At 33.7% G+C, this 72,089-nt stretch overlaps 4 protein-coding genes and 1 pseudogene across 6 annotated transcripts; 3 read left to right on the top strand and 2 right to left on the bottom strand.

Moving 5' to 3' along the window:
- Window positions 1–4,229: 4,229 nt before the first annotated feature.
- LOC142552521 (protein ANTAGONIST OF LIKE HETEROCHROMATIN PROTEIN 1-like) lies at window positions 4,230–5,917 on the top strand (annotated as a pseudogene).
- A 7,616-nt stretch (window positions 5,918–13,533) lies between these two features.
- On the bottom strand, window positions 13,534–18,070 carry LOC142554745 (uncharacterized). The gene is made up of 4 exons (XM_075665421.1): window positions 18,055–18,070; window positions 17,090–17,892; window positions 15,987–16,994; window positions 13,534–13,593 (listed from the first exon to the last, which is right to left on the bottom strand). Exons 1-4 carry the CDS (start codon window positions 18,068–18,070, stop codon window positions 13,534–13,536), a joined length of 1,887 nt encoding a protein of 628 aa, XP_075521536.1.
- Window positions 18,071–27,315: 9,245 nt separating this feature from the next.
- LOC142552520 (transcription factor bHLH18-like) lies at window positions 27,316–29,902 on the top strand. 2 transcript variants are annotated; one of them, XM_075662211.1, is made up of 5 exons: window positions 27,316–27,423; window positions 27,505–27,550; window positions 27,694–28,197; window positions 28,366–28,749; window positions 29,184–29,902. In XM_075662211.1, the coding sequence occupies exons 2-5, from the start codon at window positions 27,515–27,517 to the stop codon at window positions 29,256–29,258; spliced, it is 999 nt and encodes a 332-aa protein (XP_075518326.1). In that variant the 5' UTR covers window positions 27,316–27,423; window positions 27,505–27,514; the 3' UTR covers window positions 29,259–29,902. The 2 variants fall into 2 exon arrangements, with proteins under 2 accessions (XP_075518326.1, XP_075518327.1); XM_075662212.1 differs by having other exon boundaries at window positions 27,418–27,550.
- A 6,908-nt stretch (window positions 29,903–36,810) lies between these two features.
- Window positions 36,811–39,349, top strand: LOC142554060 (soluble inorganic pyrophosphatase 6, chloroplastic). Its single transcript, XM_075664678.1, has 6 exons — window positions 36,811–37,126; window positions 37,669–37,829; window positions 38,149–38,249; window positions 38,392–38,573; window positions 38,843–38,941; window positions 39,042–39,349. Exons 1-6 carry the CDS (start codon window positions 36,881–36,883, stop codon window positions 39,132–39,134), a joined length of 882 nt encoding a protein of 293 aa, XP_075520793.1. The 5' UTR covers window positions 36,811–36,880; the 3' UTR covers window positions 39,135–39,349.
- A 1,442-nt stretch (window positions 39,350–40,791) lies between these two features.
- LOC142554059 (putative sphingolipid transporter spinster homolog 2) lies at window positions 40,792–47,811 on the bottom strand. 2 transcript variants are annotated; one of them, XM_075664677.1, is made up of 16 exons: window positions 47,114–47,436; window positions 46,891–47,022; window positions 45,458–45,559; window positions 45,031–45,135; window positions 44,854–44,929; window positions 44,334–44,408; window positions 44,028–44,127; window positions 43,891–43,953; window positions 43,479–43,533; window positions 43,246–43,322; window positions 43,036–43,112; window positions 42,781–42,894; window positions 42,369–42,488; window positions 42,009–42,137; window positions 41,273–41,351; window positions 40,792–41,032 (listed from the first exon to the last, which is right to left on the bottom strand). In XM_075664677.1, the coding sequence occupies exons 3-16, from the start codon at window positions 45,505–45,507 to the stop codon at window positions 40,917–40,919; spliced, it is 1,236 nt and encodes a 411-aa protein (XP_075520792.1). In that variant the 5' UTR covers window positions 45,508–45,559; window positions 46,891–47,022; window positions 47,114–47,436; the 3' UTR covers window positions 40,792–40,916. The 2 variants fall into 2 exon arrangements, with proteins under 2 accessions (XP_075520792.1, XP_075520791.1); XM_075664676.1 differs by lacking the exon at window positions 47,114–47,436 and adding an exon at window positions 47,466–47,811 and having other exon boundaries at window positions 40,793–41,032.
- Between the last annotated feature and the right edge of the window lie 24,278 nt (window positions 47,812–72,089).

Raw genomic sequence — 72,089 nt, 5'->3', positions numbered from 1 at the left:
CTGCAATGATGAGTAAACACTAGTACTCTCCTAGATCGGACCCGGATAGATAAGTTCTGCCGAAGAACTGGCCAAACAGATTAGAAGATCTGTCGGCTCCATCCCCTTTTGCTGCTCTTTTCTGCCAAATGTTTTGTTGTTCTTTGAGCAAGTATGCACAGGAATAATTCATCAACAGATATATGGTTCAGCCGTAATATTTTATTTTCTTCTTTCCAAGCCAATAGAGCGTTCCTTTCTTTCTGAACATCAATGAGTTGTTGTCGATGTGCCTCGGCATTCTCCATTGCAATCATCATTTTCTCACTGCATTTGGCCATGGTGGAAATATCCTTCGAGTAATCTTCAGTGGCTTTTCTTTTAGCTTTTGCTTTTTTCATGTCGATTGGTCGTTGAGTACTCCCTGATGGGCTATCTTCATCTAGGTTTACATCAAACCCAGATAGTCCGAAAAATCTGGTGTTGGGGATTATGTGTTGGGTGAGTAGTCAGACTAGAAGGAGTTCCTACGGTTTGATATGAAACTAGGTAAGGTAGCGTTGGATGACCTAAACTTCTCCTGGTCTTTTAGTAAAGACCAAACATGATCCAATCTCCAAGTTGACCGCTTCATCAAGCTTTAAGCATGTGTTAGTTGTATGTTATTTACACACTAAAAATTAAAATATTTAAAGAATATTTGAACTTTTGTACTCACAATGTCTTTATCTGAAGCACCACTTGGGTGCCTAAGTTCCATTTGACGAATATATCCACTAAAACTTTGGACAGCCCTACTTATGTTGGACCATCGACATTGAAGGGCCTTCACAGTACGATGCTCTGTTGACGGACTAGTGAGTTGCTCGTTGTAACTGGCTGCCACTCGAGACCACAAACTATCATTTGACTGGTTTATGCCAATAATAGGATTTTTGGAGATGTCGAGATAAATTGTCACAAGAAGTTTGTTGTAACGTCCTGGAAATTTAAGAGTCCATGCGAACCACATGCATGCAATTATTAAAATCCTTGTGTATTTTAATTAATTGTTTTAATTGCATTAATTAATTATGTTGTGTATATTGACATGTTTAAAATATATTTTTCTACATGGTTGCATTAAAATGTATTTTTAAAGGATATTCGAGTTGCGATCGAGGAACGGAGACCGATGGCTGAAAAATAGAAATATTTTTATCGGTTAATTATTTTTAATTATTTAAATTAGGGGTGATTTTTTATTATTTTTGAAAATAAGGGGTTTTGAGGTGATTTTATACGCCGGGACGTAATTTTTATCGGTGTTGGATTTTCAACAAAAATATGAACGTTTTGACAACCCAGCTAATAAATTCACAAAGTTATTTAAGCAAAATTATTTTAATATTTTTAATTAAACACTAATGGGCTAATGAGTCTAAATTAACTTGTTAATGGGCCTAAGCTAACAGTTAGTGTTTTAATTAACTATTTAAAACCAAAACCTACCCCATAACAAAACAATTCACACGCCCCACCTCCCCTACAATTTACAAATTCTCTCCCAACTCATATCACATGGCACACACAAAGAATTTGGGAGAAAAGCTTCAAGATCTTCTTAATTGTTCAAGCAAAGGTCTTCCTCGTCGTCGTTCTTCGATTTGTCAACGTAAAATCGTGCGTTTAAAACGCAAAGGCACGCCATAATTCTTTCCTTCAAACATCATCACACCATATTATGATTTATTGCATGTTTTGAATAAAAAATCAAGGGCCATGATAATTATTTTCGAAATTTCATGCACATGGGTTCTAAACTTGAGTTTTGTTTATCAAAATCATGTATTTGTATTGTGTAAGGGGCTGCCATGATATAGGGTATGATCAAACAATGTTTTTCATGATTTTAGAGCCTTAGAATATCACTAACAACGCTGCAACGAAAACACGCAAGCTGGTATGAAATCCACCCGAGAGCTTCAATGGGGGCAGCGCAGGTTTCTGTTGTGCAGGGAAGAGGGGCTTGGCCTGGGGGTTCTGGGCTGGGCTAGGTCGACTGTTTAGGGTCCTAGGAGGGTGCTTAAGGGCCTGGGCAAGGGCTGTGGCGGCTTGGTTGGCTGCTGGTTCAAGAAGACGTGAGATATGCATGGCAGCAAGTGCTGCGCATGATGTTGCTGTCACGTTTCAGTGCTGCGTGCGTGGGTTCTGGTGGCTGGGCTGGTCTGGGCTGGGTCTGGGCGTGGTCCAAGGAAGGTTAGGGTCATGGGTGGTCGGTGGTTAAGGGCTGGTAGAGTCCTAGGCGGCTAGGAGTCCCAGTGCAACAAGGACACTACAAACACACACACGTGCAGAATTTTAGGTCGACTTCCAGGAAGTTTTTTGTCGGGCTAGGGCAGGTTGTTTGGGCTGGGCTTTGTCAGTAGGATCTTTAGGTGGGTTGGCTAGGTTTTGGTTCAAGGTGGCTCGGGTGCGGCTCGAGTAAATTGGGAGATGGCTCGGCGTGTTCGTCGATGTGTCAAAAACGAGATTTTAAAGACAAAAATTGAATCCATGGGTCCACGGGGGTGGTTCATGACTTGGAAGGGTAGAATAATATTAAAAATGGTATATTTAAAATTTGGGATCAAAATAACGAGTTTTGGATTTAATCGGGATTTAATCGCCGCACGAAACGCTAACAAACGAGTTAATTGAAACGCCTAGTTTTAAGCTTTATAAAATTATGGAAAATTAGGTTTAAGCTTAATTAATTATCAAAAGCCTAAGTTTTTAATTTGGTAATTTTATATTAAGGTTTGGTTTAATTCGGGATCAAAAGCCTAAGTTTTACGTCCAGGGGTAAAACGGTCTTTTTACACTTAGAAATTAGTAAACGTCATGGCAGTGTCCTAAATGCTATTTTATATACTAATATGATTATTTTCAATGATTATGGATGTTTATGAATTTTTATATGTTAAATTATGATTTTTAAATGTCTATGATTTTTATGACTTTAAATTGTACATTTAAAAGATATGTTGCATGCTTGGTTTCAAAAATAAAATGATATTATATGCATGTTTTTATTAAGTGATGGGAATATGGCATGTTGAAGGATGTGAAGGATTGTAACTAAATATGTTGGAAATATCGTGAGGGTTATGGTCCCAGTGGGAGCCCGACGATCGTGTTTCCTTGGATACGGATACAAATATGTGATACGAATACGAATACGTGATACGAATACGAATATGTTAATACGTTGGCCAAGGCCCAGTTGACGGGTGAGAGTGTAGCCGGTGTCCCCGCCGCCCAGTACTGTGGTTACATGTAGATGGATCCATCGCCCAATACGATTAAGAATACGAGTCACAATCACGATCTGAATTCAACAAACACGAGCATGAACATGAACATGAATATGGATACGAATATGGACATGAACACGTATATGGATATGATATGAATATGTTTATGTGATATGTTTAAGATTTTGAAAATGTTTAAGTTTAAAGTTTATGCATTGTCAAGAAAATGATATTTTAAGTACAAGTATTTTTCACTGTTATATGTTAACTGTATTATGTATTACTTGTTATCAAGAATATGACATGTTGAGTCTTTAGACTCACTAGATGTGTATGATGCAGGTGATTATGATGATTATGTTTATGGAGGTCTTGATGGTTGATCTGACTGGACTGAAGGTGCACATAACCCAGAGGACCGACGCTAGTTTTCCGCACTAGATATGATTTATGATTTTAAAGATATTTTACGACAATTTATTCAGGAGTGGTTTTTGAGAGGTTATAGTATGGGCTATACTTTTCAAATAATGTTTTTGAGTTGATAAAATAGTTGGTTGATTTATTTTAAAATGATGTCAAAAATATTTTATGATTCGGCCGAATGCTATGTGAGGTTTGAAAAAAAAAATTACTAGTACTTTTTAAGAAAACAAATAGCATACGTTTCATTTGTCCTCCTCAACTGAGAAACCAGGACCACGTCGAGATGAATTCATTATGCTGGGAGTGAATGAATTAGGGGTGGAAGAGTATTTTATAGAAGGATAGATGTTAGTAGTAATGGTCTACTATAAGATCACAATGGTAGTGGGATAGTGGGTAGTGTGAATGTCATTCAAAGGCTTTATCATTTACTATAAAATGACAATGGTAATGGGATAGTAGGTAGTACTGGGATAGTGGGATGGTGGGATGTGACAATTCGATAGTGGGATGGTGAGATGTGACAACTCGATAGTAGGATGGTGGGATAAAGCTTATCTTTTACTGAATTGATGACATGACAATTCAGTGCCTTTACTTATATGATGGTGGGATGTACCTTTATTTATGGGATAGTGGGAGTGGGATTTGACAATTCGATAGTGTGATATTTGGATGTGACAATTCAGTTCCTTTATTTATAGGATAGTCTGATGTGTATTTATTGGATATGGGATAGTGGGAGTGGGATGTGACAATTCGATAGTGGGATTGTGGGATGTACCTTTATTTATTGGATAGTGGGATGCGACACTGATAGTATTTAATACTAGTGAATGGTGATAGAACTGTTATCTCACCATTTCGTAATCCAACTCAATATGAATTTTCATGAGGGAGGTCCTTCAAATTTTTCTTTCCTTGCATCATCTTCCTCATCTGATGGAGACAAGGAGTCCGATACCATGATAAACAATGAGCTTCAACTCATTGACCAACAACAACAAATGATAACTGCTGCAATGCGGATATTGGCATACGGTGTGGGGGCAGATGCGACAGATGAGTATATTAAAATCGAGGAGTCCACTGCGATTGAAAGTGTAAAGAGATTTTGTCGAGCTACGATAGAGGTGTTTGGCGACTTGTATCTTCGCTCTCCTAACTCCGAGGACATTGAAAGACTTCTCCATATTGGAAAACAACGTGGATTTCCCGGAATGCTTGGAAGCCTCGATTGTATGCATTGGATGTGGAAAAACTGTCCAACGGCCTTGGGCAGGAGAATATACCGGTCGGAGTGGAAGACCAACAATCATTTTGGAGGCTGTAGCTGATTACGACATGTGGATATGGCATACATACTTTGGTTTGTCAGGTTCGAACAACGACATTAATGTGTTGTCAAAATCACATCTCTATGCTAATCTGGCCAATTTAGTGGCTCCTCCTGCTAATTATATCATCCAAGGAAAAGAATACAACATGGGATACTATCTAGCTGATGGTATATATCCAAAGTGGGCCACTTTAGTTCAAACAATTCACAATCCACAAGGTCCAAAGAAGAAATACTTTGCAGCACGACAAGAGAGTTGTAGAAAAGATGTGGAACGAGCATTTGGTCTATTGCAATCAAAATGGGCGATAATCACTGGCCCTGCACGATTCTGGAGCAGACATGTGTTGCATGATATATTGACAACGTGCATTATACTGCATAATATGATTATTGAAGATGAGCGGGATGAGCAGATGCCAATCACATATTATCGCGAAGCACCCATCCCAGAAGTTGAAATGGTGCGTGATGAACACGTCCGATTCCAAGAGTTTCTTGCACGTCATCGTCAAATCAAAGACAAATCGGCTCACTATGCACTCCGAGATGCTCTTATTGACTATTTGTGGGAGGAATACTCTAATTCGGAATATTAATCTTTAAATCATGTGTAGTTTATTATATCGATCTATGTATGTGTTTTAATGTTGTATGCGGCTTGAAATTTGATGTCAAAATAAATGAATTATTTTTTTAAAAAATGAGTCACATTTAATTTAATTTGTTTAATATCATATTACGTAATTAATATTTTTATGTTAAATAATTTGAAATAAAAATATAAAATAAAGAATTTACAAAATTTAGAGAATATGGGTTGGAGAAGATTTTTGAAATAGAGAATTCAATACTCCATTTTGGAGAATAGAGAATGAAAAAATGGAGAATAGGGTTGGACATGCACTTAGCATTGACCTAGTTGGCAAGTTGTAACTACTAACACATGTTCAATGTATCAATATCATAAAATGTGTTGGGTTTATAGTTTTCTCGTGTCCAAATCGCAGAGGATGTTTAAAAATTTTATTTTATTTTGACAATCAAAATGATTGGACACTCGTATGATTTAAATTGAATAAATATACATAGGATGTTTAGTAATATACTTTTAGTGAGTTTTTCACTTGGCTCCATCTACGCCGGTATAAGTGGACGTAGCTCTTGTTGTAAATCCCTACGTACATTCTTCAAGTCTCATTTCTTCAATCTCTTAATCCAGTCCATGACTGAAAGATTAGTTTCTCTTCAAAATTGCACTAGTAATTTTGCAGAGCTTTTAACTTATGAGAGCAAAAATCAAAAGACGGCTCAAGAACTTAATGTCTTGGAGTTGGTCGAATTTTGAGACAAAATTAGAGAGGATTTTTTGAAAATTTGAACCTGAATGGAGGCTAGTGTTAATCACCTCCTTTACTTAGTTGTGTAAGCTTGACCTAATTTACATAAAAATATATTTAGGTTCCATAATTAACATTAATGGGCTTGATTAATTAATTGAAATAGTCCAACTAGTTTAATTAATTAATCAAAGTCCATTAAGAACTTTAATTATTTAATATGTTGGGCTTGTATATCTACAAACCCATCAAACATATCTCCTACTATATATTTAATAAACTCAACTTTTGAGTTTAATAAATTAATTTTCAAATTTTATAAATTCAACTTCTTAAATTTACTATCTCATAAATTCAACTCCTTGAATTTATTTTTTCAAAATTTAATTATCATAAATTCAACTCCTTGAATTTTCTCTATCATAATTATATATAAATTCAACTCCTTGAACTTATTCTCTTAATGGAAACAAATGATCCAGTGCTTGTGTGACCCCTCTATGGTTCAGGGATACAGCTAGCCGTGGGTTCACAACTCTTATGATTCAGGACACTTTTCCTTTATTCGGGCTAACCATAATTCGCTCACATTCTATGCACCAATATTTGATAATGAGAATGTCAAAAACTATTTTTCTGATTAAACCCATCGAATCATGGTAAGAGCGTCTAGTAGCATCGTCCCATGATTCGTTAGTTATCATTGATAGTGCCTGCAAGAACCAGTCAGTTATGATTAACATAGTACAGTCCCTTCAACTAATATATCTCAATTGATCAATCTGCAATCATTGGTTCATCGAATGTTGCATATTAGATTCGATAGCTATGTGATACGATCATGAAATATTCATATTGTCATAACATGCACAACTAGAGAACTCTTTCTCTAATGTACTTCTCACACGATCTGGCCAGATATTTCATGTACTATTATTTCGTTAGATCACATAGGATATCAACACCCGTAGGTGAGCGGTGAATTTCCGACTACAATGCACTGGCTCCTACATATTTCACAATTGCACCCCAACTTCTCCACCTTGTGATCATCCTGACGGAGTCAATAAACGAGTCAAATTACAATCCTAGTATGTAGGGCCTCAGTGTTGTCCCATGTCGTAAACGTACAATCACAACAACATACTTTTCCTCTCGACGAATGATAACCATTTGGAAAGTTCGAGGGAGGGTTGTTCAGTACAATCATTGTATGACTACCCATCTGCATAATTGAACATCTCTATGCCCTTACCATGAAGTTCAATACACAACATCACATATGCTAGTCTCAGCGACCTTTATCCTTATTTTTAGGTGGCTGAATCGATTATGAATGAATTTAGAATATACAATGTTTACAAATGAGTTTCAAGATCGAATTACGATTCATTTGTATTAAAGTATAATCATGGACTTATCTATGATGATTGCAAGGGTATACATAGGGGTGATCACGGTGCGGTTTTGCGTTTTTTTTTTAAAAAAATTCAAACCAAATTGCCATATGCGGTCGGTTAGTATTTTGAAAAATTAATCGCATTTTTACATGAAAATTATCCTTGCGGTTTGAGCGGTTTCAAGCTGTTGCGATCGGTTTACGGTTTTTTTAATGAAAAATATTAGCATATATTCTAATTTATTTGAAAACAACAACAATATATTGTCTTCAAATATAAAATATAATTGAAAGCATATAAAAATCAAAATAGATAAAACAATAATTTCAAAACTAAGTTAACAATTTAATAACGCAATACATTCACAACAAATGACATTTACATTATTTTATACTTTTTTTAAATTTCAAACTTCAAACAAAATATTGTAGCAAAAGAAATAAATATTTTAATAAAAGACTAATATGAAGAATAGTTAATAAAAGATAAGTTTTATTTGTAAGAATAATAATTTTGAAGAGAGTTGAGATATAATGAATGATGACTTCTTTATTTGAATATCTTGTTTACAATTATTATAATTCTAGGCCCAATATTATGGCAAGCAATTTAGGCGGTGCGGTTTAGTGTGTTCTCGACAAAAAAATAACCGTTATGATTAATATTTTTAATCGTGGTTTTTATAAAATATTATGAAAAACAGTGTGGTGCAATTCGGTTCGGGCGGTTCGGACGATTAATAAAAAATTTGATCACCTCTAGGTATACAAATAAAGCAGAATGAACCCATAAAAAATTAAATTATATTAAAATAAAGATAGTTTATTACACTTGAGTCTATAAATTTTCTAGCCAACTTTTAGCTTGCAGAGCATTTACTCTAACAAAATGCACATCCCATAGGTTTCTTTAAACTGAATAATGAAAATTAGAAGAAGTATGCAAGACATTCACAAACCAAATAATTTGTGAGAACCCGAATTTCCATCATTTCCAGCATTTCAGTAGCAATGCAAAATTTTCAGCAGGAGATAATATTTCAGAAGCTGGTACTTTTCCAGCAGAGTAGAATCCAGCAGCAGACAGCAGATAAAAATCCAGTAGCAGAAGATTAGAATCCAGCAGACAGTTACTGATTCAGCTTAGACTTGTAACTGAAGCATTAACATGGAATAAAAGCTGTTAATGGCAGATTATGGTCATTAATAGGGAGGCTAACCGTCAGAATTTGACCTATAAATAACACCCTCAAGTCTCTGAGATTGTTGTTACACAATTCTTGAGTTATCACTTGAAAATTTAGCTAAGAGAGGGTATTTTAGAGCTGTAAAAACCAGTAGCGAGGCAACCAAATTTCCAGTAGACTTCAACCGAAACTCTAGCAAATTACGGTAAGTGAGCTTATGTATAAATATCTTGAATCCAGTTTGATGATTTATGTTTTAAAGCAAAGTTTCTGTATGATCGATTTCTGATATCTGATTTTGAAGCATTGAAACTTAGTTAACTAATGGTAGGAATATATATTCTGAACATTACTGATTACTGATTACTGGCCTCACCCCTTAGAGGAGAGAACATATAGGGGACTGATATCAGTTTAGCCATAAAATTCACGAACGTGTTCAGTGCTTACTTGTTAAATTCCTGATTTCTGATTACTGATTACTGATTTCTGAATACTGAATACTGATTCCTGTTTCTGAAAATTAGAATTTCTGTATATTATTCGTATTATTGTTTCTGTATGAAAATGATTTCGAAAACTGAGAGTTACTCCCGCCCCCGCTTACTGAGTAACAACCATATCACTCACCCACCAAATTCATCTCAGATAAGAGCGAGGAAGAATTACTAGATGAAGAAGAACAACATCAGTTTTGGGGCTGGTGAAGAAGATTGTTATTTTTCTCAGTATTATGTTCGGTTTTACATTTTCGCTGTTGAACATTTGAGTTTGTATCAGACATTGAGATATTCAGTATTTATGAATTAAAAGACTGGTTTTTGAATTTTGTACTTCTGAGGCTTGTTGTTTTCGAATGAAAATTTGAAGAGCAACGCCGGTGTCAACCAACCCCCGTCCCGGGGCGTGACATAATTCATCTCAATCACAGACAAAAGACACGAACTCGAATATGACGTAATTTTTAGTAAATCGACAAGTGTTCAATCTTATATATACGTTGTTTTTTGAAAAATTAACTAATATCGGTTTTATTGACTAATCAAATAAATTTCACCGAATAAACAAGCAAAAATAGAATATCAATACTATATTAAATTTCAAGAAAAACCAACAACAATATAATCATATTTTATTAAATCACCCTAGTAATGCATGTAATTCTAAAGAATTACTAATTTATGATATTGACGGAAATATATATTTCTATAAGGATCATCTGAAAAGTTATTATCTTATTAATTTAGTAAACTGACTCAAGTCCGTCATGACCGAGAAAAAATATTATTTTAGATATATTATTAATTTATAGAGCGTTAAATTATAGATATTTTACTATCACTTAAATAAGTTGTATTCCCTATAGATTTTACATTGAGAGATAAGGTTTTTTTTGTTAAATACAGTAGTTTCGCCCCTAATTTTCAAAATGTAATAAATAAGATGAATTTTAAAATTATAAGAATCTGCTGACACGGACCAGGGCCGGACCTAATTTGAGGGCTCCGCCTCAGGTCCATCCGAGAAAGGAGCCCTCAATTTTTTATTATGTTAGGTTAGGTGTAACTTACTACTTCAAATTAGTGTTATCTTTTTAATCATAACCAACTTATAACCCACTTATATAAAATGCACAAAACTATTTGTTGGTCTTTTTTAAATCTCTAATATATTAAAAAGCATGTCTTATATGAGACGATCTCATAGATTTGTAAGACGGGTCGATCCGATTCATATACGTAATGAAAAATAATAATTTTAATATAATATATTATATTTTTCATGATTCGGATACAAAAATTTGAATTGTGAAACTGTCTCATATGAATTTTTGTGAATATTAAATGGGCTTTCAAATTTTCCTAATGGAGAAGAATTCTCAACACAGAGAACGAGAAGGAATGGAGAAAAGTACAAAGAATTTAATAACGCACAGAAGAACGATAGAAGAACAAGAAGCAAAGAAGAACGAGACACCATTAATTCTCGAAAACGGAGATATATTTCCAATATTGAACAAAAAAAGGTATGCATCCAATACACATAAGAAGTTTGCAAATATGAAATAGTCTATGCAAATTTTATTGATTAAGTGCGTAGTTATTACATGCAAGAGTTGATTTCTATGATAGAACATGTTTTGATTTATTTGGTTGTGATTGATGTTTGGTCTTTGTTAATAAATAGGTATTTTAATTTTATGAATTGTGATGTTGTATTATTTGTGACTTATCTTGAATTTTTATCGCTGGGGAATTCTTTTGTTGGTGGAAGTATTATAATGTAATGATGCTCAAATTTAATTGAGATAGATTATTTAATTTGGAAAATGGATGGGTTTATTTCTCCACAAATATTTTTGAAAAATTGATGGTCATATATTCAACAACACCACCAACACCAACGACAACAAAATATCAATTCATTCTGATATATTTTTAATATTTTTTAGATATAAATTAGTAAACATTTGGTTTACTAATTTTAAAAAAATTTCTCGAATTTTTATTGAATAACTTCACAAAAAGATTAAAAAAAACTTTACAAAATTCACACACCCAACAAAAATCCTGACTAAAATTATTGTCCCATGGTGAAAATTACAATTTTACTCTTGTAAATTAATTTATTTTTGGGATTTTAGGAACTTGTTAAATTTGGTTTGGATTTTATCTTTTTTTCCCCACTCGAAATGATTTTGTTTATACTTCAGACCGTCAGAGAATTCAGAACGAGGGTTTGAAGTAAACTTATCATATGGTCCCATATCAATGCATGAAGACCGTTGAGTAAACTTATCATATGATCTCATATCAAGCTTGACATATACCTAATCGGAACATTATATCAGAACGAGGGTTGCAGCATCATGCGATATGAACATTGGTCTCCTGTTAGATAGTTCATCCACAAGAAATAACTTTAGATATTTAAAATACCTAAAAAAATGTATTTCATGTTTGCCAACTATTGTGCAACCTCAATTGACATAAATTATAGTGATCTCAAAGTTTGAATCTATTCAAAACATGGTAAATACAGTGGTGTCAATATAAAACTATCATGAAATAAATAAAGAATATTTTACAGAAAAAATTTTGAGTAGGTCTCTTGTGTGACGGTCTCACGAATCTTTATCTGTGAGATGGGTTAACCCTATCGATATTCACAATAAAAGTAACACTCTTAGCATAAAAAGTAAAACTTTTTAATGGATGACACAAATAAGAGATTCGTCTCACAAAATACGACCCGTGAGACCGTCTCACACAAGTTTTTGCCAAAAAATATATAGTGTTACAATCATGTTTCTTGTACATTTATTCTAATAAAAAGGTTGTCACACAAAAACATGGAAAGAACCACTTTATATGATTTGTAACTTGACCAATTGTATGCAAATTTTACAAGAATCTCGGCATCCAATTTCACACCTCAATCCATTGTGCATAATGAAGCAAGAACCAAAAATATCGATTGACTCAAATCTTGATAGGTTTATTTTTCACCCTAAATTATCAAAGCAAAAGAAAACCTCTGAAATATCTTAAAGTTCATATGTTTTAGGATGAAATATATTTTACTACGGTTAAAAATGTATAAATTCAAATATTTATATGATTTCTTAGCCTGCTTGGCTTATTCAATATAAACAAGTTCAAAACATCCTTTTATAAACGGGTCTCGTAATAATCCAAAAATAAAATAAACCAATGGTACTAAATACAGTAATACATATAATAAGTATACAAAAATGTAACTCTAGAATATATTTACATTTTATTCTAATTTTGTGTAAGACTTGCCACTTTACCGAAAGCTATAACTGATGAAAATTGTGTAAGTTAAATCTTTAAACTGTATTATAACACAAGCGTCATGGTTCGATCATTCTGCTAACAAAAATAATTATTTCACTCAACATTCCGATATTCGACCTTTTAATATGTACAATTACAAAATATTTACCTTTATTATCCAATATTATTTAAGGAATGGGCTCAGATTAATTTGGGCTGATTTTGGTTTAATTTCACCCGCCGGTTCATTGTGCTTTAATATAAGACACTATAAAATGAGCCTTTTGTTTTATATGTTGTTTCAATTTTTTTTATTACAGACTTTTTGGATGAAATTAAAAAATAATATATTTATATGGTACCTACAATTTTGGTTTTGATTTTAACAATAATTTTTTGGGGGGCGGCGGCGGCGGTGGGGGCGGTCGTTAAGATTGAACATTTGTTATTTTACCAAAAATATATTTGATGATAATAATACAATTCAATTATTTTAAATCATACAGTATCACAAAAAAAATCATGTTTCAATTTTTATACCCAACATAGACAATCATTGTCCTCCAACAATCTCTCTCTCAATATTACAGGTCTTGCATCCATGTGAGTTGAATCTATGATATTGGCTCTGATATCAATTTTAAGAACGAGCTTTTGCTGCTTTAAAACAAATAACAACTTGTGGTAATAATACAATTCAAACATTTTACAATTTGCCACAGTATAATGCAATTGATCTTTTGATTGTTTGAGTATGCAATCACGTCATTCACTGTATCTCACATGCACTACTCACATTGTATTCCACTCCGAGCAATGATTTTTCTTGCACTCCCCATTACTCGAACCTAGTACATTCATGCCAAATACACAAGTTATTAGATGTGAGTGAAACCACTGTGAGAAGTGGAATAACACTATGAGTTATACACATGAGATATCGTGATGAATGTGATTGCATACACAAAATATCAATAGGTGTGTGCCATTACAAACTATCCAAGTATCGCTTTTCGATTGTTCTACTCAGTATGAACAATTATTTCACCTCAATATCATTAATAAAAGACAAATTTGTACAACAAAAAGAAAAAATAAAAGATAAATTTTGGAAAAATTATCTAATGAACCTAAGAGCATGTGCAACGGCCTATGAAGCCGGGAGAATCATCGTCCATTGCAATTCCTCAATCTCCAAGGGCCGAAGACCTCGCACGCGGATGTTTCCACGTGCGAAGATGTAGGTGGGTCCAACACAGAGTCTCTGTTCTGTGAAGAGCCCACCTTTTTTTTAAAAAACTTTAAAAAAGCTGGACGACCAAATTGTTATGATTGTTTGAGATCCAATATAAAGACAAATGAGATCGGGTTTGTATTTCAATGGTCTCACCTCTTGCCGAATTAGTCGGTTCCCTGGCTTCGATCCTCCTCCCCACGTGTGTTATAATAAAAAAAAATAGCAAGACAAATATGGCCGTTATTAATTTTTAATAAATAAAAGTTTATTTAAAATTTAAAATATATTAAAAATTATAAAAAATCTTAAAAAAAATAATAAATCATGAAAAATATAGAAAATTTTATATAAAAAAATCATAACAACTATAATTTACAAACATGCACGGAGTGTGTCACCGTTGTGCTTCAATCAAGAGATTCAAGCCGTGCACATGGATATAAACGAAAAGAAAAAAATCGAGAATGTGTTGTCAAAATTGAAAGATTATATAAAAATTACTTCACCAATAGTCCCGTCCATATGCGAGCAAGATTATCGAAGACGATTCCGAACGAAGAGATCTTTCTTTTTGAGAATTGTGGAAGATTTACAAACCGATGTTTGTTAATTTTTCTAACTGAGAGACGTAACCAATAAGCTCAGATTGTCATCACTTCATAATGTCACAGTTGTGGTATGATTGCTTGCAATTTTAATCCATGCCGTCATCTCGGTATATGTCAGTAAATTTGATTTTAAATAATTTTGTATAAAAAAATATAGACACTGTGAAAATTAAAAATTCTAGAAATCATTTTTTATATACATATTATATATATATGGCCATCTTTCCTAATCATGTATGTCGCTAATAACCAATCAGCAGCTTTTGACTGAGTACCCAATAATGGAATTTTGCACGTGAAAAAACTGAGTTAATTTAATTTAATAACAATATTTAAATTGAGGTAGTGATGTTATGATCACGTACTTTCAAATAAAACAAGAGAAGAAATTAAATAATATATTTCTTGCATATGATTTCGATTGTAACCTAATACTTCATGTTTTCGGGAATTTAATATGTAATTATTATGATTTTAAAAAAATAATAATATGAAGGATTATGTTATAATCAGTCGGCCATATGAATACAATAATCGTACGAGAAAATAAATTAAATAACTATAGTATAAACTAAAATAGGATTTTGACCTTCTACTTAATCAAAATTTTGTTTTTATATAATACAACGGTTTTTTTTTACTCGTTGAATTTGATTTTCGATGTATCATTGATATGACACAGAATATTGCTGATATATATGTTTAAATTGAGAACTTAAGAGAATTAAACTAAATAATTTTTTTAAAAAAAACAATTTTTTACACTAACACCAAAATTTGACATTCAGGACAACAAAATTTAATATAGATCAACTTATATGACTATTAGAATTCTCTGTTCACGTGTGACTATTGTTAAGATTGGAACTTAGACATAACTCAACCCCAAAAGCTAGCTCAAGGGGAGAGCATTGTCCAAAACTATATAAACAACTCCGATGTATTTTATCCAACCGATGTGAGGACAACTAACACACCTTCTTCACGCCCATGAATGAACATTTGGAGCGTGAAGTTTACAAATGACCCAATTATGAACAGACCAACACATAATGATGGAACATGAGCTCTGATACCATATTAGGATTGGAACTTAGACCCAACTCAACCCAAAAACTAGCTCAAGGGGGGAGGATTGTTCAAGACCATATATACAACTTTCAGGTATTTTATCCAACCGATTTGAGACAACTAACACCTATATACTTTAAAACAGTTTTGATATCATGCACACCTACCGTGCACACAGGGACGGATCCAGGAATAAAAGTTGGGAGGGGCTTGAAGTCAATATGATAAGTTATATATTATTAAAAAAAAATTTACATTATATCGTTCAACGAAGTTGTGCCCTACGAGATTTTAAAACATAAAATTCATCAATAATAGAATTTACATCAATATGTTTAGCTAAATCTCGTTCAATATAGAATGTCAAACAATCGGCAAGAAAGTCATCCTCCATTTTATTGCGAAGTGCCGTCTTCACATGCTTCATTGCTGAAAAAGCCCGCTCAGTAGTGGCAGTAGACACATGTAATGTCAAAACAAGATGAATCAATCTAGTCAACATAACATAAACACTTGACCGTCCACTCTCGGTCAATTGCTGACACAACTCAACAAGTGTAGAAACCTTTAAATTCTGCATCACATCAAGTTTATAATGTATCAATTCATACTTCAAAGCAACAATTTCTAGATCTGTGAAATCTCCAGGATAAAACTTCTTCGCAAGCTTGCAAATATCATCACTGTTAAATGAGTCAAATGAATTTTTAGGATCTAAAGCTGTACTAAGAGAAAGAAGTTCCACCGATGACTCATTGAACCGAGTATTTAACTCCATCAAAATGAAATCTATTGCTGCATTAAAAACATCAAAGTGGTAATGATGTTCTATTGTAGTTTGCCGACAGCAACGTCCAATCTTATATAGACAATCAAGGTCAGGTACATCAATTTCATTTCTTGAGCAAAAAACTTTAACTTCCTGAAGAAATTCATTCCACCCACATTCTCTAAATTCTTGAAGGCAAGTTTTGGTAGTAGTGACAAATGTAATAGCAGTCAAAATGTCTTGAGATTTTCTTTGAAGAATTTGACAAAGAGTATCTGTTGTTCTCATAATTTTATGCATTAAGTGCAAAATAAACACAAATTCAAAGCTTTCCATGTTTCTGTAAATCCCCCGAACTTCAGCCTTAACTCTTCCATTTGGAGAATAATCACTGAGAACTTCAAAAACTTTGCAAGTAGCAGTGTACATACCTATCAAGCTTTTTACCGAATCATAGTGAGAACTCCAACGAGTAGCTCCTGCTCGTTGCAAATTACCAATCTGGTTTGCACCACTTCCAGAATCACGATCTCCAATTGACAACATATACTCAATTTCATTTCTCTGTGCAGTATGTAATTCAGCAATGCGCTTAGTAGAAGAAGTGACAATATTAACAATATTGTCCAAATGAGAAAGAATTCCCAAATAACACTAACATCCTTAGCTGCAGAAACCAATGTCAGTTGTAAACGATGTGCAAAACAGTGGACATAGTATGCATAGGGACAATCTTTGAGAAATAATGCTTGAAGTCCATTCCACTCTCCACGCATATTGCTAGTATCATCATATCCTTGGCCTCTGATTTTCTTAACATGGAGATCATGATGAACAAGAACATTTGATATCTCATTTTTCAAATTCATTGAGGTAGTGTCACTAACACTTTTGATGGCAAAAAATCTTTCTGTCAAAATCCCATGATTGTTCACAAACCTCAATATAATGGCCATTTGCTCTCGTTTAGATATATCTCGGGCTTCATCAACAAGAATACAGAAGTATTTATCTCCAACTTCTTCACGAACCATCTGTCGTACTCTATTGGCCATAATATGTAAAATCTCTTTCTGAATTTGTGGAGAGATATATTGGGCATTTTTTGGAGCATTCTCAAGCACAACTTCATCAATTTCTATATTCATTTTTGCAAAAGCCTTCACCAATTCAAGAAAATTTCCACGATTAGATGAAGATAGAGATTCATCGTTACCTCTAAAAGCACAACCTTGAAGTGCTAGCCAACGAACAGCTACAATTGAGGTGCTCAAACGCAGACGATTTTTCTCTTTTTCCTCTTTATATTGTGCATGCATCACTTTATCAATATGTTGTGAGGGCCTCATCAAATTTTCAGCCCTTCTCTCACACATAGTATGAGGTGAAGAAGCTGCAGAACCAATATGGGCAAGAAAAGCACATGTTTTTCCTTGGTTTACCCTTTTCCAATTGTCAAATCCTTCATTGACCAATGCCGAGATATTAGATGAATTAACATCATTTAGGAAAAGAAAACAATAGAAACAATATGCCTTATTTGTTGAAGGCGAATACTCCAACCAATAAAATTTCTGAAACCATTTTTTCTGAAAACGACGATTCTGGCTTCCAAATTTTGTACCTGGATACTCCAACATATCTGGTTTAAGGCCCCATATTTAGATATGAACGTCTTATCTCATCTCGTACATTAACATGATATTCACATATCTGTTTTCTTTTTCCTGGATCTCGTTCAGTAAAAGTAGACGAAGACTGATGATCGTCTCTAGGAGAGGAACATGAAGGAATTTGGATATTGGGAAATAGAAGACTTTCACTGGATTGATGTTGCATTGTAAGGACCGTAGGAATTGAAGTATCTTCACTAGCTTGACGATCTCTCTTCTTAAAAAAAGAGGATATCAATGTTTTTCCTTTCTTTGCAGCAGATTGATATTCCATTTTGAAATAGTTCAATTTATAATCATAAACAAGAATAAAATAATTATTAACAAAATAAACAAGTAATAGTCACTCAACAACTCAACAACAAACAATCAAGAAACCACAAATCACACACAGAGAAGCTATAAAAAACAAAATAAAAAATGTATAGTCGATTCTTACCTGGATTGTTGCCTTGCCGATGAGCAATTCGATTTCTTCGGGAGTCCGCAATTCTATTCTGTCGCTAAAGGGCTTGGGACTTGGGAGAGAAATTTTGTAGAATTGAGGTGGGGTGAATCAGAGGATAAATTTGGTCTCATCCTTGTAAATGGACGGGACTTGATTGGACTAAGACATTGATGTACGACGGTTTTTGAAACAATAGCGACGGTTTTTCAAAAAACAGTCGCTAATAGCGACTGTTATTAGCGACTGTTTGAATAAACCGTCACTAGTAGAGACGGTGCAATTAAAACCGTCGCCGATCCAGATCGGCGGCGGTTTTACTAAAACCGTCGCAAATATTAGCGACGGTTTTTCAAAAACCGTCGCTAAATTATTAAAAAAGTGGGCTGGGCTACAGCCCAGTACAGCCCTAGAATACATCCGTCTCTGCGTGCACATCTTTGTGAGCACCGATGAGGTGTCACTCGCCTATTGGATGTGCAATTTTTCTATATTTCATCACATCCAATAGGTGAATGACACATCATCGGTGCTCACAAATGTGTGCACGGTAGGTGTGCAGGATATCAAAACTGTACTTTAAAAATATTTTTTCTAATTCATAAAACTTGATATTTTAAATATAAAATTATAAAACAAAAAAATTATATACTCAAATCCTTGATATTAGGACAAATATTTGTGTGAAAATGATATATATATATATATTTATTGAGACGAATTAATAAGTCTAAGTCTAAGCTTCATGTAATAATTAATTTATTTTTATTGATGATAATTAAACCAAGTTGCCCTACTGTCTATTATTATACAAAGAATAATTATCTGTCTATCAGATTGTCATATCTTTAAGTTAATCATTGGCCAAAAACAAAAAGAAAGAGCGACGTGACCTATTGATCTATACACACATTAATTACATTATTATTTAATTATCAAACTGAGATATAATGTAATTAATGAGGAAAAAATATAAATATATATCCAATCGTCTAGGGTTGGTTACACATTTGAGACTGATGAATTAATTAATTAATTTTTTTTTTTATGGAAAATGCAATTTTGTTCGTTTGTGGTAGTTACTCTAGGATTTTGATACTTCAAGTGATCGAATCTCAATCTTTATTCGTTGTCTCCGCCTCTTTTTTTGTTTTTGTAATTTATTCTTTTATTTTACAATTTCAATTTTTTATGTGGGAATCCTGATATGATGGTTATATGCAAATATTATAAATGATTAATTGAAAGTAGTACAACGGTAGCGGGGCAAACTTATAATCTACATGTAAAATTCAAATTCAATTAATTATTTAATTCACGACGAAATTCTTAAAATAGTTTATTAAATGATTTCTCGAATTAATAAACCTAATTAAATCTAACAATCCAATTGTTGCTAACTGAATTTAATTAGATTCAATTGCATTAAGTCGCTGTCAAATTTCAGTTTTTCACCCTAAAGTCGCACACTGAAACTGAATGCTATCTCTAGTCAGTTTAACTATGTGTTGATTGATACTGAAACAAATATTAATCTATTGCGTTCCGATTTTAAATTAACTAACAAATATTCACTTTAATTAGTCAGATTTAAAGAACACATGATAAACGACATCAATTGTTGAAACTTTTCAAGTTCGCAATCTTGATTTTGATGATAAAAAAACTTGTTAATTGTGTTGCTAATAATCTACCTTAGTGTGCAGCATCTAGGATCACTCACGAGCTGTTTACATCGCAAACTAAAGACCCAACTGATCACTCGAAATGAATCAGTCTAACTGTTACGTCAATTGAGCAGTCCAGCTGATTGTCCAGTTGAGAGGTGGTTCAGCAGGAGAACCTCAAGAACCTGGCCAGCCGAAGGAGTGTTCAACTGATGAAGAAACCCAGCTGATCAGTCCAACTGAACAAGAGTGAAATCAGTTCAACTGACGAGTCAACTGATTTCACCAGTCCAACTGAAGATCAGTTCAACTGACCAGTTCGAAACATCAGTCAGAATCTTTCAGTTATGGATGAAGACAAACTTTTTCAGCGAAATTCAGCTGTACATGAAGGTACAAAGCCATTGTCCAGTCAAAGGACAATAATGGACGTTGCATCAGAGTATTAAAGACAAAACGTTTCAGAAGGTCAGTCAAAAAGTCGAGACACAAAGTCCAAGAATTGAATTCAAGATGCAACAGATACAACAAATGAGTCTCACTGTACGTTCAGTTCTCCCGCCTATATAAAGAAAAGATCAGTAAAGACTCAACAAGCAGAGCAACAACAAGAAAAAGAGTGAGCAAAAAGAAGCTTTTAAGCATATACAAGAGAAAAGAAAGGGCACGCTCATTGCACATCAGCTTTCAGAAGCAATCAGCCCAGAGAGAACTCTTCACAGTTATATCAGGTTAGATTAGAAGTTTATTTCCCTCAGTGTGTGAGAACATCCTTGTTCAGTTCTCACACACAAATACTCTCAATCACTCAAATACAGTCTTGCACAAAGACGTTAAACTTGTGTATGTAGTCTTTCTCACATAGACATTAAAGAAGTGTTGACTGGAAGGTGCTGCCTTCATTCTAGTCTAGGAGTTCAGTTTAGCCAGTGGTGTAAGTCCTAGTTAAGCGGGTTTGTACAAGGTGTTGTATAAATCAAAGTCTTCTAGTGGATCCTACCCGAGGCGGTAGAAGGGGTGACGTAGGAGCAGTTGAAGTCTCCGAACATCCATAAACATATCTTGTGTATTTAACTGTTTAGCTATTGTTTTCAAACTGTTTATATCATTTAGAGTATCCGTCAGTTCAGTAGTCACCATAACTGAACTGATGAATGCAAAAACTAATATACCCTTTTTCGGTTATTCAGTTTACATAAGATAAAATATTTTTTAATATAACAGTCTTCTTCACGAAGGATTACTTCGAGTTTCTTCCGCTTGGTTTTAAACCAAACTCGATTTAATTCATCAGTGTTAATATTCTTAGAACACGAGCTATTGCAGCTCATTAGAGAATATTTTGTTTGAAGCATCCGAAAGATGCTCAGCAAACGATCCTTCATCAATCAATGAATAAAAATAAATAATAAAATCAAATCAAACTCAAAACATCAAAAATAACTTGTCTCGGCCCTACCGTGACCTTAGTCTATAAAAGTCTACTCCATAAATTTAAAACAAAAGTGAAAACTCATGTTTAAATTCATATGAGAAAACATAATCGAGAATGAATTTATAAGAGAAATTCTCAGTCATTTTGGCATGTTGAGATCTTCCTCCATGTTCTTATTTTGCCTCTATCTTACCACGTGTTCTTCTCTCTCTCTTGTTTTTTTCTTCACTTTTTCTCACCTCCCTTCTGTTCTCTCCCTTCTTTAACGTATCTACCTAGTTTTCTCTTCTTTATTCACGCTTCTTTCATGCCTCACTTCTCTCTTTTTATCTCTACTTCATGAGCCTAATCCTACAAATCTTTAAAACTCATGTCCAATTCAAAAATTGTTGATAAGATTGTATATACGTTATTATCTATGAATATTAATTCAAATAAGCACATAACTAGGTATAACAATTACATATAAGAACAAATATTATAAAATTAAATCTCTATAAAATTTGAGTTTATCATATACCTTTTTTTAGGATCGGTAGAGGTGTTTAGAGGGATGTAGATAAACAACTCACAAATTTTTCTTCTCAAATCTGAGTAGCATTGATATCAACTGGTGTTAGCAGCTGAAATAGAATCTCAACCTTCAAAGTTCAATAGATAACTGAAAAGATAGTGTCGAAAGAGTCCAGCCAAACTTTGTGAACCAAAGTGAAAATAATTAAACCACGAGCAATAGATCGACAAATTAAAATGCAACTGAAAGTAAATCAAACAAAAATTGTTTATGGAAGTTTGAAGGAAACAATCTTTATATGTCTACCATTTTTTGTTTTTAGAAGGTTTTCACTAAAAGATTTTGGTTTTATAAATCTTGTAAACACCTACTTCAATAGAACTTATACAATGCATACTGAAACTCTTAGCAACAATTTTTCTTAACAAAATAAGTTCTATATAGAAAATATCTTTATGTCAATTGCATAACTTACATAAAATCCAGTACATACTTTGAAATAATTGTGAGTAATGGTTCAACACATATGATCTCTGAAATAGATGTAATTTATCTTTATGCGAATGCTTGAATATGTTTCAGCATAGCTTTGAATCTCTCAAAGAATAGATAGCAGATTGTATATAGAGTTTGTTGAAACTTGAAATGACCTTTTATAGATGATTTGCAACGTTCATAATCGCATCAAGACCATATCAGAATTTGTATTTGATGTCACGTCATAAGTAGTATTCCAAAAATAGTAAGTAGAAATAAATGTTTGTGACACCAGCATTCATCGACCATAATGTTTGTTGTATTCTCTAAACATTCTCTTGATATTTGGAATTTGTCGATAAATGTATTCAATAGATAAGAAAACAAATATGATGTAATATATATTTTCGTTAGTACTTGTTGATAATCCAATGAATACTTTTTTTTTGGGTATTGCAGAACTAATCAGAATGGCTGAAATACGTGCGAGGGGTCTGCTGAATCGCAGACTACTTATATACTTTACTATATTATTATTACTAGCATCTTTTGACGAGCGATACCTGCATACACAAAAAATTAGTGTAAAAAATTAATTAAAATAAAAGTTATCTAGATTATTTTAAAACCATTTTGATTTAAATAATAATTTGTAAATGAGAGATAATATGATAATTTGAGTTTATATAAAAATAAGATAGCATTCAAATAGATTTGTGTGTTTATAAAAATCACGATAATATAATGTTTTTAATAGTGAATATTAAATAAAATAAGGGTAAATTTGGTATTGACAAAAAGAAAGATCAAGACACCAAATATTTTTTAGCATAAGATCCTCAAATTTAATAATAACTAGCTATCAATGTATACGCATTTCGTGAGCATGATCGTTATATACATAAAATAAAATTTTGTTATTATAATTTTTTAATCATATATATTTAATTTAATTTGAAATGAAATAAAAATAATATAAATATACATATTTATCAATATGTTAAATATTTAATTATTTATATAGAACGAGGGATTGAAGAGAGAAAATTATGGAGAGTCGAAGTGATGAAAGTTATAAAGATATTCATAGAGGCTTCATCAACAAACCGCATATATATACAGATTATTTTTATGTAAAAATTTAAAAACTAACTAAAAAAAATTATACATATTATTTTTATATGATTTTGGTTTCTATAATAATTTTTAAATTTAATATATTTCGATAATCTGAATTTGGATAAAATTTATATCTAATTCAAATAGATATGTATGCAGATAAATTTACGATAATAAACTTTTTAATAATTAATTTTATTTAAGTTGAGTCGATGAAACATTATTTAAAATTACAATTATGCTCTCACTGTATCACATTATTGATGAATTATTTTTGTTTATCCTAAAACAATTCTTTTAAAAATTAAAAAAAAAAATCTTTCAATCGTATTTTTAAGGAGATAAGATAGATAATTATTTAAAATTATTTATAAATAATTAATTATCTATTAAATGTGTTTAAATTTATTTATATACATCTACACGTACGTATAATTTAGATAGTGTCTTGGATAAATCAAGAAGCAAATGGTTTTATCTATAAATACAAGGTTTGCACGGACTTTTATTTATTCGTTTTCTCTATATTTCTTGAGCTTTATTTTGATTTGAGCTTCAAGGTTGGCCACATCTTATACTTAGGAACTCTCACTTGGAAAAATAACACAGACCCTCTATTTTTTCAGGTATTATCGATCATTTATATTTTTCATACCCTGTGTGAGTGCAAAGTCGTAGTTAATCATGCATGTCCCAACTTCTTCTTAAAAAGTTGGTTCTTATTGTGCAGTTTAGCCAGGAAAAACGACAAAAAGTTAGTCTCCGCATCTTTCTTGACAGAATGGATTAGTCATTAATCACGACATTTGATATTTTAATCCTATAACCACACGGTCAACTTAGGCTAGAAATTTTTAGGGTACTCATTGTACAAGTGATGATATAAATAAATGATTGATTATGCTATAGATAACAAGATTGATATATTATTAATCAAACATTACGTGATGCTATTAAGATTGTTTGATTCGACATTTTGAATATGTGATTAGCTTTTAAATATTAATAAATTTACTATTATACCCTTGCTAAGTTTACTTATTTGTTGTGCACATCTGGAAGCAATACATAATATTAGATGATGATAATAATAATGTTAATAATAAAGATATTAATAATATTTGAATTAATAAGTGTAAATATCATAAAATTAAATATAATAAAAATAAAAATATTATTGATAAGCATAACCAACATTAAAATTTAGTTTTTATTATTTTATTAAAATATATACAAATAAATTATTTTTCCAAAATAAAAATATATCTTTATATTTTTTAAAGTTTAAATCAAATTAAATAATAATGATATATATTAAATATCAGGATCGACATCTAACGTACAACACTCTAAAATAAAGTTTTTATTCAATAAATAACTTTAGCACTTTAAGAAATAAGAGGAGAAAAATGTAATTTATTCAATTTTGATAGTGTATCCCACTTGATTTGTTAGATTAATAATCAAATAGTTATCCATAAAATTGGATCTTAAATTAACCGGGTCAAAATGATTATTAAAACATCTTAAATTTTAACAAAACATTGGATAAGTGTTTGACTATTAATCTATCATTGTTTAATCCGCTCAACCAAATACACTCTTGTAATATTAAGATAAGAAAAACATAGCATTTTCAAAATAAATATCTATCCAAATATATATGTGGATAAAAGGATTATATATCTTCAAAATATGTGTGGATAAAAGTAATATATATCATCACAATTTATATCATACTAATCTATTGAATGGAATTATGTGATTAGATATATTTATGTATTTGAATAGAATATCTGTCTTATCTGATAGTTGCTAACTATTTTGATATGATTTAAGTTTTTATAAAAAAATATTCTTCTTAATTCGACTACTCGATATAAACATAAATGAGACTTACATTCACTTAAAGAGTAGGTCTCTTGTGAAACGGTCTCATGAATCTTTATCTGTGAGACGCGTTAACCCTACCTATATTTACAACAAAAAGTAATATTCTTAGCATAAAAAGTAATACTTTTTCATGTATGACCCAAATAAGAGATCTGTATAACAAAATACGACCCGTGAGACCGTCTCACACAACTTTTTGCCTCACTTAAATTCAATAATTGCCTTTGTTAGATGACCAATCAAAACATAATATTTAGGTCGTGGTTAAATAATTTAACTCACAATTCTTTCTGCAATATTTTTGTAAGTCTCATGTATATTTTCTTACCATTCACATATTTGAGTAGGTCTTGTGCAAGACGGTTTTACGGATCTTTATTTATGAGACAAGTCAAATCTGTCCATATCTACAATAAAAGGTAATATTTTTGACATACAAAGTAATATTTTCTATGTATGATCTAAATAGAATATCAATATCATAAATTTGACCCAGAAGACCGTCTCACAAGAATCTTTGTGCACATATTTTTACGACCATCATTTATGAGATTAGTCAACATAGTATTACACTCTCATGGGGTATATAAAATAATTGCTAGTTAATTATTAATCTATTTTAATAGAATCGCTCAAGATCGAGAAGAAATTCTACAAAAATGATATCAGTACCAAGAAAATAATATGTAGACAATGGGGTATTAAATATAATTTTCGAAGATTGTAATCTTTGGTAGGGACAAAAAATGTCTTAATTTAATTGTTTCCCACGATTATGACTGTACTTTAGACGGCGACGATAATGACAAGATTTCCTATTGGAACTGGCAATGCATTTTCTAAGGAATTTATAATTTCTGACTATTGAATTAATTCATGTGAAGTTTTCTTTAGTAATATTAAATTACATGCCATAAAAAGAATATTCTCTTCAGGGGAATTGATTAAAAAAAATAGTATATTATAAAATAAGGAGCTCATTTGATCCCAAAATTTAGAGGGGATTGGCATATGGTTCCTGTAACGTTTCGAAAATCTGAAGGTTCACGTGAACCACATACATGCAAGTTATTAAATTTTTTTAATATTTTATTAAATTATTTTAAAACATTAAATGCTTGTTTATTTAATTAAATTGTGTTTAATTATTTTTATGCATTTTATACATAATCATTGTTTTATAGTCAATTTTATAAAACTGAATTAATTTATAAAAAAAATATTATTTTTTATATTGATTTATTTCACGAATATAGATTCATATCAGACCTGATATTGTGTAAGTAAAGGTATGCAAGACATCTAACCAAAACCTCCCAAAATATGGAAACGGAAAGCTACTGCAAGTTGACCTAAGAGCCAGATATGAGTGTACACCTGGAAAAAAGTTTTAATTGGTATCATTTTTTCCATATGCAAATCTCACAATTTCAACGCCCAAAAAGTCTAAATTTCAAATTAAGACAATCAATTTAGCCGCCCACCAACATTTTTTATACCAAACAACATGTTCATATTATTAATGATGAAAGAGATGTTCAAATTTCCAGTGGCCAGTTCACATCAGCTTGAAGTAACTGAGAAAATGTTGAGAAAATTATACATAAATTTTCTATACGCGTGAGCTTTTATTATAAAACTTTAGGTTATAAAAAAATAAAAACATAATTATTGGGTCTGTTCATTTCTATATAAGAAGTTTACCATATTTGTTGGACCAATAAATTCAGAGAGCAACCTCCTTAATTGCAAGGACTTTTGAGGAGAAAAGTGAGGCTTTTTTCACAAAAATTTGATATTGTAAGTTTAAAATTTTCATTCAAGATTAACATGTTTTGGCCTTTCGTGCAGGTTGAAATTGATGGAGATCTCATGTTTCAGAAGCTTGGCTGAATTGGTAAGATAATAAAGATTCATGTTTAATTAAGGTTGATTTTTTCAGACAAGAAGTGTTGTTATTTTTGGCCATTGGGTGGCAAAATCTTGTGGAAGTCGCATATTTATAAAAAAAAACATTTGATTTTGTTTCTCCATTTATAGGGAATGGATGATCCTCTTTTCTTCCAGCAATGGCCTGTTAATTCACTTGAAGAACTCGGTTCCATGCCGATTGCCTCGGCGTTTTGTCATGAAGATATGCATCAGCCTTACTCACTACCGTCCATACCGGACTTCAAACGTGAGGCGGAGTCGACTGATCAATCTTCGGCAAACAGACCATTGAAGCAGCTCAAGACGAGCCCATGGAGTACTCCAAATAATTATGCCAATCATGATCGAGCAGGAACTCTTGTACCGAGGCCTAAAGAGGAGACAATGTCTCCTTTCAGTATTCTAAATTTTCCCTCCGAATCTGTTGTCTCGCAATCTTCATCGATGAAAGAGAATCATGTGCTGAAACCTTGTCAAGGTGCTAAAAGAATCAGCAGTAATACAAGGGTACTTACTCAGGCGCAGGATCATATTTTAGCTGAGAGGAGACGGAGGGAGAAGCTCAGCCAAAGATTCATAGCTTTGTCTGCTCTTGTCCCCGGATTGAAAAAGGTATCCCTCTTTGTTTCCTAGTTTCATACCACTCATATAAACACATATTTTTCGCAACCGGAAACGATAGTTTCCTGAAACGAATTGTTTAATTGGCTGGCCACAAGTCTCTATTATCTTGAAATCAATTATGACACCGAAAATTTTCTTGGTGATGTTTTCTTAAAGATGGACAAGGCTTCTGTTCTTGGAGATGCTATCAAGTACATGAAACAACTGCAAGAAAAACTCAAGTTTCTGGAGGACAAAGACAAGAAGAAACCCTCTGAATCTGTTGTGTATGTGAAGAAATACGTGCATTATACAAACAGCGCTAATGAGGGTTCGACGTCTGATGAAAGATTTTCTAGTGGCCCCATGATTTCTGAATCACTCCCAGAAATTAAGCTTAGATTTTGCGATAAGGATGTCTTGATCAGCATTCACTGCGAGAAAAGGAAAGGGTTGCTTGAAAAAACAGTCGCTGAGGTTGAGAAGCTCCATTTATCCGTTGTTAGCAGCAGTTTGATATCCTTCGGAGATTCTGCTCTGGATTTCACAATACTCGCACAGGTACTATTTAGTGGTTGATCAAGAACAAAATTTCTTTCTATTAGATGTACAAGTTTATTGATTTTTTAGCGAAACTGAATCTAATTTATGTTCAGCTAAACCTTAATATTTTTTTAACCCCTTAAAATTTGGTGTGAGGCTGGTACTGCCGCTTGAACATCGCCTCAGGTCGGATTTATTCGTGGCAGATTATGTTCATCTTCGTCCGAGCGGGGTAGCCTCAAGCTCACCCTCTAAACTAAAAGGCAGTTTCCAATGGTGTTTGTTTCATCAGGAGTATCGGTAGTATTAGCCCAACAGAAAACACATTTTTTCCTCAAATACGAGTTCTTGCACATTAAAATCTTATACATATAATTTAGCTTTCATTGTTCCCTTGAGATTTCCAGATCTGTCCCAATACCTACCTTACATAAACGTGTTATTTCATGCAGAAGGATGAAGAATTCACCATGACCATGAAGGAACTAGTAAATAATCTATGCAGTGCCGTCAAGACATTCCTTTGAAACGATGGAAGTTCCCACCATAATCGTTCTTGGAAATAATCAATAACCGTAGTTTTTTAGCGAAAGATTCTATGCTTCACCTGGTGCAGCCCGTACCGTAGCATGGGGTGAAGCCCCCCTTCCGAAAAATGGGGCGGATGACGACCAAATGTTTTATGGTATGGGCCGTTGATTGCCCACCTGGTGATATACGAATGCCCCGTTTTTTAGTATATAATAATCTTTGTTTTGCCAATTTTCTAGCTATGAAGTCCGCGAGCCCTCCACCATTTCAAGCCATTGCAGACCTCCTAAACCGAATCTTGTTTTGCTATGTGGTACATTTTTAAGAAGGGTTTTTTCCCCACTATTTTTACATGGTTGAAGCCATGTTATAGCCTACCCTTCTGTCTCAAAGTGAGCTTACCTCGTACTTACATCAAGGCTTAAGTTTTTTTTTTTATGGGAGATTAAATGTTGTTTTTGGTGGATGTATGGCAGACATTTGTAGCAGAAAATTAGGTTGTAATTGGTCTGTTGTGTTTTAGAAGTGTTTTCTTCTAGGACTCTTTTCTCTATGTTGGATGTTTGTACAAAGAACTCGTGAATCTTTCCACTATTGTGTTTTTAGCTTTCCTAATAAAATTTATTTTACTTTTTTTTTATATGTATTTTAAATATTGATTGAATTATTTATTTGTTGATTTAAGGGTTATGAGGTTTTGAAGTTTGATAAGGGTAACTGATCAAATACGCTTGATAAATAGAGTAAGCCTCTTGTGAGATGATCTCACAAATCTTTATATGTGAGACTAGTCAACCCTATTGATATTCACAATAAAAAGTAATACTTTTCACATAAAAAGTAATATTTTTTCATGGATGACTCAAATAAGAGATCTGTCCCGTGAGATCGTCTCACACAAGTTTTTACCTAATAAATATTAGTGTTACTTACACAAAATGCGTGCGCGCGCACACGGTTGTAAGGTAATTGATCAAATACGCTTAATAAATGTTAGTGTTACTTGCGTGCGCGCACACACACATATATAAATCTGACTTATTAGAGAGAAAATTTTGAAGGTTTATGATTTTAGATTTATTCCATGTATTGTTAAGAATATAGGTAAACTGAATGAATTATATTCGAGTTTAGAGCTCTAGACCGAATTTCCAAAATAATAAATCAAGAATATAATCAACACACATTAATTGTGATAGTATAATCATACAATGGGACTTACATTGTACCAAATAAAAATATACAACATGAAAACATTTTACTACAATGTTACAGTTCACAAGTTATGATCGACACTAACCTTATATTTTATGTGAAGAAGAATAAATTCTCACAACCCACACAATTTTCTCTAAGAGTTTTCTTTTTCTAAAAAAATAAAATAAATTTTCGACGTTGTTTTCTGCATTATCCTCCATTATTTATGAATATAACTTTTCATTATTGTTTTTTTTAGGTATTTATTGTTTTGGAGTTTACATAATTTTTATGCAATGCTATATATGAACACTAATAGTATTGAAACTAGTTGTGATTATTTTGCTAAAGTTTGTAACTATTAATTTTTGGTTGGTGTGTAATTGTTTACAAAAAATAATGATGTAATTATATTAAATATTTTTTTTATTTTGCATAGATAATGTGTGATTTTTACAAATTTTAAGAAACAGATAAGATATGATAGTTATGAGCAAGATATAAATTTAGACAAAAACTTGTGTGAGACGGTCTCACGAGTTATATTTTGTGAGACGGATCTCTTATTTAGGTCATCCATTAAAAAATATTATTTTTTATGCTAAGAGTATTACTTTTTATTGTAAATATCGGTAGGGTTGACCCGTCTCACAGATAAACTCGACCAGGGCTTGGTTAGGGTCAGGATGGTCTCAATCTAGGGTCTGGCGGGTCCTAGCATGGCTAGGACCCGTGGCTAGGTGGTAAGGAAGAGCCCATTATCACATGGACTCCTCCCTCACGTGTGTTTGGTGCAGCCGAGCGCTGCAAACCTCCGAGGGGTTAGGGGCTTTGCTAGGGTGGTCCAGGCGATGGCTCAAGGTGGTTCAGAGTGGGTCAGGGTGGCTAGGGCTTGGGGGTGGCTGCTGCAAGGAGTCCCACGCAAGGGAGGACTCTTCCGCACAATAAGGGTCGCGCGGCGCTGTGCTGGTTCGCCAGGCTGCTGCGTGGTTTCAGGTGCTCAGGGCTGGTTGGTCAGGGTCTGGGCGAGGTCCAGGGGTGGTCAGGGTCGGCTGGGCTCGGGGGTGGCTCGGCTGGAGGTGACCTAGGATGACTAGGAGTCTTCTAGCATGAGTTTAGGAGAGTGCAGAACTTGGGTCAAGTTTCAGAAGTATTTTGGTCGGGCCAGAGCTTGTTTTATGGGCTGGGCTTGGTCAGGAGGGTCCCTAGATGGGTTGGCTAGGTTTTGGCTCAAGGTGGCTCGGGCGTGACCCGAGTAAATTGGGAGATGGCTCAGTGGGTTCGTCGATGTGTCAAAAACGAAAATAATAAAGCTAAAAATGATTCCGTAGGTCCACGGGTGTGGCTCATGACTTGGAAGGGTAGAATAAAAATGTTGTGTTTAAAATTTGGGATCAAAATAACGAGTTTTGGATTTAATCGAGATTTAATCGCCTCACGAGATGCTAATTAACAAATTAATTTAAACCCTTAGTTTTAAACTTTATAAAATTATGAAAAATTGTATTTAAGCTTAAATAATTATTAAAAGCCTAAGTTTTTAATTTGGGAATTTTATATTAAGGTTTGGTTTAATTCGGGATTAAAAAGCATTAATACGTCACATTTTAAAGATTAATTTAAAAGTCATCGATTTAAGCTAAATAAAAATATGAGAAAATTCATGTAGACTTAAATAATTATTTGGAAATGTTAGAATCAATGAAGTTAAGAAAATGTCAAAAACGGGAAATTTTACGTCTAGGGGTAAAACGGTCTTTTTACACCTAAAAATTAGTAAACGTCATGACAGTGTCCTGAATGCTGTTTTATATGTTAACATGATTATTTACAATGATTATGGATGTTTATATGTTAATATGTCAACTTTAAATGTTTATGGATTTTTAAGACGTTAATATGTTTAATGTTTTATGATTTAATATGCTAAAACGTTTATTTTAAATGTTTATGATCTAAATGTTTATTTTAAACATTTAGAAAATTAAAATGTTTATTTTAAAACTGTTCATAGACGTTTATGATTTTTAATATGTTAAGTTATGATTTTTAAATGTCTATGATTTTTATGATTTAAATATGAGCATTTAAAAAACATGTTGCATGCTTGGTTTCAAAATAAAAATGATATTATATGCATGTTTTTATTAAGTGATGATAACATGTTGAAGGACGTGAAGGGATTGTGAATACTACAATATGTTGGAAATATCGTGAGGGTTATGGTCCCAGTGGGAGCCCGACGATCGTGTTTCCGTTGATACGAATGCGAATATGATGAATATGATTGGAGATGTCGTGAGGGGAGAAGGTCCCAGAGGGAGCCCTATTTATGGGAAAAGGCCCCAGAGGGAGCCCCGACGATCGTATTTCCAATGCCATGATATGTTAATACGTAGGCCAGGGCCCAGTTGACCGGTGAGAGTGTTGCTGGTGTCCCCCGCCGCCCAGTACTGTGGTTACATGTAGATGGATCCATCGCCCAATACGTTTAAGGATACGAGTCATAATCACGATTTGAATTCAACAAACACGAACATGAACATGAATGCGAATATGAATATGGATACGAATATGGATATGCATATGAATATGAATACGAATATGAATATGAGTATGTTTATGTTTTTATGAAAATGTTTTTATGCATCATGAAAATATTTACGAAAATGTTTAAGTTTAGGTTTATGCATCTTCATGAAAATGATATTTTAAGTACAAGTATTTTTCACTGTTATATGTTAACTGTATTACGTATTACTTGTTATCAAGGATATGACGTGTTGAGTCGTTAGACTCACTAGGTGTGATTGATGCATGTGATTATGATAATGTTAATGGAGGTCTTGATGGTTGATCTGACTGGACTGGAGGTGCACATAACCCGAGGACCAACGCTAGTTTTCCGCACTAGTTATGATTTATGATTTTGAGTTATGTTAAAGATATTTTTTCGACGTTTTATTTGTGAGTGGTTTTTGAGAGGTTATAGTATGGGCTATACTTTTCAAATGTTAGATGGTTGATTTATTTTAAAATGATGTCAAAAATATTTTATGTAATTTTTGGTGGTTCGGCCGTTGCTAAGGGAGGTTTAAAAAAAAATTTCTAGTACTTTTTAAGAAAACGAATAGCAGACGTTTCAACAATAATCATTGAAAGTTTGGGAAGTAAATTCACCAGCATTATCAAGTCTAATTTTGTTGATTGTATAATCGGGAAATTGATTCATCAATTTTATTATTTGAGCAAGTAATCTTGCAAATGCAATATTTCGAGTTGACAATAAACATACATGTGACCATCTGCTGGAGGCATCAATCAATACCATAAAATATCTAAATGGTCCACATGGTGGATGAATTGGTCCACAAATATCACCATGAATACGTTCAAGAAACATTGGTGATTCAGTTTGGATTTTGGCTGGTGATGGTCTTATAATAAGTTTTCCAAGAGAACATGCTTTACATTGAAACTTATTATTCTGAAAGATCTTCTGGTCTTTCAGCGGATGACCATGTGTATTTTCTATAATTCTTCGCATCATTGTTGAATCAGGATGTCCTAATCGATCATGCCAATTGGTTAATATTGAAGAATTATCAATTACCATGTTTGATTCAATGAGACATATATGTGTATAATGCAATCCGGTAGGGAGCATTGGTAGTTTTTCAATCACATATTTCTTTCATGATTTATATGTGATAAAACACATATATTTCTCATTCCCTTCATTCATTGTTTGAGTATCATACCCATGAGAATATATATCATTAAAACTCAACATATTTCTTTTCGATTGTGGTGAATATAAAGCATCATTGATAAAAGATTTTGTACCATTAGGTAACAAAAATTGTGCTTTACCACATCCTTTAATCAAGTCTACATGACCTGATATTGTATTCACTGTTGTTTTTGTTGGTTTTAGTTCCAAGAAATATCTTTTATCTCGGAGGATAGTGTGCGTTGTACCACTATCGGGTATGCAAACTTCAGCTTTGCTCATAGCATTTTCCATATTTGAACTTCAAAAAAAATATGCAATGAAATAAAATTACTGGCAATACATATTTAAATATAACACATATCATAATTATACAACAAGACATTATTATATGAATACATGAAAAATAAATTATTGTACATTTATATTCTACTACTATATTGTTCATTTTCAGAGAAATCATTGAGAAAATCTGCAGCATCAATATTTTTCATTTCTATCCCACTAACATATTGATCATTTCCAGAGAAATCATTCAGAAAATCAGCAGCATCAAAATGAGTTGAATCACTCAAACGGTCACTGCGTTCAGTGAAGTTGGTCTCTTTTTCTTTCCCCTTTATAGATTCTTTATAGAGCTTGCAAAGGTGCTCGGGGGCTCGACAAATACGAGACCAATGTCCTGGAGTGCCGCATCTGAAACAAGAACTTTCAAATCTTTTCGAGTGATTTTCATTAACACTCATGTTCTCATGATGCCTTTTCTGTGGGTGGTTCGTGACGCCCTTTTGAGATGAGTTATAAAAATAATTATCTCTATTGTTTTCAAAACCACGGTCTCGACCACGACCAATTCCACGTCCACGTCCACGACCACGACCTCGACCTCGACCAAAACCTTGTCTTTGAATTTGATTTTGGTTTTCAGGTTTAAATTCATTTTTACTTACAGCATTTACTTCTGGAAATGCTGTTGATCCAGTGGGTCGGGACTGATGATTCTCATTAGCAGCTCGTTATTCTTTTCCGCCACAAGAAGACAGGCGATGAGTTCAGAATATCTCGCAAATCCACGCACTCTATATTGTTGCTGTAAAGTTATATTTGATGCGTGAAACGTGGAAAATATTTTTTTAAGCATTTCCGATTCTGTAACCTCATGTCCACAAAATTTTAGCTGCGAGATTATTCGATACATCGCTGAATTATAATCACTGACTTTCTTAAAATCTTGGAATCTTAACATATTCCATTCATCACCGGCGGTCGAAAGTATAACTTCCCTTATATGTTCAAATCTTTCTTTTAATCCTTTCCACAGAGCCAATAGATCTTTTTCGATGAGATATTCACATTTTAAATCTTCATCGAGATGTCGACGCAAAAATATTATGTCGACGCAAAAATATTATAGCTTTTGCTTTTTCTTGTGATGAAGATATACAATTTTTTTTAATGGTCTCGCTTAGACCTAATGACTCAAGATGCATTTCTACATCGAGAGTCCATGACATATAATTTTTTTCCCGTGATGTCGAGCGCAACAAATTCGAGCTTTGTCAGATTTGACATGGTGGTACTAAAAAAAATTACGATGCATTTTATTAGTTAATGAATATTGCAATACAAAATAATGGATAAACAACAAGTACAAGCATTCGTAAAAATAAAGAAAACATACGAGGAGGATATTCTCCAATAAATACAAGACTCGTGAGTATGATAACCAAAATAATTAAAAATAACCTTGAGAAAGCCATCTTCTTTTTTCTTCGAAAAATTTGATGAAGAATAATTTTTAGAGAATAAGAGAAAGTTGGAGTGATTGAATGTGTTTGTGAGATCATATTTATAGGGCAAAAACTGGCCGTTTTGTTACCGTTTATGACCGTTGGTGTACAAAAAATAAATGTATGTATTTGTACAATTTTATGGTAATAATATGATGTATATAATATTAGTCATGTTTAAATAATTATGTATATCATATCACATTATTATAATGAGGTGTCATAAGTTATTTTGTTTAAAAACCTTATAGACTTTTATACTTGTCGTATCTCTTACCGAGAGTGTGGGATGTCGTCTTAACATCCTCCCAGGATTTATAACAAGTTTTTGAAAAAAATTATTTTTATTATTTCTAATTTTTATTATATAATAACATTATATTATATATACAATAAATAAATAACAGTAAAATAAATATTATTACTTTTGTTACCTTTTTCTTCTGTTTGGAGCTTGGAAAAATATAGAGGACTTTTAGAGCTTCGTGCTGATAACGTGTTGTGAAAAAATAAAAATTTATGGTAAAAAGTAAAAATCTCAAACTCTCAAAATTTACCAAACAACACACTTTATAATAGTTTTCTCTCTACTCAATTGTGAATTTCTTCACAAATGGTGAGCCTATTTATAGAATTTCTTTACAAATAATCCAAAAAATAAATTCATCATTACATACATCATCACATACTAATTTTCAATATTCAACACCTAATTTTCAACATTCAAATATTCAATATTCAAATATTTAATATACACATTTTAAATATTAATTTTTAACAATAAATATAAAATACAAAAAGGAAATATTATAAAAATCCTAGCAGCCGTCACAATTTAAAGTCTTGTGTGGTTCACATTGTAAAACACTACAAAAAAGCTCTCTCAGCAGGCAAAAAAATGGCGGCCGCGAGAGTTATTGCGTCAGCAAGCGGTGCTCTAAATGCCTCTCTTTTGTCCAGAGTACCTCTGAAAGGAAACCCTCAAAGCCTAAGACTTGGCTTTAGCAACAACAGATTGCCAACGCTGAAGAGGAGATTATTTACTTGCAATGCAGTCTTTAATCCGCAGTTTCAGACTAAGGAAGAGGGCCAGCCAGAGACCCTTGACTACCGTGTTTTCTTCGTCGACAATTCTGGGAAAAAGGTAAAAAAAACGTGGGAATTTGTTGCAGTGTGATTTTCTTGATTTTAGGATGATTAATTGGTTATTGGATGCTTTTGCTGTGTTTGATTGTTTTGATTGGAAGGATGGATTCTTGGTGGGTTTTAATTGACTAATCTATGTTTTGTTGGAACTGGGATTTGTGAAATTTGAGACTGTTGGGAAGATGGTATCTTTTGAATTTAAAGCTTACTCTTTTTTTTTTAACAGAACATATATTATTTTCTTAAAAGTGCTCCTCTTCATGTTACATCACCTAGTTAGCCGAAAAGGGGACAAAATTACCATCGAAAACTAAATATTTTTGCAAATTTTTGTAAATCCTTACACGTTGAGAAAAAATCTCCTATGATAAACACCTAGATCAAATCAGTAATGGAAGTAAATTGTTGGAAAATGTGTGCCTATGTTTCTTTTCTCTATTTGCGATACCAGCACTTTTAGATTTAAGCATAATATTCTTGCTAAGATGTGGATTACTGTTATTAAGCTGATGGATACCTTTTTTTTCATTTGGCATGTAGATTTCCCCATGGCATGATATACCGCTACAGTTGGGTGATGGCGTGTTTAATTTCATTGTTGAGATTCCAAAAGAATCAAGCGCAAAGATGGAGATTGCTACTGATGAGGTGTTTACTCCTATTAAGCAAGATACTAAGAAGGGGAAACTTCGATATTACCCGTAAGAGTTTCCTCAATACTTTTTGCGCCTTGTATCATCATGTGCCTTTCCTTAATGTATTTTATCTATTGCTCCTTAAAAGGAATGAAAGGGCTCTCTTTACTTGGAACTCGAAATTTTAATTTATTTCATTGAACGTGAAGCAAAATATAGTTATCTGATTCATCTTTTCCTTTAATGCAATACACATTATTAAGCAGTATTGCAGAAGAAAATGGTGAAAAGAGAGCAAGGAGATACAAGCATGATATCTGCATTGTGCTTTAATGTTTATATGTGTCATTTAGCCTATTGAGCCACCCCTCTTGCTTTTTTGCAGATACAATATTAATTGGAACTACGGATTGCTTCCACAAACATGGGAAGATCCTGCATTTGCAAATCTTGACGTTGAGGGGGCATTTGGAGACAATGATCCTGGTATCATATCATCCTTTTCAACTTCATAGCTATCCTTCTTCAATCAAACCTATTTTAATATGTCCCAAGCAGATGGAAACTCCGAAATAAAGCAAGCAAGCAAGCTAGCTAGTTAAAATAATCATTGGCAATTTTCTTGTAGTTGATGTTGTTGAGATAGGACAAAGCCAGGCGAAAATCGGGCAAGTGTTGAAAGTGAAGCCCCTGGCCGCTTTGGCTATGATTGATGAAGGGGAACTAGACTGGAAAATTGTTGCAATTTCATTGGATGATCCTAGAGCTTCACTTGTGAATGATGTTGATGATGTTGAAAAGCATTTTCCGGTATGCAAAATTAACAAATTTTGGGGCAAGACTACATGATACTCCTACAAATTTAGTCCGAACTATCTATCATATGCTTATATCATTGGCTTTATCATGAACTTTGCATTCTCTATATCATGAGAGATTATAACGTATTTAAATACTTGAGTTGTCTGTTTTTCACCAGTTCACATGAACTCATTGCAAAATTTATTCATAGGGAACTCTCACTTTGAGTTGTCTGTTTTTCACCAGTTCACATGAACTCATTGCAAAATTTTTCACAGGGAACTCTCACTGCAATCAGGGACTGGTTCAGAGACTACAAGATTCCTGATGGAAAACCTGCCAATAGGTTCGGTCTTGACAACAAGCCCGCAAACAAGGTATCATGTCGACACTGATCAGAAATATTTCGTTTCCTGTCGGATTCTTTTTTTTTTTATGTTCAGGTCTTTTATGAATCTCGGTTTGTCAATGATACAGGATTATGCTCTTAAAGTTATCACTGAAACCAACGAGTCTTGGTCTAAACTTGTGAAAAGATCAATCCCAGCTGGTGAACTTTCACTTGCGTGAGGTAAATATAGAGCTCGCGCTCTTGATTTTCTAAAGACACCAAAAAGCCTCTTGTTATCATCCTCTTATTTATCTGCAGAGATCAAACGAATTTTGTGTATTATTATTATTGGGTGATTGAGGTTTGTTGTTTTTGGAAATACAACTGTTTCGCATTTCTCAAATGTGCTGGCCTACAAAAAGGCTTCGTTAATGAAGGGATTTTGCTTTAAGAAGTAATACAAGTAGTTACTATTTTATGTGCCTCTAACCAAGTGATTTCCCATTCTCACTAATAACTTGCTCATTCAGCCTACTGTCTATGTGAAGTCAATGGTTGAGCCTTGAAATGATATTGCCAGAGAACTTTTGACACTGTAACTGAGCAGGAAATGCAAGATTTTTGGATTGAATTTTGTTATGTCTTGTGTGAGAGGCAGCAAATATAATATCAGTGAGTTAATTAATAAAGAAAATGGAACTGGCAGAAGATTTGAAATTGGTTCTGTACATCAATATAAAAAGCACGGAAGAAGAAAAATTCACCGCTAGATAATACATAATTTACAGATCTCCGGCCATCTTAACTTGTGAGTACCACTTTTTGCCCATTTTTTTATTATTCCACAGTTTGATCATAAACCGCAGCAGACTTTGGCAACTTTTCTCGATCCCTTTTCCCCGGTTCAGATGTCGAGGGGTAAGTATTAACAATGGACTTCTTTTCTTTTGATCTGGTTTCGGGAGTGGAACTGCAATATGAAACCCATTTTGCTAAGGAAAGTTTCACCAAGAAAATTGGCTCTGATGTTGAAGCCTGGGAAGCCGATGATGCCTGAGACATCGGTCTGGTGTGTCGGCCTAGTGTGAGCATAGCTGCAGTTGGGGCCATCTCTTATCTGATATTCAAGAAAATGGTTCCCAAGGGGGTGGGAGGCTTTATTTATCCGTGCATGAGTGGGGGAAGAACAACCTGTGGGCGCTGCTTTATTTTTCAAAACTACAGGTTGGATTTCAGTGGGAAAATCTGTCAAAGCAAGCCCCCGGAAAAAAAAGAGCATTAAAGAGTTTAAGTTAACCAATAAATCGTGGCCAATTTTTAAAATGTTATCAAAACATATATTCTAAGGTAGAACTATATTCTTTAGTACGTGTTTTCTGAGACGGTCACACAGATGGTCATGAATTTTGCTCATATTTATAATAATAATTAATATTTTTCTATATAAAAAATAATATTTTTTCATGGGTAACTTAAATAGTAGATCTGTCACACAAAATTGACTCGTGGGATTCTATCACAAAATTTTTTCATATTTATTATTATTTGTAAGAATAATTTATTATATTAATTTTGGGAGTTAAGCTATTTAATTTACTAATGTTTTATATAAAATTATATATAATTAATCTGAATAATTTTTTTGACTTGTATTATTCTAGTGAGTAATTATTTTGTAAATTATCACTAATGAGATGATACGTGCAGTTGGAATTTAATTGATAAGTTAGACGTGGGTTTTTATTTATGTATGCATGTTTGACATTCTTAAGATTGTACATTAAATTTTTTGACTTATATTCGTTTTATATATCGTGATGTATGAATTCGATTAATTGTTTAATCTATTAAAGAAACCTTTAAACTATTTATTTTTATACCTATAAAAAATTGTGAGACCGTTTCACAAGAGATTTACTAAAAAAAAAAAAAACTATAGCTATTTACCAAACATAATTTTTTTTAAAGAAAAATCATGTCCAACACAAGTGTAAAATAAAAGCCAGCAAAATTCAAGAAAATTATGCTGTTTCAGCTGTCCTCTGATCAAGCAATGGAGTTGAATTTGCCTTGTTAACAACAGCAACTGGATCCTCGTTATCTTGGTCGTAACGATCCACGCTATGAAGGAAAACCCCTGAAAAATTAAGAAACATCCCAAAAACATCACATTTGGTTTCATATCTAGCATGATCACAACGCGTTCTTACTCCGGTTTAATTCCTAATCGTCCCTCGATTCATCGTCTTGACAAGGTGCCCAGAACAATATCTCCATATATCAAAGTATTATTCGATATCGATAAACCCGTTGAAAATATATGCTGGCTCCAACATGGTATAAAACAAAAACAATTAGTTTGATGAAAATCATTTACCTATGAACCATATTCCAGCTGCCAGGAACAGAATAGAAGTTAAAATAAGAGCAGTCGACCTCCAATTATTAATTTTATCCTGCAGTTTTAATCCTATATTAGAACTGAATCACCAGAAATTGACAATGTTTCCTATCTTTAAGATATGGCGTCTCTGCTGCTTTATCAAAAGTTAGCGCTGATGATATCTGTGCAACTCAAAATTTTCATAGAAACGCAAACACCATATTTCAGTCATTGAAAGCAGATTGAAAAGAATTTTATTCCCAATAAATGTACCAATTAGGCAATGACAACTCATGAAAATTTAATGCATGAGCTAGGCTTGGTTACCAATCATAGGAACAAGAGTTTACTAATTGCTAAAAATGCACCACAATTAGGCAATTACAGCTAATGAAAATCGAACGTATAAGCTAGGCTCAGATTCCAATTATTGAAATAAACGTCTGTTATTTTATTAAAAATTATAGTTAATGATAACTGTACAACACGAATCTTTCAAGATATGCATCTTCCCGCATAACACCTTCCAGTAACTGGAATTATTGCTGCTCCCTACCATGGTCTTATTCTCAAAGTGCATAGTCGGTACAGTAACCATGTTAAGATAAATTGCCATATCTAATTCTCATGATATATTGCCAGTATCTGGCTTGACTGAAATCAAAATCTGAAGACCGACAATGGGTGCTGACTGCTGATTATAATCAATTAAAGAAACATTGAAGCAAACCTGGAGAAGCCCGACAAGGGGAGAAGATGGCACGTCGCCGAATATGTGAATGGATACCGTAGATATAGCCATGGATAATGGCCGCAAACTAGGCTTAACACAATGCAGGCAAACAAAATTTACAGGGGCCTGTAGGCAAAAAAAAATCTAAATAAGTCTGGTAACAATTAACATTCACTTAAAATATTCAACATGTTAATTTAACAAAATAGAAGAAATGATAGAGACGATCATGTTCGGCACCCTTTACTCTTTAGCACCCTTTTGAATTCTACAACATAGGATCGAAATACTAATCAAATACCGAATAGGTGACCCAAGAACAGTTGAAATCAAGAAGATAAACAGGAAACATAATACCTGTGTAGCAAACACCAGTAGCTCTCCTATAGCAAACATAGCCAAAAATGCATAAAGGCTCTTGAAGCAAAAAGCCGCAAAGCAAAATGCTGCTCCTATAAATGTCGCCACTGATAGAAGCTGATTCAAAATTCGAAGTGTGAGCACTTTGTTGATTAAAGACAAACATATATGTATGGAATTATAAATATAACAAACCTACGTTTGGTAAATATTTAGCTAGAAAAAAGAAAATAGATTTTAAACAGAGATTGCTCCCAAGAGGCTTGGGATGCATACAATGTAGTGCAGTAAATCAAGTTTGATTCAATCATACAATTGTTCCACACAAATTTCAAACTGATGAGACAGTAATAAGTGATTGGATTTAGATGCTAAATCAATATGTGAAACTAACAACGAAAAGGCCCACCTTAAAAGCATTTGATAAAGTGGAAGTCATAAGATCAAGAACAAACCCACCAGCTAAAGATCCCAGAATTCCGCACACAGCTGTAACACCTCCAAACATATAATCTGCATTGCTCTGGATACAAATAAAACATATATCAAGTGTCGTAAAATATGTAAAGTCAATATTGAGTGAAATGAAGAGACACCTCAAAGTGACAGAAAAACACTAAATGGCTAAAATGACCACACATTATACAGGCCATGAAGATGTTACCATGCGATATATATTATAGCCTGCCTTAGGTCCCCAATAGGAATAGGCACCAATGACAAAATTATAGGCAATGTAACCTGCAATAGCCATTCAAAAGAAAATTACAAATACGACGTGGCACTCTCAGTTTGTAGTTAATCAGCTAATGTGTTGGTTGGTAACTATTATGTGTTTTTTTCCACAAGTAAAATCCACAGAATGAAGATTTACCCAAAACATTCACCACGTAAACCTTCTCAAGACAAAGAGCTTTCATATCTTGCCCAAATACTCTCACACCTGCCAACCTAAAATTACAAAAAAACTCAGTGAGAAGGGATCCATTCATATATGAAATTTATTTCTGACCCTTTCAGAAGTAAACCTGATCAGAAAAGACATATTCTTGAATAAAGCATTTCCCTTGGAGAAATCAAAATTAATTCTTGAAACTAACTCCTTACCTAGAAGGTTTTGAGCTTTTGTCTGCAACTTCTTCTCTTCTTGAAAGTTCACCACCTTTGTAACCAAAAACGCATTCATAATAATTTGAACACATTCAGCAAATTATATGCCTAGAAAAATGAAGCAACCAGAAACTACAAAACTAAGAAACAAGAGAAACTCGAACAATACCCGAACTAAAAGGACAAGCCAATTTGTAGATCAAGAAAGGTTTATGAGAGATTTTACTCAAGTCCCCTTACTAATATAACATCACAAGTTTACTTAGAACACTTATTTGACAGTTTCCCAAGTTAACTAATCATTCGGTGCTAATGCATCAATAAAATTTATCCAGAAAAAGTTATCACCTAAATCTTAAGGGTGCGGTGCTCTATTCTGCAAGTGTTCATAAAATATTAAATCCAATACCTTGATCTTCAGAGCTATCTTCTACAGCTCTCAATGCTCTTTTAGACTCAGCAGGAGAAAAACCTATAGAAATGTCTTAGAAAATGGCGAGTAAAAAGAAATGGGACCAAAAAATTAAGCAATAGCCCGATATTTACCTTTTAGCTGTAAAGGCTTTAATAAAAAGCCTAAAATGACAAATGGGAGCATCAAAATAGCCTCCACCCAGAATGCCCACCGCCAACTAAATTGACCAATCTACAAGCAATAACCAAAAAAAAAGGCAAAGACAAAATGAATGGGTTCTATACTGAGCATAAAAAAAATTCTTTACAATTGAGAAAGAATCCATGGAAAAGAAAAACACTAAGATGGAGTTTGTGTGGGTAAACACTTGATCTGGGAAGAGCTCATAATTTGCGAAAAAATATGAATAAAATATTTTGCCAGGCAGTTGAACATACCAATCCACCATAAACATATCCAACCGCGATACCAGTTGGTATACACATGTAAAATGCTCCCAGCCATATTGTTCTCTGTCACAAAGATACATAGGACCTAGTAAGGAGATTAGGCTGCAACATAGAAGGAGAAGTATGCTGTTGTTTTAAGACCTGATTTCCTTGAGAGTTTATAAGGAAAAATTTAGAATTTAAAAAAAATCAAGATTGACATAATCAAGGGCATTCTGAAGAGATTACTCTCATGAATAGAACACATTTTTTACCCTTTGTCTTTTTCACAAGCCCAAAAACACAGTAACACTGACACTAGCAGTTTCTTGTCAAGACAATGAGCTTCTTAACACTTCAATAAGTGAATCAGTCAATTAGTTACCTAGAATGAATTCGGCATAGTTCTATATTCGGTATGATATGACATAAATCTAACAAGGACATGGTTTGAAAGAGTGTCATATGCAAAACAAGTGAGAATCTTATAGATATCTTGTGAGACGATAATTAAAAATGGACAACAAACCCGAGCGACTGGAGCATTGTCATCGATGAATGGAGCTGCGAGACTTATAAAAGAAGCCTCGCCAACACCCACTAGCCTATAGAAAACACACACATAAAAGGAAAAAATCATAATGATATAAACAAGGAAATAAATAGCACATAAAACTTCGGTATGATTCAGATAAGCTTTGCTTACATGCGAGCAATGACAATAGTCCAAAAATTATGTGCAATACCACAAAGAGCAACAGCAAAGGTCCATACTGCCAAACCAACTCCAATAAGCCTAAAGGGATTGAAGCTGCAAAGTTCCATGGAACAAGACGGTAAATTAATTACAAGAAAAAGCTTCAAACCTTCAAGTAGGATGTTTCAGATATTTTCTAAGAGTTCAGCTCCTTTTTCCCATCCAATTTTTGTACACATAAAAAATTGTAGTACAGAGGAAATCATGAAACTGGAGACTAATATTTAACAGAACCCACGTAGAGAATGTATCAGCTTGACCATACTAGAGGATAATGATAGCAGAGAGGAAACACCAAATTGACATGAGATGCATATGGATAGATTGGCCAATCACATTGTGGAGGAAAAAAAATAAAAAACAAATGATTTATTACCTCTTGGCTGAAGATGCAAATATGGGAGATGCAACAAGGAGTCCCACCATGAAAGCAGAAGATATAACTCCATCCTCAAAATTAGACAAGTCAAAATCACCCCTGAATAATTTTGTATCAGAAAATAAAACATAAATATTACATAACACATACAGAACTTTTCAGTAGAGTTCCTTTCCTTTAGTGAAACATTGGTAATTTGTTAACTAATCACACGGTTTATTTTGAATCAACTTATTTGGCCACAGCATCGTGGAAATTCATGTAGTAAGAACCGCTAAAAAAATTGTTGCACAACAGTCAAAAAAGGTTACCAATTAAATAAAAAGCAATGCGAAATAGAGCAGTGAAACACCGGATTTCGCCCAAAACACTGTGTTAACTACTACTAGAACACTTCACCTTTTCTGCTTCACCTCTTCCTCTCCGCATGATTGTACTATGTACTAACAAGATAAACAAATAGGATTTTCACCACACTCTATTCCATTACATTGCATTAAGGAAAGAAGGGAGAAGACCGACACAGTAAGTACTATTATCGGCGGAGAATCATATATCTGTTGACACAAATAGTTATGAAAATAAATTGAAGTAAAAAGGAAAGCAAACAAGAATGAAGATATTGGAATTCAGTTACTCATCATATATCCGTTGATGCACATAGTAATTAAAGTAAATTGAAGTAAAACGGAAAGCAAACAGGAAAGGAGATAGAAGCATTCAATTGCTTGGTATAGATGTTCCAATCGAGACCAGTTTAATCATTCAATATTTGACCTCCTGCATCCCCTTGAATTATTCTCAAAGGTATATTAGAAAAGGTATGTTATGGACGGGAATACCCATTAAAATATTACTCTGACATATCTTCATTCAGTAATGATGAAACAAGGCACCTTACTACCTTATATTGCATGTTCATTAATCCTCCCATGACAACACAATCAAACTAAATTTATTAGAAATCATGGGGGGTATGGATGTTCCAACCGAGGCCAGTTTAACCATTGAATTATTGGCCTCCTGCATCGCCTTGAATTATTCTTAAAGGTATATGGATGGGAATACCCATTAAAATATTACTCTGACATATCTTCCTTCAGTAATGATGAAACAAGGCACCTTACTACCTTATATTGTATGTTCATTAATCCTCCCTTGACAACACAATCAAACTAAATTTATTTGAAATCACGGGGGCAACAAGTAAAACCCCATCATAGAAACATGTAAAGTTCCCTTTACCAATTTTGTTGCCTTTCTGAATAAGCAATAAGCGTGAAGATGAAATAACAATGCACATAACATAAACAGCATAAGAATGATCAATGATCATAAAAAGGATGCAAGCAAACGGAAAACAAAGAGCGGCCATTTATTGTCACTCTGTGGATTAGTTACCAAAGTTGATAATTGATATAAGAACTTACTGGATTCCACTACCTCCAGAACATGAACCACTTTCTGAACAAGTTTTTCGGCTTCCATTAACACCATTACTTGCTATAGCACCACGATCCACGTAATTTATTAAGTTGATTAAACAAAAGATAACAAGCAACCTGCCAAAACAGAAACAAGATCAACAATTGGAAATTTTGATTGAAATCTAATCGCTGGAGTTTACAGATAGAACAGTATTCAGGCACTGACACAAATAACGTACTTCAAATCAAGTCACACAGATGAGATATTCAGTCAAAACCGTCCATTTAGACACAATTTGTCAACCATCAATGCCCCATACAAAGGTAATATCTCAAATTTCCCTCCAAAAAAAAATTTTGCACAAGTCCATCGACCAGAATGTAGTACTTCAACATCGACCATTACTAGAAAGACAAACTCCCCAATTTCTTGAATACCCACAAGGCAAAAAAGCTCAAGATTCAAACTTTCTTGATTCCAGTACATATCCCACAGTTCCACAGGAAAATCACAAAATATCACCCCGCATACAAACAGAAAAAACATGAAAAAGGGGTTTAGGCGGCCCAAAAGATACCTTTTAGAAGTAAACCAAGAAGGGTTGACAGATGAAGATATATTAGCTCTTGCCATGTTGTTTCCTGCTTCCTTCTCTGTCTCCGCAGGCACGACTGGAGATGGATACGTCGGTCTTGTGCTCGGGTTTGTTTCCGGGTTTGGGCTGTCATTTGGGTCCTCTGACTTTTCCTTTTCACTCATTGAAAAAGAATCAAACTTCCAACAATATATACCGGTTTTCTAATAATATTTGACCAGCGTTGTAACTTGTAAGCCACCCGAAGGAGTCCGTGTGGATGGCTTCCTCTTCCTCCTGTCGCTTGTTTTTTACCTTTGGTTATTCTTGTTTTTTTTCTGCTTTTCTTTTATGGTATTTAACTTAACAATGGAGAATTTGAGATGATTGAGTTTGTTTTGATTCTTTAACAAAAAATCTGATTTTTTTGGATTTTATGGCGTTTGATTATTGATCGTTTCCATCTATTTAGGACGAGATAAAGAAATTTTTATCACTATTTACTTATTAACATAAAACTTTTATTTTAACTCGAATAATGAGTTTTGTCTTGTGGAAATAGTTAATTGAATTATTGTTAAATAAATTTTATTTATATGTTATTATTTTAGTCACATCCGAATTACGAAACATACGAATGGAGATTATATATAAGCACCTCATGCATACGTAATACCCATAACGAAGAAAGTATAAATTAAAATTAATGTTTTAAAATTCAAAATAGAGTGAAGATAAAAAATTTTGCTAAAAAATACTAGGAGAAAATAATTTATAGAATTGTTGAAATAGACTTGTCAAAACGGACTAGCAGGACGGGCCAGCCCGCTACCCGCCGTAACCCGTCATTAGGCGGGGCGGGCATCTAAATGGCCAACCCAGCCCAATCCACCGTGGGCCACGGGTTACGCGGGCCGACTCGCTTATTTTTTTAAGAAAAAAATGTTAAATATTATTATAATAAACATACAAAAAAAATATACTTCACCAAATAATTTCATAAAATACTTACAAACATTAAAATAAAAAATTAAGAAAGCATACAACATAATCCATGAAAAATAAAGTGCTTAAACAAAACATGAAGAAACTAAACAAATACTATAAAGTCCATTCTCATTAAACTCCATTCAATCTTCATCTTCTACAATAGCCCCTCCACTATTCTTTCATCACAAATTTCAACAACATTGGATCCTTCTCGGGATGAAGTTGTTTTGAAATTTTCGCATTCATCATCGTCTGCATCTAAAAGATACGAAGTAAGCCAATATATCAATTGAAGAAATGTTATATGCAATTTAAGAAAAGTTATATATATATATATAAATAACCACGCAACCAGTTACGCGTGCAAATAAGAACTTGCACTTTTTCAGGAAGGATGCGACTTTTGTACTTGGTGAGCACATGAGCACTAATAGAAAAGGTTGACCCTGATGCAACTGTAGTTATGGGGATAGACAAAATATCGCATGTCATCAATGAAAGTGAAAGGTATCGATGCTTACGATTCTTCCAATGCTCCAAAACATCTAAATTTTGATAATATACAAATTCAAGCTTTGGCTCCTCCAAATAAAGATTTAATTCAGATTTTCCTGCACTTTTAATTGTTTGAATCTCATACGCCATGATTTCTTACATCAATTAACTAATGGTAAAGCAATATATATATATATATAAACAAACCAAAGAGTGAATATAAGAAACAGAAAAGAAATAAATCATTTTAATACTTACATCATAATTTTTTTTGCCTTTATATTTAATTTCTCCTCCACTTTGAGTATGTGAAATTGTAACAGAAGATGATCTTGGTTGTGAAGAACTTGTCTGATTGGTGTTAGAATACTGTTCAAAAAGCTTATACAACATTGTCTTCACAATCAGCATCTTCTCTTGGCATTTGATAGGATCATCATCAAGCATTTAATTAAAAAACTCTAACATAGAAAGCTTTATTCGTGTGTCAAGAATAACCCCAAATGCAAGCACCACGCTATATTGATTCCAATACTATCAAACTTCTCTTTCATCCTTTTACACATATCACTTACCACCAAATCTTCATTTGACAAGTTCTCGTTTAACAAAACCTCGATCTTCCAAACTTGCATGAAGTAAAAATTTGATGTAGGATAAGAAGAACATGAGATCAAATTGGTAATATCATAAAATGGCTCAAAAAATTCACATTTTTTTCTCCTATTTTCAACTCTTCAATTGAAAGAAAATATTTATAATTATTATCATTCAATTGAAGAGAATAAAAGGCTTTTTATGTTTGATGACACTATCCAACATCAAATATGTTGAATTCCAACGAGTAGGCACATCCAATCTCAAACCAATACCACTGTCAATGTTACCAACTGCTCTCACACATTCTTCAAATTTTCTCATCCTACCATCTGAGCCTTTCACATACTTGAAAGATTCTCTAATTTTATTCAAAGCTACACTAGCTATTTTGAGACCTTTTTGGTCAATGAGATTCAGTATATGAGCAGAACAACGAACATGAAAAAATTCACTATCACACAACAAGCTATCATACAACGAGAGTCGTTCTTTCAAAATGCCTTGCATATTATCATTACTTGATGCATTATCCAATGTCAAAGAGAAAATTTTTTTCTCAATCCGTCATTCCTTCAAAAATCCAAACAATTTTAATGCCAATTCGACACCTGGTGTGGATGAGGCATATGAGCAAAGCTAAGTATTTTACTATTCAATTTTCAATCATCATTAACAAAGTGGGCACTCAAGCAAATGTAGCGCTCACTAGTGCATGCAAACCATACATATGAAGTTCAAAAATTCTATTTTTTTATGTTAGCCAAAGTTTCTCTTTCTCTCTCATGTAAATTCTTGAAATGTTGGAAACAAGAGTATTTCTGGAAATACAAAGCACATCGAGATTTATATATTTAACCCAAGCTCTAATACCATCATACTCGATAAAAGAAAATGGCAAATCATGCTTAATAATGGCTGCAACTAATAACTCACGTGAAATTTTTTGATCTATTTTTTTGACCTAATGTTCCCATCATGATCAATAATCATTTGTCTAACATCATGAAATTTTACCGTTTTACAATTTTGAAGATGATGCCTTAATGTAGAAGTCCCGTATTGTTTTTCTATACATTTATACTCTTTCTTGCATGCCTTACATTCGTCTCTTTGTATACCATCTTGACCAATCTCTTTTTTATAATTCCAGACATCAGAATATTCTTTAGGCTTTTTTGATGTAGCTTCCTCCTTACAATGCTTGTTGTTTCCAATTTCTTCATAATCATCTATGTTAATACTTTGGTTTATGATAGAATCCATAATATGCAAATACAATAATACTATCACCGTATTAGAAAATAAAAGAAACAATTGAAGCACACAAGCTAGACACATTCATAACAACTCTAACTTAATAAAGCAAAACCTCTACAGGTTGGCTCTTTGTTGTACACCGTATATGAATATAGCCAAGCATTTTCACCGTGATATGAACTCAAGTACATATAATTGGTATATTCTTCAGTTTACTAAAATCCAGTTGAGCCTTCAGAATTAGAACATTGTTCGTGAAGTAATATATCAAATTATTTTAGTACATCTCATCATAATCTTGATCAAGAATAAAACAGAATATTTCAATAATAATAAATATCAAATAAACAAAATATTTTCAAACGGCCAAATTAATAAAGTGCGGTGACATCAAAAATTTTGAGCCACAGAAAAGAGTAAAACAACCTCTTGTAAATTAATAAATTATAAAGACTTATTTTTGGCCTACTTGGTTGTTCTCAAACCCTCGCTTCGCTTCTGACGCCGCCAAATAATTTGCTTGACTGCTCAAGCTTTGGTTTCCTCTATGTTTTTTTTTTCGTTTACTTTTTAAAGGATTTTAAATTTTTTAATGAAGTATCAATCTTTTAAATAATAATAATATTTTGTTTAGGATGCGGTGTCCAGTCAATATTCAAAATAAAGCAATCATAAAAAATAGAAGTCCTACATAAAAATCTAATATAAAATATTTTCGCTAAAAATCTAAAATAATTATTTAAATTTTTATTTAGATTTTACTAAAATATATTTTTATGATAATTTTTATTGGATAGAAGGGACAATCAAAGTAATTATTGTAAAATGTTGGTGTATTACTATATCGTATTATGTAGTATAGTATCGATTGTATTAATAGTTACCAAAAAATGTAAAACTCTATCTTAATTTGGATTGTATTAATAGTTACAAAAAAAATGTAAAACTCGATCTTAATTTGACGGGCCAGTCCGTCCCGTTTAGGCCCACCATGTCGGCCCACAACCCAAACGGATGAACCCTGTTTGGCCCGCCTCCAAATGGGCTGATATTTTATCAACCCAAGCCACTCAATTTTTACTGAGGGACGGGCCGACCCGACGGGCCTGACACCAATTTGACAAGTCTATGTGGAAATGATCGGCTAGATGGATGATGAATATATTTAATATACGCAATATTTTAATAAAACGGGTAGAAATATAAATCAAGACAGAAAAATAACAAGTCTTGAATTAAATTATACAAAGTATTTATGAAAGTTCTAATTCAATATCATTCTACATCTCTCTTCTTCCACTTAGGAAAGAATCCACTAGAAGGCTTTGATTTATAAACTCTTGTATAAACTCGGTTCAGTTAGAACTTATCACTATCTACAGTGAAATTCTTATTATCACTATACAAACTCAAACTGTCTATTGAACTCTCGGGTCAGATGGATTCACAATACAACTCTTCAATTGATTACTTTGAACGACTAGAGTTAGTAATGTAGCACAAAATGAACTTTGGTGAACTAATATGTAGAATAAGCTTGTACAAAGATGAACAACTTGATATTGAAAGAATAAGGGTGCTCGAGATGTTGTAAATAGCAGATTATGAAAGTTTCAGACTTGGTGTTTTTCTTGTTATATTCTTTCAGTATTGAATATGCCTATATATACTGGAAATTATTCCAACGGTAAGAAATTTTCTAACGATCATATGTATTTGCATCCAACAAGAGGTCATTGTCAATTGCTCTTTATAGGACGCAACATGTTAATGCAACTTGTAATAGAAAATTTTGGTTCCTGAAAAGTTGATTGATCTTTGACTTTTTAAGGAACATTATTGTCAATCGGGAGTTGTTGGATATTGTACACGATCTGTAAAAGACACTTTACCTAATAGATATGACTAGCTAGGATCAGTCCGCGGTTTGAGCTTCTGATGCAGTCCGGTTAGAGTTCTGATGTAGCTTGACTAATGCGGTTCAATCTTGAACCATGGGGAGAACGTTGTCCGGCTTGATTTCATGGAATCCAGCTTAAAACATGTAAATACACACAAATAGTAGCTAGATCCTAAAACAGCTTGAAATTATTTGTTACCATTAAAACTTAAGATATTTTCAAACTAACAATTTCCCCTTTTGTGATAAAAAATTAAATTGCTAGACTAAATACATATGATACATTTGAGCGGTTTAAAAAGATACAACTTGGAAATAATGTGTTTCATTGAATGAATGAAATGATGTTGGAACATCTCATCTTCGTAATCTTGAATTTGATGAAAACAAAATTTGTTATTGTATTTCTATCATATTTAGTCACGTGTGAAGTTGCAAACATAAGAAGGAAACTGAAACTGAATTTGCCAAACTGAATATCTGGCGAGCTTTGGTGCTTTGATGATATCTTTCAGATGGATGATTCAAATGACAATCCGCCAACTAAACCGATCAGAAAACTCAATTTGGAACAAGTCGTATTGTCAGTTGGGAAAAAATGAATGTTATCTAGGTCAAACCGTTCGCTGAATTACCAAACTTATTGCATGAAAACAACAATCAGTTGGGTATGAGCAGTTGTGGTATTTTGGGCATATCTCTCAGCTCGATTATTGGAATGAAGCGATTTAGTATGATTTGAAAAGATAAGACGATGATATACAAATAATCTTCAAAAGTCAAAGTCTAAATCGAAGTCTAAATTGCTGATAAATGACAATGAAACTACCAGTTTTGCACAAACTGAAATCAGCAAGACTGATTTCAGCACACCAGTTGAGCTGCTGAACAGTTGAGTTGCTGACCGGTTGAACCGCTGACCGGTTGAACGCTGACCACTTGAACTAGTGACCAGTTGAGCTACTGACCAGTTGAACAATTTAGGCTCAGGAAAATGTCCAGCAAGACGAATTTGATCGTTGCAATTTCCGAAACATTACATAAACTTTCCAAACGGTCATATTATTATATCTAATGTATATATCATTTTTGGAACCTATAAATACAACATCTTGAAGAGTAAACAAGAGCCTTTGAAGGGATTAAAAGCATGGGCAGTTAGCATGAAGAAATCTGCTAGTTGAGAGCACAAGCTCTTGTGTGAGGATACATTTGACATGTACACTGTAAAGGATAAATTCCTCACACACAATCACTCACACATATAAAAGAGAGTTGAACTTCAAATTTTAGTTGAGTGAGTCTTCACACAAAGACATTAAAGATTGTGTTTGTAGCCTTGGCACAAGAGACGTTAAACATTATGCGGATTGTGAGGTTGCAGCCTACAATCGAGAGTGTGCTAGGAGTTTCAATTAGGAAAGAGATAAGTCCTAAGTTGAAATGGGTTTGTACAAAGTGTTGTATAAATCAAAGTCTTCTAATGGATCCTTTCCAAGGAGAAGAAGTGGTGACGTAGGAGTTTAATCTCCGAACATCTACAAACTAATTTGTGTGTATTTATTTATTGCATTTACTTATTATTTCCAATGTTTTAAAAATGCATTGTTGAAGCATTTTATATGTCCTTCAAATACCAAAATATTGCATACCAAGTGTTTGATAAAATACTTCAATCAAATTTTTTTTACTCATTCAACTTGCATATATTTTAAATACTTTACAAATTATTTAATCGGTTTCTACGAAAGATTAATTTGAGTGTCTTCCGCTTGGTTTGAAAAACCAAACTCGATTTAATTCATCGGTGTTAAATATTTCAAGAACCGAGTTATTGTAGCTCAACGATTATCCTCCTAATCAATCCTGTCAAATGACATTTTTATAATTTGAGCAGAAATTATTAAAAACATATTACACCTACGGTAAAAAGAATTCTCCTGAATCTTGAATCGTTACTACACCACCTCTCTTCCTCTTAGCTTTCTCGTCTTGTCTCCTTATCTCCTCATCTCTTTTAGCTTCTTCGTATTTTTCTTTGTCTGTCTTCTTCTTTTGTTCTTTTAGCTTCTTGTAATTTTATTCTTTTTTGACACAACCATGTCGTATATAATTTAGAATTTCTTGCAGCTGACTGCCATGGGTGGTTTGTAGATGATCAAATTGTGCACCCATATGAGTTTTGACTTTATCCATTTGCATTGAAATCTCTAAGTTCATATTGGCAGCTTGATTCTTCATAGTGGTTTTAATCAGTCCTCATCATCTAGAAGTTTTTCCGATGAAGCTCAAGTATCAAAATACTCGACTATTGAATTTTCAAATGCAACCATGTGAGCAAAATATTTGATTTCCACACGGTTGATTGACTTTGAGACATCTTTCATATGAGACAGAAGCTGTTGAAGCAAGTTTCTTGTGGAGGAAGTTCATCGGACTCGGAGAAGTTATCATTATAAATTTGTGAGGAAGGGCCAGCTTGAGTCAACTGAAGATAGTCTTGCTGGGGTTCATAAGTTGGAGAAGCAGTCCTTATTCCCATTTATCCACTAGAAAAATATGTGGAGAGATTTCCTCGTCCATAGCATGTTATCTCTTCACCAGCTAGAGTGGCAATAAGAGAGGCGGGAGATGCTTTTTAAGGCAGCGGCTCAACCAATTCTCCAATAAGCTCAGGAGGCGGTTGGACTTGACCAAAATCAAAGTTTGACAAATACTTCCCCACATCATCGACAGATGTTAATGTCATCTCTGGAAATTTCTGCATCTATGAAGGACATAGATGCGGAGATGCATGAGTGGATCCTCCAGTTGGCATTTGAATATCTTCTAGGAGTGGATAAGTGGATGTTTTGTCTGAGTACCCAAAGATATGTTAAAATTAAGGAATATTCACACCGGTTTGGATCAGCTTGAGTTGTTGGGAGTTCTTCCATGGAGGGATTCTCAACAACCCAAGTGTAAGAAGTTTCAGATGGATTTTCCACTATAATTATTCAAACCTTTATAATTTTTGGCACTGCGACTAGAATGATGGTCTCTTGTCTCTCCGTGTCAAATATATCAGTTTGGCCACCAGCCAAATTTCCATCAAACTCAAAAACGGCATGGAAGTCTTCTTCTTCTTCCACAAGCAATTCATACTCACACCTCTTCATATTTACATCTATGAAAATGACAATGCATCCATTTCCAACTGCTAAATTACTGCAGCAACATCTCTGGCTTGTGGACATCAAAATTATCCCTCTTTGTATGATTATTTCCTACAGTACACTTTATCTGAGTTCAATTAAATGAACTCATGACTTTCCAAGGCTTACGTAATGAGGCCAGTCTCAGCCCAAATTAGACTCTTGTCTTCCAAATCTGCCACTACTTTCAACTTCCGTTCTTCGTGGAGAAGTGGACTACAATTCTTTAGTCAACCCATTTATCGAACAATTTAACTCTCTCTTTAATTATCTCATCAACACACTGCATGCGATGTTGATGGAGGCTTGAGCATTGGACAGCTTGACTGGCTCGATAAGTGTTCATTTGCCCTTTTCCTTAGGGTCAATGGTAGGCAGACCGGATCTCATGGAAAATATTTTACGTGCAAAAATTTTAACTCCAATTAAAAAGCTGAAGATAAAAACGACTGGATTGTTCTCGGACGAAGCGGTTCAGATACATGCTTAATCAGATTGATTTTCTTTAACATCGGCTTTTCTGCCTTCTTCTTTGGTTCAAAAACTTTTTTCGATCCAAAAATACTTGGGTCAGGGGAACCTTCTCCCTACCTTTTTCAAATTCATAATCAGAGGACAAAACAAGCTTCATCGCTGTATCTCCAGTCGATGTCTTGGCTAGCTCGAGTTTCTTCTGAGCAACCTCTTGTTCTTTCAATTTTTCATTCTTTATCTCCAACAGCTCAACACCAGTTGGTATATTCTTCTTCTTGAACATGTCGACAGAGGTATTATTTAATTTTATTGGGTGGATATTTGGAACATCCACCAAGGTGACCTTTTTTTGTTCAAGCAGATAGCACAGAGGAACAACAGATCCATGCGATTGAGGCTTTCATTTACTATCGTTGAAGAATAGAAACCAATATATCTCACTAGTTGATGTTTATCTCAGAAGCAATAGACGCCATCATCATGAATTCTTCCACTGTCACCTTGTCAAAAGCATCAGTCTTAGCCAAAATTTATTCTCGCATATCGACGAGCAGATGGAATTCCACCTTGAATTCTTTCTTTAGGCAGGTGGAGAAGAGTGGGAAACTAGATAAGGATAATTTTTTCTCTAATGATTAGCATTACCCTTTGGAAGAGTTGCACATGATGTCAAATCAACGTCGGGAAATTCAAACATTTCATCAAACATCTTTTGAGTGGTGGAATGGAACCATTATGTGTTCTACCTTTGCAGATGAGAAGAACTCTTTGAGAACTGGCTCAGAAACCTTTATGATGCAGCCCAAGAACTTTCTCAATCTGATGGCTTCCAACATTTTGAACATTCCCACCATGACCTCGTCTTTCATTGCGAGGACAGATTCAAAGTCTACAACCAAAGTTTTGATAGAATAGCTAGTCATTTTTGAGATAGTTTTTAAAGCGGATTGAGTTGATCTGTGAAAAGTTAGAACGCATGGGGAGCAAAGAAATTAATACACATGAAAATTTCTAAGTAATCTGAAGAGGAAAAATGAAAAACTAATATCGAGAGTACGTACGGTCCAAGGAAACAAACGTTTCAGTCCACATGTCTGCACGTCTATGATACTTTTTGAAATTTTAAATAGTTGAAAAGTGACTTTTGGAAGTTCATATTTATCTGCATGAAGTAAAGAATTTTAAATACGGATAGTATCTGATTGTGCAACAAATCTAGGAATTAAAATAATTTAAAAATTCAAAATTTTAAAATATTGAATCGTTAAAAAATATTAATATAATTTACAAGGGAGAGACAATCAGAGCACATGATAAGGTCAACCTTCCTAAAACCCTAGCTAGAGCAGCTAGAGTTTGGTAATTGGTTGATTTTTATTATTCTTAAATTTATGCTTTTAATTTAAATCTACTCCGCCAAGAATATTGTGAAAATATGTAAACATAACATCTCGTGATGGCTTAGTGAAGACATCGGCCACTTGTTGATCTGCTAAAATGTATAATAACCGGATGCATGTCATTCTTCATCACATGATCTCAAATGAAATGATGTATGATGTCAATGTGCTTGGTTCGATAATGCAATAGAGGGTTGTATGTGATGACAATAACACTGGTATTATCACAAAATATTTGAGTTTCAGAAGAATTGATGTCATATCCATAAGTTGTTGAATCCAAAGAAGTTAGCACAGTAAATGCTTGCAGCTAAATATTCAGCTACAGCCATAGAAATAGCAATTGAAGCTTGCTTCTTACTGAAACATGAGATAATTCTATCTCCAAGAAATTGACATAATCCACTGATTTTTTTTGTCAATCTTGCAACCTACATAATATGCATCTGAATAATTAATTAGCTTGAAGCTAGACTCTTTGGAATACCAAAGATCAGCACATGGAGTACCTTTACAATATTAAGAATGAGTTTAGTTGCAATATAATGTCATTGTTTAAGGTTTGCTTAAAATCTTGTACACAGACAGACAACGAACATGATATCTGGCAGGCTAGAAGTCAGATATAGTACTGACTCAATCAAACATCTATACATAGTTATATCAACTGAGATTCTCCCTTCATATTTATTTATATTGATGGTAAAGGCAGCAACATAACTCTCCATGCCAAATTTCTTTAACAGTTCTTTAGTGCACTTGGCTTGATTGATTAAGATTATATTTTCTAGCTGCTTGAATTGCAAGTTGGGTAAGAAAGTTAATTATCTCATCATGCTCATTTCACATTTATCGTGCATCAACTACGAGAATTTCTCGCAAAGTTTAGGGTTAGTGGAACCGAATATGATATAATCAACATAGATCTGTACTAGTGTAAAATTATCACTCTTAGTGAACTTAAATAGGGTTTTGTCTACAGTTCCAATAAAAAAACTCACTATCAATCAGAAATCTAGACAAATTATCATACCAACTCAAGGAGCTTGCTTTAGTCCATATAGATCTTCACAAAGTTTAAATAAATCAATACGATCAATAAATCTAGGTGGTTTTTCAACATATAATTCTTCACAATTTAATAAACCATTAAGAAATGTTGATTTAATATTTATTTTATATACTTTGAAGTCCTTACACGCAGTAAATGCGAGAAATATTCTTTTGACCTCATGTCTAGCTAAAGAAGCAAACGATTCATCAAAGTCAATGCTTATCCTTTTATAAATTCTTGGGCTACAAGTCTAGCTTTATTTCATAACAAAGCCACTTTTATCGAGTTTGTTTATGAACACTCATCTAATTCTGATAACTTATAGATTAGTGGGTCTGAGAACTAGGTGCCAAACTTTATTTCTCTCAAACCGATTAAGTTCATCTTGCATAGCATCTATCAAGCTTGAGTCTACTAGCGCTTCATCTATCTTTTTAGGTTCAATTTGTGATATGAATGCATCATGCAAAAATTCATCTATCGTTTGTCCTCTAGTTCTAAGAGATGCGATAGGATTACCAATAACTAGTTGAAGTAGATTATTCTTATACCACTGGAGAACAAGTCCAAAAGGATTTGGATCTTGATGTTGAGCAGATTGATCCTAGTTGGTGTTTGCAACATCTTCCTCTTGAGGTATCTCTGACTGGTGGTCATTAAACGGCTCAACTTCATCTGGAGCTTGATTGATTGTGGTTTCTTCAAGTCTAGATGGACCTATTCCAGGAGCAAATCCAGTTGTTCTTCTCAAATCTATCTCATCATCATTATTAGCATCAATATTAGGAACATCTAATATATTGCTTAAGTCATGCATATTACTATTTTCACCACCTTGATAGATAGATGATTAATCAAATACAACATGCACAGATTATTCCACAGACAGAGTTCCATATCATAAACTCTATAAGTTTTGCTAACAAATGAATATCCTAAAAAAATCAGCATCATATTTAGAGTCAAAAGTGGTTAGATGTGTTTAACTATTTTTATAAATGAGACATTTGCAACCAAATATTTAACTAAGATACATCGGGTGTATTGTCCTTCCAAATCTCATATGGATTCTTATTATCCTTTTTAGTTATTTTTTATTTGCTCTGAGTATAGCAAGATGTACTAACTGTTTCTGCTCAAAATATATGAGATATCCCAGAATTAGTTACCAGTGTTCTATTTGTTTTTTAAAGGTGCAGTTCCTTTTCTCACCAACACCATTTTGTTGTGGTGACCTAGCAGCAGAGAACTTATGCTTGATTCATTGGTCATCTAGATAGGATGAGAGGGTTTTGTTTATAAATTTAGTAATCCTATGACTCTTTATCCTATTTATCACAATGGGTTTCTCATTTTGAAGACATTTTAAAATCTTGATCAATTGGGCACTAGTATGATCTTCTTGAAGGCGAGAAGATTACTCAAGTAAACCTGAAATAATCATCTATAATCACTATAGTATATATCATTTCCCCGAAGCTCTTCACTGGTATATGGCCAAAGAGATCCATATGCAGTAAATCCAAGAATTTTGTTGAATATTGTACCCTCTATTTATAAAAGTTGATATCACTTGCTTACCAAGCTGGCATGCAGTGCAGATCTTATCTTTGATAAAGTCGATTTTAGGCAATCCACGAACCAAATCTTATTTACTCAGACTGGCAATAAACTTGAAATTTTGGTGAATTAATCTCTTATGCCATAAACAATTTTTATTACCCCGTACAGCAAGAAAACATGTAGGAGCAGCATTTGATCATCATTCTATCTAAATTCACACGTGTTTTGTTCTTTTAGTCTAATTAGTATGATATCAACATTAGCAAATTTTACAGTTCATGTGTGTTTGTGTAATTTAACAGTATATTCATTTCACATAGTTGGCTAATGTTGATCAAGTTATAGCATAAACTTTCAACTAACAACACATCTTTAATTATTACTTTATCATAAATACTTTTACCATTAACCAATGTTTTACCCTTATAATTATCTCCAAATATGATTCTTGGTCCTTGCAATCATGGATTTCAAAAGGCCGCTTGACATTTCCAGTTATATTTCTAGAACATCCACTATCCAAATACCAGGCAGATTCCAAGACAAATTTTTTTCCGAAATACCTGCAATCATTTAAATAAAACACTCGGTACCCAAATATACTTGGGTCATGATTCAAGATCCACACTTGAATTAGGCTAATTGGTCTATTTGTGTGTGTATCCAAAAAAGTGTGAGGTTGTGCATAAACAGTTGTTGTGTGTTGTGTTCTTTGTCTCAAAGTATATTTTTTTATGACTTCCGTCATTATCATCCATTATAAATCTCTTTTGACACGGGTTTCAATTGTAGTATCGGTTAGGTGTTCCCTTCATAGAGTAATGTTTGGGTGGACTGGCCTTATGATAAGACTTGTTCAAGCTGTTACGGTAACCAAAATCAACTGAAATTTTTCTATATTTTAGCCATGTCTAGCTGGACTTAGAACTCTCTAGTTCAATATAGTCAATTCCTCTATGCTTAGCCCTATTCTCATGAGTTACAGTCCGACTGGTTTGGAATTGTTCCTAATCATGTTCATATATGGTGCATGACTGGATAAAATTTATTATGTTGGACTTATCTTTGTCCAAAAATGTTTGAGTCCTAAGTTTAGAACAATTTCATTCATTGTTGTTAAACACTAAGTCATTATCTCACTGGATATTTTTACCTCTCATTTATTTTCTCAATAGACGTAGAAAATTTATTCCAAGAATTGAATAATTGCATCAATCGTTTATTCTCATTGATAGTTATTTGGAAGATTCTTCGTATATCATCATTATCAGTTGCAAGCATATTGAGCTCCAACTTAAAATTTTTGAGCTTTTTTCGATGTATGCAGCTAGAGTCACTTGGCTTGTTTTTTATGCTTGTCTTTTCTTCCTTAACTTCCTCGAATGATTGGAAAGTCTTTTGAACTCATCTACCATGCCATGTATTATAGTGATAAAATCTTCATGTATAAATTCATCTGATCTAAGTTCAAAACCAGATCATCGACAATGTTTACTTAACTTATGTACTCTCGAGCTCAATATCAGCTATTAGGCATTAATTTGGTCTTGCTCATTCTCACTAGTTGAAGTTTTTGAGCATGAAGGATCTGAATCTGATCCAACCCACTTGATTTTTATATCCTAAAAACAAGCACTTTCTGTCATTCTTCTTCTTTAATGACCTCTTGTCATCTCTAGATTTCCTCTTCACATAGGGTTTCTTATCATCATTTATTAGCTTGTTACGATCTGCAATAAATGGCTCTTGTTTCCACGATTTAAACAAGTTTGATTATCACCAGTTTGATCTTTTTTACGATAAGAATTAAATTTAAATTTATTCTTTTTCAAAAATCTTTCAAATTTCTTAACAAATAAAGACATACTCTTATTGCTTATCTAATCAACAAATTTTCTACTATAAGACTCTTCGTTATCGGTTGATGTAGGGTTGTAGGAGCTAGAGCTTTAGTATATTGAGGACTGGAAGGCTCCTCTTCTGTATGGATCCAAAACTCGAACTCATAAGCCTTCAAATTTGCAAATAAGTCATGAAGCTCGAGTTTGTTGAGTTCCTGGATCCCCTCGTAGCCATTGTCTTTATGCCTTATTTCTTGAGCAATGCCCTCATTACCTTCAAAGAAATTTCATAGTTAGGATGTTCTTTTCAAGAGAGGCTAGCTCAATAACAAAGCTACTAAAGCGTCCATCAAACTTATTTAGTGTCTCGCCAGGTATTATCTTGGCATTTTCAAATTGTTGGATAATTATGATCAACTTGTTCTCTTTTTTCTGATTATTCTCTTCAATTTTTCCCAAATCTTTTTAGCTATCGAACAAGTTTTGATTTTGCTGAACATATTTCATCAAGAGTTTTATAAGGGATATAATTGGACATATTATCCAGATTAGCTTTTTTCTTGTCCTCGGTGGTCTACTCGGGCCGATGCTTTTCCACTAGAGGTGCACCCTCATATATAGCTATGGTAGTGTTGACTTTAACGATCTTTGTCACGCCCCGGGACGGGGGTTGGTTGACACCGGCGTTGCTCTCAAATTTACATTCGAAAACAACAAGCCTCAGAAGTACAAAATTCAGAAACCAGTCTTTTATTCATAATAATCATTGTCTGATACAAACTCAATTATAAATGTTTTACAGCGGAAATGTAAAACCAGAAAATACAATGTCTGAACAGATGCAGCGGAATATAAATCAGAACTAAGAACAACGATATTCATCACCAGCCCCAAAACTGAAGTTGCTCCTCTTCTTCTAACAACTCTTCATCGTTCTTATCTGAGATGAGTTTGGTGGGTGAGTGATATGATTGTCACTCAGTAAGCGGGGGCGGGAATAACTCCCAGTTTTTGAAATCATTTTCATAGAGAAATAGTAATACGAATGATATACAGAAATTCTCATTTTCATAACAGAAATCAGTATTCGAAAATCAGTAATCAGTATTCAGTAATCAGGAATCAGAAGTTTAACAAGTAAGCACTGAGCACGTTCGTGAATTTCATGGCTAAACTGATATCAGTGCCCTATATGTTCTCTCCTCTAAGGGGTGAGTCAGTAATCAGTAATCAGTAATGTTCAGAATATATATTCATACCATTAGTTCACTAAGTTTCAGTGCTTAAAAATCAGATATCAGATATCAAGAATATACTTTTGCTTTAAAAACAGAAATCATCAAACGGGTTTCAAGATATTTATACATAAGCCCACTTACTGTAATTTGCTAAAAGTATTTCGGTTGAAGTCTGAAATCTGCTTCTTCTTGCTACTGGTTTCTGCTGCTCGAAAATCAGCACTCTCTTAGCTCGAAAATTCAAGTGATAATCTCAAGATTTGTGTAACCCATTTCAGAGGTTTGAGAGTGTTATATATAGGCAAAATTTTGACTGTTAGCCTCCCAATTAATGGTCATAATCTCCCATTAACAATCTTTATTCCGTTTTAAATGCTTCAGTTACAAGTCATGGCTGAATTAGTAACTGTCTGCTGGAATTTCGTGCTGCTGCTGCTGGATTCTAATCTGCTGGAAAAATACCAGCTTCTGAAATATTAGCTTCTGCTGGAATTTTTAGCTTCTGCTGAAATTTGCTAGCTGGTGCTACTGCTGGAATTTCAGGTTCTCACATCCCTCCCTCCTTATGAGAAGTTTCGTCCTCGAAACTTGGTTATGCATGATCTTCAAAGAGGTAAGGGTATTGTTCTCGCATCTTTTCTTCCAACTCCCAAGTAGCTTCTCTTTCGGTGTGATTGAACCATTGTACTTTGACATATGGAATAGTTCGTCGCCTCAGTACTTGGTCTTTGTTATCCACAATTCGAATCGGAATTTCTTCATATTTCAGCTCTTCATTTAAATTGCCCTTAACCAACAGTGGTCCAGCTTCAAGAATATGACTAGGATCGAAAATATATCTCCTCAGCTGCGAAACGTGGAATACATTGTGAATTCTTGACATGTCGGGTGGAAGTGCTAATCTATAAGCAGGTGTTCCCACTTTCTCAAGAATTTTGAATGGTCCGACGTATCTGGGATTCAGTTTCCCAGCTTTATTGAATCAGATTACACCCTTCATGGGTGACACTTTCACATATGCCTTTTCTCCAATTTCAAATTCCACGGGTCGTCTTTTCTGATCAGCCCAGCTTTTCTGTCGATCTTGTGCAGCTTTTAATCTCTCCTTGATCAAAGCGACTTTATCCACTGTTTCTTGAATCATTTCGGGTCCAACAATGGCTTTTTCCCCTACCTCATCCCAATACAGTGGCGATCGACACTTTCGTCCATACAGAGCTTCGTATGGTGCCATTTCAATACTGCTGTGGTAACTATTATTGTACGCGAACTCAATTAGGGGCAGATGTTCGCTCCAATTACCACTGAAATCTAGAGCACATGCTCTCAGCATATCTTCTAGAGTTTGAACTGTCCTCTCTGTTTGGCCATCGATCTGAGGATGATAGGCTGTGCTAAGAGTAACCTTAGTCCCCATAGCTTGTTGAAAGCTCTTCCAAAATCGAGATGTAAATCTAGGATTTCTGTCTGATAGTATGCTAGCTGGTACTCCATGTAATCGCACGATCTCGTTCATGTACAAGGTGGCTAGCTTGTCCAAATTATAATTCATGCGGACAGGTAGGAAATGCGCAGATTTTGTGAGTCTATCTACGATTACTCATATTCCGTCATGACCTTGTCTCGTCTTTGGTAAACCCACTACGAAATCCATAGAAATATGCTCTCATTTCCATTCTAAAATTTCTAGAGGTTGCAGAAGTCCTCCAGGTCTTTGGTGCTCTGTCTTGACTTGCTGGCACACATGACACTTGGAAACAAACATTGCCACGTCTTTCTTCATTCCACTCCACCAAAAATTTTGCTTCAAATCTCTGTACATCTTGGTACTGCCAGGATGGACTGAAAATTTTGACTTATGTGCCTCAGACATTATTTCTTGTCGAAGGTTATCGATGTCTGATACGCACAATCGTCCTTTCATCCACAAGATTCCTTTGTTATCCGTCTCGAAATCTGGTGATTTTCCTTCTTTAACTTGCTCTTTTAGTTTCACCAACGCATGATCTCTATCCTGACTTATCTTGATGGTCTCTCGAAGACATGGTTGTGCTGAAAGTGATGTCAGGATCACCTTACTCATATTCTTTCGACTTAAAGCATCTGCTACCTTGTTGGCTTTGCCTGGATGGTAGCTTATTGTCAAGTCGTAATCATTCATGAGTTCGATCCATCGTCTTTGTCTCATATTTAGTTCCTTTTGTGTGAACAAATATTTGAGACTTTGGTGATCGGTGAAAATTTCACACTTGGCTCCATAAAGATAATGTCTCCAAATCTTTAGTGCAAATACCACTGCAGCTAGTTCGAGGTCATGCGTTGGGTAATTTTGTTCATACGGCTTCAACTGCCTTGATGCGTATGCAATCACCCTTCCCTCTTGCATGAGTACACATCCTAAACTTTCTTTAGATGCATCACTGTAGATGGTGAAGTCTTTGCCTTCAGTTGACAATACTAACACCGGAGTTGAGATAGGCTTCTTCTTCAAAGTCTCGAAGCTTTGCACACAATCTTCACTCCATTGAAATTTAGAGTTCTTCTGTGTGAGTTTGGTGAGAGGTATTGCTATTGAAGAGAATCCTTCAACAAATTTTCGATAATAGCCTGCTAGTCCCAAGAAACTTCTAATTTCTGTCATGACTTTGGTCTCGGTCAATCTGAGATTTCTTCTACTTTCTTAGGGTCCACAGCTACTCCTGCTGCTGATACGATGTGACCCAAGAAAGTGACGCTTTCTAGCCAAAATTCGCATTTCTTGAACTTGGCGTATAGCTCTTTTTCTCTCAGCGTCTGGAGGGTGAGACGAAGATGTTCCTTGTGGTCTTCTTCACTTGACGAATATACTAGAATATCATCGATGAATACCACAACAAACTTGTCAAAAAATGGCTTGAACACTCTGTTCATGAGATCCATGAATACTGCCGGAGCGTTTGTTAACCCGAACGGCATCACTGTGAACTCATAGTGTCCATATCTTGTTCTGAAGGCTGTCTTAGGAATATCGTCTGATTTGACCTTGAGTTGGTGATAGCCTGACCTTAAGTCGAGCTTGGAAAAGACCGTAGCTCCCTTGAGTTGGTCAAACAAGTCATCTATCCTTGGAAGCGAATACTTATTCTTGATTGTGATCTTATTCAGTTCTATGTAATCGATACACAATCTCATGCTTCCGTCCTTCTTCTATACGAACAGGACAGGAGCTCCCCACGGAGATGCGTTTGGTCGAATTTGCTTCTTATCCAACAATTCTTGAAGTTGTTCTTTGAGTTCTTTCAACTCTGCTGGAGCCATACGGTATGGTGCTTTTGAGATTGGTGTAGCCCTAGGAATCAAGTTCGGGGATTGTGCCAGGGAGTTCTTCGGGAAAGACGTCCAGAAATTCCTGAATAACTGGAATATCCTCTATGTTTAGAGTAACTTTTTTATTTACCTCGCTGATCGATCATTGCTAGTTAGACTTTCTAGGTCTGAGAAGTAGAAAGGAAGGATTTCTGTTCCTTATCTTTACTACGAAGTACGATTTCTTCTTGGATTGGGGTTTGGCATTCTTACTCCGAAAATCTACCATTACATGATTCTTGTCCAACCAATCAATTCCCAAAGTACACTGTATAAGATCGGCACTGAATATATGCGTATCTATACTTATTTTATTCTATCTTAAAATTAACACGATTACTAACTCAAATCTTGAAACCAATATAGAATCTTAGAATATAACTCCTTATCAGCCGATTGCTTCAAGTCCCAATAATTATAACTTAGTTAAAATTTCTTTCAACCTTGAACGGAAGAAACTAAATCCTCAGACAATTCTTCTTTTACTAAATATTTCCTTAATCAAGACTATAAGTCTAGCATATTTTAACAAGTTTCATTGGAGGTCCTTTACTTAGCATCCCAAATTTAATGTACATATCATTAATTATTGACACAAAATTTTTTTTCTACATCTGAATTTCAAAGCTTATATAATCCTTATCTCATATTTTCATAAATAATATATTATCCGCGAGTCAAACAATTCATCTTAAGTCAGAAGCTTATCTTCGATAGGTAAATTCCCAAAAATGTAAGTCAACTTATATCAGATAGGTACATTCCCAATATGATTCAACTTATCTTGGTACATTTCCAAAGAATGTTACGCTTCTTTCTTTTCGTATGATAATACCAATCTAGTCTACCTTATCATCTCTCCATTATCACTGTTCTTTTTCCACTACATCTATAGGTACTTCTTCTTCTCTAAGCTCTTAATGTAGCTACTCTGATCAGTCATAATCTTCATCTAAAACAGGAGAGCGAATTTTCAGAATTGATCTCAAGAGTACAGGTTGAGTAATAGACAATTACTGGAATGAACAAAATCAGTAGTGTCTATGCATTCAATGAAAGAAAATAGCTCAAAATTTTTCGGTATCAGAATTCCGTGAAAAATTTACTAAAAATCCTTCACATCAAGAACATGAATGCTACCAAGTTTGGTGTAAAAATGCTAAGCCGTTTGGAAATGAAAATTCCTCAAATTTTCGAAAAGTTGGAAAATTTTACGGAAATGATGATATCACTATCTTAACGAATGATTTTGGGGTTTGTCGGCGGTGCTAGAATCATTGAATGGTTCTGGGTTAGGTTTTCCTCGTCGAGAGCTTTCCAACGCCTACTTTTAATAGTAAAAATTCCACCTGGATCAAAAGTTATGGCCGTTTGAAGTTTGCGCGAAAAACACCTCAACTTCCATGCCATTTGCAAGGTCTACTGCATGCGCCTACTGGAATTCGCGGTCTACTGCAATTCTGATGCTACTGCAATCAGTCTGCTGCTTTTCCAGCACTGTTAGAACCAATCTGCTGCATTCCGAGTCTACTGACCCAGTCTTCTGCATTCAGATCTGCTGGTTTCCGTCTACTGGTTCTGATTTCGGGCTACTGGTTTTGGGTCTACTGGTTTTCATCTACTGGTTTTGGTTTCGGGCTACTGGTTTTGGGTCTACTGGTTTCCATCTACTGGTTCTGTTTCGGGCTACTGGTTTCCTTTACTGATTTTTCCCAACTGTACATAGTTAGTCTATATTTTCAGTAGTTTATTACAGTAGTAAATTTTCAGAAGTCTATTACAGTAGCTTATTTCGGTAACTTTCAGGAATTAATTTCAGAACTCTATCAGAACTTATTATTTCTAGTTCCTCCTCCCCAGATTATGAAACCTGGTTTGCTCTGATACCACTTCAATGTCACGTCCCGGGACAGGGGTTGGTTGACACCGGCGTTGCTCTCAAATTTACTTTCGAAAACAACAAGCCACAGAAGTACAAAATTCAGAAATCAGTCTTTTATTCATAATAATCATTGTCTGATACAAACTCAATGATAAATGTTTTACAGCGGAAATGTAAAACCAGAAAATACAATGTCTGAACAGATGCAGCGGAATATAAATCAGAACTAAGAACAACGATCTTCATCACCAGCCCCCAAAACTGAAGTTGCTCCTCTTCTTTTAACAACTCTTCATCGTTCTTATCTGAGATGAGTTTGGTGGGTGAGTGATATGATTGTCACTCAGTAAGCGGGGGCGGGAATAACTCCCAGTTTTCGAAATCATTTTCATATAGAAATAGTAATACGAATGATATACAGAAATTCTCATTTTCATAACAGAAATCAGTATTCGAAAATCAGTAATCAGTATTCAGTAATCAGGAATCAGAAGTTTAACAAGTAAGCACTGAGCACGTTCGTGAATTTCATGGCTAAACTGATATCAGTCCCCTATATGTTCTCTCCTCTAAGGGGTGAGTCAGTAATCAGTAATCAGTAATGTTCAGAATATATATTCCTACCATTAGTTCACTAAGTTTCAGTGCTTAAAAATCAGATATCAGATATCAAGAATATACTTTTGCTTTAAAAACAGAAATCATCAAACGGATTTCAAGATATTTATACATAAGCCCACTTACTGTAATTTGCTAAAAGTGTTTCGGTTGAAGTCTGAAATCTGCTTCTTCTTGCTACTGGTTTCTGCTGCTCGAAAATCAGCATTCTCTTAGCTCGAAAATTCAAGTGATAATCTCAAGATTTGTGTAACCCATTTCAGAGGTTTGAGAGTGTTATATATAGGCAAAATTCTAAGTGTTAGCCTCCCAATTAATGGCCATAATCTGCCATTAACAATCTTTATTCCGTTTTAAATGCTTCAGTTATAAGTCATGACTGAATTAGTAACTGTCTGCTGGATTTTCGTGCTGCTGCTGCTGGATTCTAATCTGCTGGAAATATACCAGCTTCTGAAATATTAGCTTCTGCTGAAATTTGCTAGCTGCTGCTACTGCTGAAATTTCAGATTCTCACAATCTTCATTAGGCTATCGGTGATGACATATGGTATGTCATCATCTTGTGTAGCTAGATGTGGTTGCATACAAATTTTTCAGTCATCGTGATCCTCTTTATAAAAAATTGGGATCTAGTTAAATCTAATCATCTGAATATATAAATATCAGATTTCAAAAGATAATATCTCAAATACCGTTAGTTAGGACCGAAAATATATTTAAAGATGGATAAATAAACACTTTAAAAATTTCTTTAAAACTTGAGTTGTCATTAACAATTATTAGTTGTTAATACATTTTCTTGAATTGTTAGAAATAGCTAGACCACTTAAAATTATTTTACAAGCACGGAAACAGCCTTGTTAAACTAGTGACAAAAAAAAATTCAATGTAAGCAATATTTTAACACAATGGCTAGAAGATTAAATCAAGACAAAAAAATAATAAAGCTTAAAGTAAATGATACAAAGTATTAATGGAAGTTCGAAGATAATATCCTTCTACATCTCCCTTTCCTCCACTTAAAAAAGAATCCAATAAAATACTTTGATTTATGTAATCATTGTACAAACTCACTTCAGCTAGGTTTTATCACTGTCTACACAAAATCTATTAGTATCACAATACAAACTCAAATTGTCTATTGAACCCTCGGTTCATACGGATACACAATATAACTCTTCAATTGATAATTTTGAACGGCTAGAGTTGGTAAGGTAACACATAATGATCATTGATGATCTTGATATGTAGCTTGTGCAAAGATTAGCAACTTGATATTGAAATAATAAGAATTTTCGAGATCTTAAGATAACATATTATGAAAGCTTCGGTCTTGGTGTTTTTTTTCTTGTGTTCTTTTAGTCTTGAATTTACATATATTTAATGAAAATTCTTCCGAAGGTGAAAACTTTTCCAATGATCATATGTACTTGCATCCGACAAGATAGTATTGTCAATTTCTCTTTATAGTACACTGTATTTAATGTGCATTTAATGCACCTTGAAATACTCGAGTTTGGCTTCTGAAAAATTGATTGATCTTTGGCTTTTTAAACATTCTTCTTAATGAAGAGTTGTTGGATGGCATACGTGATCTATCAAATGTACTTTATCTGATAGATATGATCAGCTAGGATCAATATACAACTTGAGCATTTGATGTCGTCCGGTTAGAGTTCTGATTGTAGCTTGACTAAGGTGGTTCAATCTTGAATTATGACAAGAACGATGTCCAGAGGGATTTCATGGAATCCATCTTCAAACCTGTAAATATACAAAAATAGCAGTTGGACCTAAAACAATTCGATTTTGTTTGTTATTACAAAAAATTAGGATATTTTCAAACTAGTACTAAATTTAATAATATCAATTTATTTAAGTTCAAATAACTATATCAATTCTCAGTTTTAGCCAAAAAATTATAATAGATCACCCTCAATGTTTATAATAAAAAATCTTATAAAATATAATCTAACAAAACACTACAAATAAACATGCACTAGGTTTGCCCAATAACGTATGTGAATCACTCAACCAATAATAGCAACTTTCTTCATTTTTGCATGGATTTTAATATGATTATTTTTGTTTCTAAATATTCGACAAAAATCTAAGTTTATCTAAGAAAACGATAAAGTCTCTAGCAAAATTTACGGGCACAAATCATGAATCAAAATTTTATTTTATATTTCGTTTTGTTGATGTGTATGTGGATATATATAAAACTTTATATATTCTCATATCATTCAATAAAAATTTATATGTTTATGTGAAAACTTTACCTACTCTATTAAAATAAAAATATTCAAAAGCTAAGCATGACTATGATAACAAAATTAAGTGAATTTAGAAAGGGATCGCAGCTACAATTGTCGATGGAGTTTCAAGCCATGCCTTGTGACATTGTGTATATGTTGTATGTTTGTACATTTTTTTTTTGTTAAATAGTTATTTTTAAATTTTAGTTAATTTTATATAAAACTATGAACATTTATTTTGAAAATTTTTGTGATTATTTTGTTATGTTTTTTTAGTAATGTGCGACAATTTAAGAACATACTAATGTACGACTCTTTTGCCTCCAAATAGGACTGGCCTTGCATTCAAGGCATGTCCATTGTGGATAATATACATTTGACTTGAGAATTATTTCTTCATTACACAAGAAAATATATATCTCTCAAATGTACTTTGAAAGTGGTATCCTATGATACTATACATTGGGATTATAATAGAGAGGCAATGACTTGATTGCACTTTCTGGGAAAATTTTT

Source organism: Primulina tabacum, chromosome 8 (assembly GCF_025594145.1).
Source record: "Primulina tabacum isolate GXHZ01 chromosome 8, ASM2559414v2, whole genome shotgun sequence".
Lineage (NCBI taxonomy): Eukaryota > Viridiplantae > Streptophyta > Magnoliopsida > Lamiales > Gesneriaceae > Primulina > Primulina tabacum.
This window is presented reverse-complemented; position numbering and strand designations above follow the sequence as displayed.

Bases quoted from the DNA above. Each gene is read 5' to 3' on its own strand.
- LOC142554745 (XM_075665421.1), bottom strand. The intron at 16,995-17,089 runs GTTAGTGTTATT...CATACTGCACAG, and splicing joins TGGTTTCTGCAGCTAAGGAT to AGAAATGAAATTGAGTATAT. The intron at 13,594-15,986 runs GTAAATTCTATT...TGAATGTACTAG, and splicing joins ATTTAGCTAAACATATTGAT to GTTCGAGTAATGGGGAGTGC.
- LOC142552520 (XM_075662211.1), top strand. From the start codon at position 27,515: ATGGAGATCTCATGTTTCAGAAGCTTGGCTGAATTG. The intron at 27,551-27,693 runs GTAAGATAATAA...CTCCATTTATAG, and splicing joins TCAGAAGCTTGGCTGAATTG to GGAATGGATGATCCTCTTTT. The intron at 28,750-29,183 runs GTACTATTTAGT...TATTTCATGCAG, and splicing joins ATTTCACAATACTCGCACAG to AAGGATGAAGAATTCACCAT.
- LOC142554060 (XM_075664678.1), top strand. From the start codon at position 36,881: ATGGCGGCCGCGAGAGTTATTGCGTCAGCAAGCGGTGCTCTAAATGCC. The intron at 38,574-38,842 runs GTATGCAAAATT...AATTTTTCACAG, and splicing joins ATGTTGAAAAGCATTTTCCG to GGAACTCTCACTGCAATCAG. The intron at 38,942-39,041 runs GTATCATGTCGA...TCAATGATACAG, and splicing joins ACAACAAGCCCGCAAACAAG to GATTATGCTCTTAAAGTTAT.
- LOC142554059 (XM_075664676.1), bottom strand. From the start codon at position 47,647: ATGAGTGAAAAGGAAAAGTCAGAGGACCCAAATGACAGCCCAAACCCG. The intron at 45,136-45,457 runs GTAATAAATCAT...GGAACTTTGCAG, and splicing joins TTTGCATCTTCAGCCAAGAG to CTTCAATCCCTTTAGGCTTA. The intron at 43,534-43,890 runs GTATTGGATTTA...TTGGTTACAAAG, and splicing joins AGATAGCTCTGAAGATCAAG to GTGGTGAACTTTCAAGAAGA.